Raw genomic sequence first — 72,089 nt, forward strand, 5'->3', positions numbered from 1 at the left:
AGGGTATCACAGGAAGCTCTTCAACTGGCTCTCTTGCTGGAAAGAAAGCTTTGAGGGTAAATATCCTCCTCACCACACTTTTTTCCTCATTCTCAAAGCTTCTTTCCACTTGCAGGTCTGACAGGGGTTAGAGGGTATCAGAGAAGCTTTCAGAAGGTTCTCTAGAACCCCCTAAGTCCACCACGCTTGCTGGGTTATGGGAGAGGGAAAAAAGATCTGAAAAGAAAAAATCGGGGGAAAGCAAAAGGGAACCAGCTCTCTGGTCTCCTAACACCCACTTGGTGTGGCTCCTGGCTGCCAAGGTCACCTTTAAATGGTTCCTGAAGCAAGGACTGTGACCACCCCGCTATAGATTAATTCTTTCCTCTTACAAAGTTGGGCTTGAGTGTACTTAATGAGGGAGAGATAGGATGTGATTTTCTTCTTTCAGAATTACTCCAGTACGATCCGCAGAATGATTAGCGTGGCTCAGCCTCAGTTGGGATATTATGGCTTAAATTATTCCTATTAGTTTCCAGCTGACCTTGGAACACAAACATTACATCTGATTTCAATGAAACTTTAGACTTTGTTGTTCTCAGTCAACTAATGAAACAGTTGAACCTTCCCATGACTTGCGGTAATTGTAATAAAGGGTAAGTATTATCACGAATAATGCAAACTGATTTACAAGATGGCAAAGTGATATTCTGGAAGTTGTGCACAAAGACATTAAAAATGTGAACCGAACACAGAAAAGGATTGTAGTGCCTTCTAAAAGGTTGATCCATGATTGTTGAAATACAGCCCCACCTGGCAGCATAGCTTTTTACAGTGAGTTTTGGCACAACTGACTGGTTACAAGAAACATTATGTTAACAGGAAAAGCCACTTTAAAAGTCCGTTTGATGCTTCAAGCTCTCAAGTACACCCTAAACGTTTAAACCAATACTCCAAACTGATTAAAGCATTTATGGAAAATAAAAGTGTTTTGCCATGGGGGGAAGAGATGAGGGATCTCGGCTGTTGATGCTTGTTTGTTTGGTTTTACTGAGGTGTAGAACAGAAACCCCAAATTTGACAGATTTCCCAGTTCTAATTTAGTTTTAAAAGTTTAAGAGTTTATGCCACCCCAAACAATTTATCCAAACTCAATGAATTTTCAAATCAAATGTAATGACCCTCCTGCCCGAGGAGTCGATGGTGCCCTCTTCGTGGTTATATTCTTACAACTGGATATAGTACTCGGCACACAGGAGATGCTTAATAAATGAATAATGAAAACTAATTGCCCGAAAAGTGAGGACTCAGCCTCAGAACTCAGTGGCAACACACTAGCATCACATATTCAAATGGACATTTCACAGACATGTCATATGTGCTCTTTTCTGGCACAAGAGAGTCACATCTCAGCTTTTTCTGTCCCCGACTATCCATATGCCCAGTGAACTCCTCTTCATCCTTCAGGTCCCTTTTTTTCAGAAGAGTCCCAGACCTGTGATGCCCAAGCCTCTTGAGTGAGACAGTCTGGGTTCAATTTCTGGCTCTCCATTTTCAACTTTCAACTTGACTGTTTGTGCCTCGGTTTCTCCACATGTAAAGTGGGTTTTTGTAAAGATTGCTTAGGTTAATGTGTATCATCTGAAGGTCACTCGACAAATGTCAACTCTTAGTGCCCTGGATTACTTGTCACACGGCACCATAATTATTTGTTTACGTATCTTCCCTGTGTTCAATTACAACTCATCCAGTGGAGGCTTTCTGTCTTTTTATGAACTGTACTCGCCAAGTTTACAAAGCACAGACTCCAAACTTTGTAAACAATAAATGTCTGATGATTTGAATAAACAAAAAAACCAACTCATTCCCGAGTCGGGTGTGAGGCTAATTTCTCTCTTATTGTTTAGAGAAGTCCTCCAGATGTAGAAGATCATTGGGTTAGAAACTGGTAAATTCCACTTCCTGTAATTCACCTTGCTGGGAATGAATTAAAGAATTGTGAAATAGCTAGGGTTTCCCTTTGGCCAAGCTTTCTTTTAGGGACCATACAAGTTGACTTGCAGGATGATTTTGCCTTTAAGAAATGACTGTCTTTCCTTGTTATTACTTTGAACAAATTCACATCATTCTTAATGCATTCCGTTTTCTGAATGAAAGTCACCTCCCTCCCAGCCAGCATGGCCAGGGTTGGGGAAGAGGAGAGGTTTAGGGTACACTGCTTTCTTCCCAAACTATCACTGATTGGAAGAATCTGTTTTTTCCCCAACTTTTAACCACATTTTAAAAAACTTGTACAAAGCGTTTCCCCAGTTTCTGTTCTGACTGATGTCATTCCCCAAGAACCTAAGTATTCAAAGAAAAATCATAGTAAAAAAATGCACTTTTAGGCCACAAAACACAGGATAAAACAGGCTATTTTGTTGCTTCTAGAAAAAGAATTGCTTCTAAGCTGAACACTTGGTGTTAAACTCTGGCATTAGGTTAAAAAAAATGGGGACATATTTATAGGAAAATATAAAAAAAAATACAAATAAAGCTATTACTTGCATAGGACAAAAGCTGTGACTGTGGCAGATGAATGACTAAGGCTTGAGAAACCCTGGGTCAGAGAATGTTCCTGAAGTTACTCAACTATTCTATGAGGAACAGAGGAGCAGTTACATCCTGGAGCTAAGATTTCCCCACCAGTCTCCTCTGTGCTCCTTCCGGCACCTACTTAGGGAAACGGGATGGTCATGCCACTAACTGTCCTCCACTAACTGGAGGCCGAGCCACCACGGAGGCGGTCATTATAGGAGCAAGTGGGAAATGAGTCCCCTAGCACAGTCTTGCCGTGCTCTGGGCTGTAGCCGAAAAACTTCAATTTCTTATGACCTTTATGCAACAGTCTCTTCTTTCAGCTGAGAGGATCAGGTCCCAGTTGATGGCTGGTTATTTTTCTTTCCTATTATGGAAATGAACCGCTGAGTTGTCCTCATTGAAAGCAGTTTGTCATTTAACCAAAGGGGAATTACAGACAAAGGAGATGTCTTAGGTCATCAGGTCCACGGCCTGCCAGCCTGGGCCCTCCCACCCACCAAGGATTATTTCCGGTTCTTCATCCACTCCACTTTCTGTGTCCTGCCTACTTCCTCTGACCACAGCTGTGTCACCTGACAACGTCTCTTGCAGGCGTGTAGTCCTTCTTGACTGTCGCTGTCATCTCTCTCCTAGGCGGTGATTCATCTTGATCCCCCAGGATAAAGTATGGCTTTGGGGCTTCCCTCACTTCACACAAAGAATCCCTGAGGGCCTACTTGGCACGAGCCCCTGAGGCCAGGCCAGGAAAGATGAAGGTCAGGAAGACCCAGTTCCTGAGTGCCCAGGCCTCTACACAGTGACTTATTTTCACTTTTTTCTTCTCTTGCCAACCTCTTGCTGTTCTGAATTATTCTCAGGACCAGTCCCAGGCCTCGTTGGGAAATAGGGCCCAACGGTGTTCAGGGACTCTGCTTCCCCTGCCAGCTTCTCCTCAGGCATCCTTTGCCCTCACACAGGTTCCCCGCAGGCCACCACACAGGAGGTCCACCTCCATCCAAGCCCACCCCCATCCCCCTCTTCAGACAGCTGACAGCAATCAATGCTTGGTGTCAAGACATTTATTTTGCATTCGAATCTTCCCTCTGCTTGTGAATAGAAAGTTTTTTTCTATTAGAGAAATGAGACCTTCCCAAGAGTCTAAAATCATATGCCACATTTTACCCACAAAGAAGGCCAGTCCGAGGGGGCAGAGTGGACAAATTGGTTATGGACAGACTGGTCTTAAGGCCCAAGTTTGTCACTAACTCCTTGGATGATCCTAGGTAAATTGCTTAATTTTTGTGAGGCTTAAATGGCCCATCTTTTGAAGTGGAGTGGCCATTCCTTGGCCAACCTGCTTGAAAGTGTAACATTTAAGCTTCCAATGGATGACGTTCAGGAACATGCCCACAGTGGCCAAGTGCCCTGCAAATGCCAGCAATTTGATTGCACGGTGACACTTTACTTTGTGCAGAGCCCCACTCGGCATCTACCGTGTGTCCCTTTGTCCTTCGCATCCCCTGACTCACGCGGAGGCCCTACGGAACCTCTGTAACGTCCGGGTCAAAGCAGAGTGTGTTCTCCTCACCCCAAGTCAAAAGCGCAGACTGGCTTGTCCCATGTATGTGGCCATTCTGGTGGTTTTGGCTGCAGGCGTCAGCATCATGAGGGCATAAAGCGCTCTATGGCAGGGACACAGAACCCAGGCCTGTGGTTCCGGGGCTTCATGTGTGGGCTTTAGGGACTTGATACATCTGTTGAAGTGGTTTGCAAAGTTGTATGCCCAAGTGTGTTTCCTCTTTTGTTCGTTTTGAGAAAGTGTCCATAACTTTCACCAGATTTTCAGAAGGGTGCTTGGCCCAAAAGTTTAAAAAATTCACTGTGCTAAGATAGCTTTTTAAAATTATTACATTGATATGGATTGGGTTGCTTCATAGCCAGATAGGAAAAACTTGGATAGAACAAAAGTCTTATTATATATCATTTTTAGTTGGTAAGTTGCCACTTTATGAAAACGATTTTCAGAGCCTCCATGTTTTTGGAGTCCCATTTAGCGGTTCCAAAGAAACATCAATGAATCCATTCTGTGACCTGGGAAGTGATCTACAAATGAAGTTTTATCACACTTTCCCCTGCCTTTGACATTATATTTTTTCTTCTGTCTGTATCCTCCATTTCTCCATCACTTACATTCTTTCTTATAATTATAAAATATTTCACACTTGTATGTGAAGTGATTAGAAAAATTAAAAAATCAATATATGACATATAAACATGTGTATAATTATACATATAATTTTCAATACATACATATATTACACATAAATATTCTTTTATAATTTTTGTAGCTTTATTTTTCCTGTTTATTGATTCCCATTTCTATTGTTTCTATTAATATTTTGAATTACTAGAATTTATTCTCTAGTACCACAGATCCTGAATAAGGCAAGAATTTTGTTTTTGTACAAAACAATCCCTTTGAGGAAAGGGAGTCATCAAATACTTGAGCCCAAATTCTTTCATATTTCAGGACTCTTTTCTTATATCTTTTGCTGAAGAACATTGCAGTTTAAGCACCTGACCTACTCCAATGTAAATGGTACCTGTAGCTTAGAGATTCCTTGTATTCAAGCATAAAAGAAATTTTTTCAGAACTAGTTAATGGGCAGTATGTTTTTGGAATTCCTGCATGTCCTCACATTTAATTAGAGTTCAGTTGTGGGAACAGAATGTGAAGCATTCATTTCTTTTCTTATAATTTGAAGACATTGCTTCAGTGTTGTCTAGCACAAAGTGTTGATGATGAAAATTGCGTTGATCATCTGATCCTTATTTCTTTCAGGTGGTAGAGTAATCATGAGTCCTGCCCACGAAGTATTTAGGGTGCTTTTCCCTTCTCAGCACTCGGTAAAATTGCACTTCTTGGACCACCTGAGCTTGGATGGGGACATGTGACTAATTCTGGCCAATGAGCTGTGAGTGGAGGGATATGTGTCCCTCCCAGACCAGAGGGTTGGTTCTGAGAACCTCCAGAACTCTCCCCTTTCCCACCACCATGGCAAAGGAAAGGGTTCCACGCAGTGGAGTCATCAGCCTAGGTCCCAGAGTGAAATGGTGAGGACCCAGTAACACACCCTCTTCATATCTATTGTATATTCTGACGATACTCAACTTACCCTGTGACTCTTTCTCAGCTACCCCCCAAGCCCTCACTACAAAGCTTTGGGTATAAATCACACACTTCCTTTGGAGTATAATATTCTGGCTTTATCCTAAGGGCAAAAGTTTCTACTGCCAGACACTGTGGTGCGAGTGGGACAGAGATGCTCTTTCAGAGAATTAACCTGGTAACTGACCTACCTCACTATTTGCATTTAGTGACTTCAAACATGGGGACTTTCTGGAGCTCCTAGAGATGTCCCTTACTTATTTCTGATATTTTGGGTTACGGTTTCTTCAGCTCTTTCTTTCTATTCTGATCACATATGTTTTTTGTATTCTAGGAATTCTTCAACATTTTTGACCAACAGATGGTTTCCAACATGGTTCTGCTTTTATTTAAAAACAAAACAAAACAAAAACAAAAACAAAAAAGCCCAAAAAACAAAACAAAAACAAAAACAAAATACTGTCATTTCAAAGGAAACTTTGGAGGGTAAAGAGATAGTTGTCCATTCTCAGTCCATCATTTTTAATCGGAAGTTAAATGTTCAATTTTAATTGAGTTTTCAAACCAGTGGAAAGAAAAAAATCACATTGATTCTTAGTGGTCTGAGTAAAGGGCACTATATGAGAGCTTTAAGAATACAAACCATCTCTTTCTCCTGAAGTCTTTAATAAGCAATTGTATGAGCCTTTAATAAACAATTGTACTTCAGTTTTAGAAGCACAACTTAGAAGGGTATGGCAAGGTTAAAGAGGCCTAAAAGGATATAATAAAGATTATTTGAGGGTTGGGTAATAGGGTATCCGAGGAGAAGTCAGTGGAATTAGTTCTATTTATTTCAGCCAAATAAAATTTCAGAGTGTCCTAATATAGTAATGCATAAAGTGCTAATGTGCAGATCAAATTTTCTGTATCTCTTCTAAGGCCAAAATAAGTAGAAACTGACTTTAGCTACACAAAAAAAGCTCTAGGTGAAAAATACAAAAAGAACTTTCTGAATGTTAGGGTTTTTAACATAGGCAGTGGAATACCTAAGGAAGGTACAGAAACCAGTTCTCCAATTCTTACCCAGAAACTCAAACAACAACAAAAAACCAAAAACTGGGAGAGCTGGTTTAGTATGTAGGTCGGTCTGAACATAGGAGGCTCCATTAGACTCTGTCCCTATGGACAGCTGAGAATGAAGCTGTGGTAAGTATTTGGCAGAATGGAAGTAGACCATGAACTGCCTACAAAACTGTAAGCAAGCATGTCCTCCACCATCCTTGGAACACGACTTAATTCAAGAGAAGCCTGAAATAGGAATGTGTTGTGTTGGAGTATTTTTGCAGACTATTAAAAAGCTCTTATTTAACTTCTCAATTATGAACTTGAGCCTTTTTTGGGAGTTGTCTTCTTCCCATTAAAGTCTTCCCAGATAATATTTTCCTAGCAACATTTGAACAGACAGCCTAACACATACCCTGTTAGTTACAAACCCTAAGTGCTTATTGTTCTCTATTCAATTATCTCTAGTGCTACATTTTTTTTCTCCCTATTTATCGTTCTGATAAAATTGCCAACATGGAAAACCAGAAGAGAAAATAGTTTCTAGTAAGGACTATTTATTTCAGCCAAATAAAATTTCAGATTGTCCTAATATAATAAGCTTTCAAGTGCATAAAGTGCTAACGTGCAGATCAGGTTCTCTATATCTCCATTAAGGCCAAAATAAGTAGAAATTGAATTTGCTGGGAAAAAAAGATTTCGGTAAACCAACCAAACAAACATTTGAACATTAGGATTTTTAACTTTGGCAATGAGATGCCTAAGAAAGGCATCTTAACAGCCTTTTCTTCTCCAGGATGAAATGCACTCATTCCTACATCACTCAGCAAATATTCATCAAGTTCTGGTACATTTCAGGTCCTGTGATAGGTCCTGGGTGAACGAGAGTGGATGTAAACGGCACAGTCCTTGCTCTCAAAAAGGAGCCTACATTGTAGGAGCAAAAACAGACATTAAAGAAGCAGACAGTGAGGCAGTGAGATTCAGCAATTCCCATCATCTCCATTTTTCAGATGAAGAAACGCATCCCGAGCCATAGAATTTTGTGAGGCAGATTGGACAGATAGTACATTGTACAAGAGCATACCATTTTATGAAAGAGAAAAGACTGGCTGAAAAGGATCCAGTGATAAAGTTCCTGATTAAGTAAGAAACAGATGATGAAGCGCTAATATGAAGAACACAGAAAATAATATCCTGGAAATTCCAAGAAAGGGCATAAGCTCATAGGTACAAGCTGCTATGCTGATGCTCCCAGCTCTGGACCACACTAACGCAGTGGTTTTCCAGTGTTGGTGTTTCTTTCTCTCTTTCTTTCTTTCTTCCTTTCTTTCAAGATATTATTTATTTCTCAGAGAGAGAGAACACAAGCACGGGGTGAGGGGAAGGCAGGCAGAGGGAGAAGCAGGCTCCCCACGGAGCAAGGAGCCTGATGCGGGGCTTGATCCTGGGACCCTGGGATCATGACCTGAGCCAAAGGCAGACACTTAAGAAACTGAGCCACCCAGGTGTCCCAAGCAGTGGTTTTCAAACAGCGTGCAGGAAATGATGTGGCCCCCCCACCCAGGGGACATGTGGCAGTGTCTGCAGGTGTTTGGGGTTGTTATAACTGGTGCCAGTACTGGCATCTGGTCAGTAGAGGCTAGGGAGGGATGGAGCCGAACATCTGACCAGATTTATCTGGCCCCGAATGCCAGCAGGTGCTAAAACTGAGAATGAGAAATCTTGCTCGAAAGCTCAACCTTGGCTGCCCAGTAGAAATATCCCGATGCCCAGGCTATACGCCAGATCAGCTGAATCAGAATCTGAAATATTGAGGAACTGGGACTTGAGTGACGATAGTTTTTAAAGTTCTCCAGGTGACTCCAAAGTATCCCCGAGGTCTGTGAGAACTCTTCTAAAGGATGGAAAATATATAAACAGTTGAAAACAGTGTTGGTTAATACATTTGTTCCCAGATTTATTCTCCACTTCTCCTCATCCTGTTTAGGTGTCCAGGAAGCTGTTCAGGAACCATATGACTCAGGCTCCCTTGCCCTCTGGCTGCTGGGTAGACTCAGCCATAGAAGACGTACCACATAGACATTGGCGGTGGGAAAGCAGAGCTAGTAGGTTACTTTCCCAACCCCCTCAGTGTGTTGCCACAATTCTGACAGCCGTTCTGTTCCTCTGTGGCCACCACTGCTTTGGGGTAGCTGCTTTTCCATGGCTTTAGCTCTAACCTAGTTTCTGCCCCTTATCCTCCCTTGCCCCTTCAGGCATGGGGGAGCAAAAGTTTGCTACTTTTTCCAGTTCATGCCTGTGTATTTCAATATTCATTTTTGGGTCCCTCGACTGCACACACATCTCTGTGAATGATCCCTCAATTAAAAAGTTACTTCAAAATTCCAGGTGGCCATGCTGTCTGTTCCCTTCCACACAAGGCCAGCTTCATGAGCATGCAACCTGTGCAATGATATTGAGCCCCACGCTCTAGAAAGGTCCACCCTTCATTTACTCTCCTGCTGTATTCTATCTTAGGATTCATAATACTGTTGAACAAGAGGCTCCGCATTTTCTTTTTTTCACTGGGCCCCACCAATTACTTGCTGACCCTGCTGCTAGAACTCTGGCTGATATAAAGTTATTCTTTTTTTGTTTTTGTTTTTTATTTTAAGAAAAATTTTTTGGAAGATTTTATTTTATTTATTTGACAAACAGAGATCACAAGTAGGCAGAGAAAGAGAGAGAGAGGAGGAAGCAGGCTCCCCACTGAGCAGGGAGCCCGATGCGGGGCTCCATGCCAGGACCCTGGGATCATGACCTGAGCCGAAGGCAGAGGCTTAACCCACTGAGCCACCCAGGTGCCCCTAAAGTTATTCTCGATAGGAAGGAAATGACAGCATGAGCAAGACTTGGAGTAAAAACGCACTCGGTGTATCTGGTGGATGGTAAAGTGTGGCCATTTCCGACCTCGCTGGAAGGGTAATCCATCATCACAGTGATGAAGTCCCAGAACCTAAGTCAGGTTCGGTGGGGTGAGGAGGTTCGGAGCCGACGACTAAAGAAAGAATTCTTAAGACGTCATTGGTGCAAAATGGTGGTTTATTAAAGCACGGGGACAGGGCCCGTGGGCAGGCAGAGATGCGGCCGCCCCGGGTTGTGAAGGTGGGCATGTTATATACCCCACGGTTGGGTAGGTGAGGACAAAGGGGTGTTCAGAAGGGCTATTGGGGCAAAGAATACTATCAGGATATTGAAGGCTTAGTTGTTATCGAGTAAAGACAATTGGAAGTCTGGTGGAATGTTCCATTCCTGCTATCAAGCATCCTTGTTAATAAGATTTAGGTTTAGAAGAAATTTAACTTTATTTACTTTTCCTTCTACCTCCGCCTCCTTCCGTTTCTCATGGAGGGGAGGGTAACATTAGGGCTATTGATAAGGTAACTTCTTTGTTGTAAATCTCAAGGATATTTGCAAACCAAGGGAGACTCCTACCTTGCAGGACTGTGATCTCTGCAAGTTAACTATTTATCGTTTTATGGCGGTCAGGGGTGCCTGAGGAATGCTACACATATGGAGGGGAGCGGATGAAAGGGGGGGGGGATGCAAGGCGCCAGCTTTTGCTTTGTCTTCAGCCAGCCTCTTGCTCCCTCATCAACAGGGGGCAGCGATCTCGTGGTGATCTGGAAAAAGCTGATGGATAGGGTCTGCTGCAAGATGGCATGGCCCGGCTGCAAAGGATGCCCAGTGGGTCCTGGCTTAGGTCAGGTGAGGGTCGGTTTGAGAGTAACTGGTTTTCCACATTTCAGCTCTTGATGTCATACCCCTATTCTGAAAGTCTCTGCCTAGATATGATGAGTAACAGTCCACAGGTAATGTGTACACATTCCAAGAAAAAATATGTTAACATGCATTAAGCTCATTTTATTCTTATAATATGCAATATAGCAGTAGTGAGGCTAGAGTGACATGATATATGATAAACACTTTTATTGAAATATAGCATAGAGAGAAGTACTCAAATCATAAAGCATATATAGTTCAATTAATTTTCAAGTAAATACATCTGGTACTCTGGTAAAGAAAGAGTATTATAAGCTCTCCTGAAAGCCCCCTTGCGCCAGCCCTCTCTCTAAAATTGATTACTGACGGCACAGGGAAGTATTACCCACTTCATGGAAAAAGAATCATACAGTATAAGTTATTTTCTCTCTTACTTATTTTAGTCAGTATTATGGTTGTGAGATTTATGTCGTTTGTACTTTTTTAAGATTTTATTTTTAAGTAATCTCCACCCAACATGGGGCTTGAACTCACAACCCCAAGATCAAGAGTCATGTGCTCTACTGACTGAACTGGCCAGGCGCTGCTTATGCTGTATGCATGGATGATTTGTTCATTCTCTTTGCTGTATAGTGATCCATTGTAAAAGTACTTCACACTATATTTACTCATTCTAGTATTTATAGGCTTTTGGTTTTCAGGTTTTCATTATTATGAGTAATGCTGCTATAAACATTCTTGCCATGTCTTTTGGTGCACATGTGTGCATTTCTTTGGAGTATATATTTAAGAATGCTGTACTGATAGGAAAGTTGTCAGCTTTAGTAGACATTGCCAAAAAAAATTCCAAAGTGGTTGTATCACTTTAAACTGCTACCACTGATGGAGGAATGTTTCAGTTGTTTCAGATCTTTAACAATACTTAGTGTTGTCTTTTCTTCTTTTTTTTTTTTTCATTGTAATCATTCTGCTGGGTTCACAGTAATTTCTCATTGTGCCTTTAATTTGCAATCATTCCCCTGATGACTAATGCAGTCAAGCTCCTTTTCATATATTATTGTCCATTTGGATATCTTCTTTGCGCAGTGCCTGTTGACGTTTATGCCCATTTTTTATTAGATGGTAACTTCTTTTTTTTTTAATTCATAGTTTTTTGTTTAAGTCCTTTGTTGTTTATATATATGCAAACACCGAACCCCACTCATGATTTGTCTTACTCCTTTCTTGGTATCTTTTGACAAAAGGAATTCTTAATTTTAATGTAGCTCAATTTAGGATCTTTTCCTTTATGGTCAGTACTTCTTGTGTCCTATTTCAGAAATCTTTTCTCTAATTCATGAAGATATCTTCTATTCTCCTATATTGCCTTCTAGAAGATTTATTGCTTTACCTTTCACATTTAGATGAGTAATCAAAATACTAAATTGTGAGAGGTATCAGGGTTCATTTATTTCCACATAAACAAATGAACTATGATCATTTATTTAAAAGACCATCCTTTTCCTATTGTTCTCTAGTGCTACTTTTGTTATAAATCAAGTATTCAAATAAGACTGGTGTTAGTATTGTGGTAATGCTGGGCTTATAGATTAGTTTACAGAATTAGCATTAGTTATTTCCTAAATGTTTGGTAGAATTCACTACTACCATTAGAGAGAATGTTCTATATATGTCTGTGAGGTTCATTTGGTCTACAGTGTTGTTCACATCTGCTCCTTCCTTCTTGATTCTCTGTCTGAAATCTATCCATTGTTGGGAGTGGGTTATTAAAGTCCCCAGTAATTATTATATTGCGGTTTACTTCTCGTTTTAGTTGTTAGTATTTGCTTTACATATTTAAGTGCTGATGTTGAATGCATAAATATTTATAGTTGTTATATCTTCTTGATGAATTGACTGCTTTCACATTATATAATAACATTTTTTTTGTCTCTTTGACCATTTTTAGCTTTATGTCTCATTTGTCTGATATAAGTAGAGTTATTCTGCTTTCTTTTGACCATATTTTGCTTAAAATACTTTTTTTATCCCTTCGCTCTAAAGTCTGTCCTTAAAATTAAAGTGAGTCTCTGGTATGCTGCATTTTGTTAGGCCTTGTGTTTTTTATCCATTCAGCCATTCTATGCCTTTTGATAGGAAAATTTAACCCATTTGTATTTAAAGTAATTATTGGTAGGTAAGGACTTACTGTTGCCATTTTGTTGTTTTCGACTGTTTTGTAGCTCCTTTGTCCCTTGCTGCCTCTCTTGTTGTCTCCCTTTGTGATTTGATGACTTTTTATGGCAGCATGCTATGACTCCTTTATCATAATCTTTTGTGTACTTACTGCAGATACTCCTTCCTGTTTACCATGAGATTTACATTTATAACATCCTATGTTAACCTGATAATAACTAGCTCCTCATAACCACAATTCTACTTTCTGTCTCTATGACTGTGACTACTCCAGGTCCTTCACTTTAGTGGAATCATACAATATTTGTCCTTCTGTGTCTGGTTTATCTACCTAGCATAATACGTTTAAGGTTCATCCATGTTGCTACATGTATAAGAATTCTGCGCCTCTTAAAGGCTGAATAATATCTCATTACATGTATATATTGTTATATTTTGTTTAAGCATTCATCTGCCCATAGACATCTGGGTTGTTTCCACCATTTTAGCATTGTGAATAATGTTACTACACACAATGGTGTAAAATATCTGTTCAAGACCGTGCTTTTAATCCTTTTGCATGTATACCTTTCACATTGCTTGAAAATGTTGAATCATATGGTAATTCTATGTTGAATTTTGTGAAGAATCAACATATTGTTTTCTATCAAAGATGTACCATTTCATATTCTCACAAGCAATGCACAAGGGTTCCAATTGCTCCATATCCTAGACAAAACCTGTAGGTTTTTGGTTGGCTGGTTCGTTGGTTCTTGATTATAATAGCTGTTCTAATGGGTGTGAAGTAGTATCTCACTTTGGTTTTCATTTGTATTTCCCTAATGATTAGGCATGTTAAGCATCTTTTCACATGTTAAGTGGTCATTTATGTTTCTTCTTCCAGGAAATACTTATTCAAGTCTTCAGCCTATTTTTGAACTGGGTTGTTTGTTGTTTTTGTTGTTGAAGAAAAATATTTTAAATAAGATAAACTGATATAGTATTGCCAGGATATGGTATTCCCTAATATGATGTTGCCAAAAAAGTTTTTGAAATAATTAGCAGTGCATGTCTCACAAAGGACTTTTATTCAGGGTATGTAAAGAACGCCTACAATTCATGAAGACCAACAACCCAATTTGGAGAGGACGAAAGATTTAAACAGACACCTCATAAAAGAAAATCTAGGGGCGCCTGGGTGGATCAGTGGGTTAAGCCTCTGCCTTCGGCTCAGGTCATGATCCCAGGGTCCTGGGATCAAGCCCCATATCGGGCTCTCTGCTCAGCAGGGAGCCTGCTTCCCCCTCTCTCTCTGCCTGCCTCTCTGCCTACTTGTGATCTCTGTCTGTTAAATAAATAAATAAAATCTTAGAGAAAAAAAAAAGAAAATATACAAATGGCCAGTAAACACATGAAAAGACACTCAACATCATTAGTCATCCAAAAAAATGCAAATTTAAATCTAAATGAGATACCATTACACACTTATAAGAGCAGCTAATATTAAAAATAAAAATATTACTAAACATTAGGATGTGACAGAACTTATACACACTTTTATGGGAGTATAAAATGGTTCAACCAATTTGGAAAAACATTTTGGCAGTTTCTTAAGAAGTAAAACACATTTATCATACAACCCATCAATTTTACTCCTAGATGGTTACCCAAGAGAAATAAAACATGTCAGTACAAAAACTTGTACATAAATGTTCACAGCAGCTTTACTCCTAGTGGCCAAAAGGTGGGCACAACTTAAATGTATATGGACAAGCAGATCGTGATATGTCATAAAATGGAAACTACTCAGCAATAAAAAGGAATAAACTATGGATACTGCAACATGGATGGCTCTCAAAAATATGATGCTGTGTAAAAGAACGGAGACACCAAAAAATACATACTATATAAATGAATTGATATCAAATTTTAAAACAAGAAAAACTAGCCTATTATGGTATAAAGTAAAGAAGGGCTTGCCAGGGCCTCCAAGGGAGGAAATGGGCTGAAAAGGAAAACAAAGGCAATTCTGGGGATGATATAAATATCCCACAACTTGATTGTGGTGATGGTGGATCCACAGATGTACGCATCTCTCAAATCTCGTCTAAGTGTACACTTACAATAGGCGCGTCTCATTGTACGTAAATGATACCTCAAGAAAGTCAAATTTTGAAAAAGTAATTTCTTTTAGTAACCAAGGAACTATGATGATAATTGAAGTTTCCCGACTGTGAGGATATACTTAGGTCTGACCTAAGTATGACAAATCAACACCTTACGTTGAGGAAGGCATATAACTACCTGCCTTCCTTTATTCATAAACTGAAATAATTGTCCATAATCCCCTTAGTCAAATAATTACCTTTTCTCTTTCTTTTTTAGATTCTCTGAATTGACCACTACATTTTGAACAAATAAGCTAAAGAATAGAATAATATATACTTAGAATGTTTGGGTTACCAGAGAGCAAAAATCATTATTTATAACATTCGCCAAGTAAATGGAACAAAGCATTTCAAAATTACTTCTTTTATATTTCAAACATATTCTGTTGTGTTGACTGGCCCTTTAAACATAAACCAAGAACATGGGGAGTTCCAAGGGTGTCACCTAGGTCTTCAGTTCTGTTACTGAACTGTTAGGTAAAATTGCCTACATTTTTTATTTCAGAGCTCATGAAACTGTACAAGATCTATTTGCAATTTTGTGTGGATCAAATATATAAGCCCAGCGAGGAAAGTTTCTATTTAAGTCATAAGGAATTCTTTGAAAAATAATTATCAAAAATAACATATAGCATTTTGATACTATGAATAAAAAGGACAACCCAACAATAAAAATATACTCCTCCATTCTACAGATTAACCTCAAAGGATAAAATATTGTTACTAACCTGTGAAAATAAATCTAATTCTTGCCGTGGACATAGCCTAAGTAGAATGCTGTATTTGATGGACTTGTCTCCTAGGGTTTGAGATTTTAACACTAAGAAAATATTCTTGCTTTCTTATATTTTCATGACAAAATAGCATTCTTATTAAAAGGGTTAGATAAGAGAAAAGGGAGAGAGAAGCAGGGAGAAGGGAGAAAAATCTCACCTAGAATGTCAGATTTCAGGAAGATGTCCTAATGGCCCGAGTTTGTATATTTTTCTGCGGAGGTGTGACTTCCGCAGTGTGGCTGCAGTTAGCTGTGGAATAATTACACAAATTGCACTGAGTCATTTTGCTCAGGTAAATTTGTCCCTTAAAACTAGGAAGTGTTGCCAACTTAACCAGAAATGTGTGATTTTAAAGAGTTTTGAGAAAATAATTTTCTCTTCTTCAATTTGTACCATGGGATCCATGAACAAAGCCAACTCTTCTGTCCATGAGAAGAATGTTATCTCTGTGCATTCTGATTTTCTGGTTTTGATTTCTACATAATCATGAAATTCGGGACTTGTATTCCCTCAAAGCTTTTCCACTGCGATAGCATGATTTACTAGAAAGTTACTTACCATATAACACAGCTTCAAAGACCAAATCCCCTTTATTTGCTCCTTAGAATTTTTCATTACGGCAATATGAATTAATGCCAGTCGTGACACCAGGAGATATCAAACTGAATCTTCCACAGAAGTCAAGTTAACAGGAAGCTCACAGGGGGTGACAGAAACGGTGATATGCTCTTCAGTGGCTAATGGACTCTGCTCTCTGTTTATGGGGGGAAAAAAAAAGGTAGCAGAATTGAACAAGCCCCCAGGGCATAAAACAAACTGCAAAAATAAATACAAGGAGAGTGATTCACAATTTAAAAATACATAATCAATAAGGATGGGTGAATATTGCAGCATTTTGAGATAGAACTGCATTTTCAACTATTTTTAAAATGTTTCCCATTTGGCAGAACCCCAAATGGGCTTTGCCAAGCACTTTTTCTTCTTAATTTTTAAGTGCGTATGTATTTCAAGGAAAATTTAATCCATATGTTCCTCTCTCATTTACACAATTTATCAAAATGTTGCTTTGAATGAGCCATTTAATGTCTAAGAAAACTGAAATACTTCTCCCCCCATAGTAGTTTTTAGCTTTTTTTCCTCGTGAATTAAATATGTGTTTGGTACTACATAGGAAGCTAATTGAAAAATATTCCATTCTGTTTTAATATTCAGAATCAAATAAAGTCCGATAAAATTAAAAATAACAGAAGATACATTCCCCTATACTACTATATTTTCAAGTTTCTAAAAGACTTCTTTCATTCACATGGTTCCTATAAATCAGAGAATGCTAGAAGGAAAAGATACCTCAGAAATGTTAAAGTTTTTTTCTCTCACTTTAAAAACTAGGAAACTGAGTCCCAGAGAAATGAAAGAATCTGCCAAAATCACAAAACTAATTAGTGGCAGAGCCAAGACATATATATTCCCATTACAGTGACTTCTTTGGTTTTTCTGATTTTAATTAGGATTTTATCTATATCTAAACACATAGAAGTATCAGTATAATACTAGATCATAAAAAGGCAGTGGAGCTCACTTCTGCATGGAATGTATCTGCCTGCTTCCAAAAGATCAACACTGGACAACAGACAGGCTGGACATAAGTTCAACATCTGCTGTTGCCATTGGGAATTTCAATGGCTCAAGGTACCATGGGATCCTAATTGCATCTACCCATTACCATCTCCACAAGGGCAGGTGATAAATCCATGAAAGAAAAATTAAGTCCCAGTATACTCTCAACCCTTACCAGTAAGATGCTCCAGAAAAACAAGCTGATTAGGCTTTAAGTTTAAGGACATTTCTTCCTCCCCTCTTTGTCCCCCCTCCTCTTCTCCTTCTTCCACTAAAGGGGATCATTGTGTGCGACCCCAAAATCTGGTGATGGGCATTCCATGATGTCTGGGGGGGGGGTTCAGTGAAGACATGAGTCCATGGGATAGGACCGAGGTACACCTTTGGTTCGTCCTCTATTACCAGTGTTTTCAGGCAAGAAAAAAAAAAAGGCACAGATGAGTAACAAACTGCTATTCCCAGGGAAAGAAAAGAAAAGAACAAAAGACCACTGGGGCTTCCATTGGTTATGTTAGCAGGCAGTCATAAACTACAGACCACAAATCACAATCAAAAGAACTTTGTAAAATTCTGTAACCTTGTAACTTACCAGTGTTTATATTGTGTTACTCTCTGTTTTGTAGCAGCAATTCCCAGCAAAATCTTCTTTTTTAAAAAATATGATGGGAGGGGGCATATAACATGTGTATGTCTTTTGGGACAAAGGAGAGAATTGGAGGACCTTTTTCTGGAGGGAGAAACCAAAATCATACAACGCAGAGCATCTCAACCACTTACTAACTGTTTAACCTTGAGTCTGTTACTTAACAACCTCTCTCTGTCTCAGTTTCCTATGTATAAAATGGAAATAATAAGAGGACCTACTTCATAAAGATTAGTGAAATGATACATGTAAAGTACTTAGGACAGTGTTTGCATATAATAAGACTTCAGTAAAAAGAACTGGTTGCACTATCATTTTTTTTTTTACACTAAAATAGGAAAATAGGCTGAATTCCCAGGACTCGTGGCGAACAGAAAAAGAAAATACAGGGAGATCATTTAGGACCGATAAAGAGCCCTGAGTCTTAGCAACTGTAAAGCTATTATAAGTTTACTGAACTGGGATTCTAAACCAACTACGTACTCAAATGCCAAACAAGGACTCAACTAGTGCTACTGCAACGAGAGCCTGTATCATTAGTCCCTGTGGCATTTGTGACGTTGCAACCCTACCTTCTTCTAGCTTGATCTCCAGCTATTAAAAAAATAGTGTATTCAAAGACTGGACAGTCATTTGTACCCAACGCAAAACACTCAGGAGTCTTCTTAGAATTCCTGGTTTTGGCAATGATGACCTTAGACATGATAGCTTTGGGGCGGGAGTGAGATGATTTCTGAGCTTTTTCCTTGGTGAAGTTTTCTCTCTTTTGATTGTAATTTGATTAGTTTTACCAGATGATACATGGATTGGAGAGCACCGTGGCTTGAGAAGTGGGAGGTCCTCGATGGCAGCCTTGGCCTTAGGTACCAATCTGAAGACAACTTTCTTTTTCTAGGGGGTTCTTGGTTATGTAAAGATGAGGTGAGATTTGATGGTCATAAATGTATCTACCACTCTAATATGTTGTAGACCTATAATAGTATACTTAGAAAACAGTACGATTAGTTTTCCTGGCCCTCATTCCTTTATCACCAGAACAGATTTATATACCACCTTTCTTTGAAAGTTCCATGCATTTTATACACAACTGAGAAAAGAGAGAGGAATGTGGTGAATACAATATACTTTTGTACTAGATCTGAATTTCAATCCAAAGTCTCCCACTTTATCAATGGCTCAGTATTGAGCAAATTAGTTAATTTCTCTAAGTCTAAATTTGCTCAGTCATTAAATATGGTTCATGTTACCTCTTTCATAGGGTTGTTCAATAATTACTGAGAGAACATAACTCATGGGCTTACCTCTTAATAGGTGCTCCAACAGAAGAGAGTGATCACTCTTGGTGTAGGAAAAAAAACAAAACCAAGCCTGGAAGAAGGTCTTGCATCAAAGGGAGTGTCAGACTGCATTATGCACATGAATAAGCTCCCCAAATCTAAGACTGTTGCCATTTTTTGTCATGTGCTAAAATATTATCAGTAGAGACCCTGGAGGAAGAAACGTGACGGTGCTCACTGAATGAATTAATAAAGTTGCTCCCTTCAGCCAGGACTCTTGGGCATTGCTGAATACTTTCACAATGTGTTAGAGTCAGATTATATCATGCAATTGACTACTGTATCCATTGTACCAGACATTTTGAGCTTCATGGACACAAACACATAATGATGAGTAAGTGAAGTGTTTCCTATTTTGATGATTTTTTAAAAATTAAGTTTGTCCCTGATAGGTCTGAAATGTCTAAAACAATTAATTTTTCATAAATGGGAAGAGTTACATGGGAATGCACCCAAAGAGGATAATTTTAAGCCATGCATAGCAATTGTGAACAAGCATCCTCTAATCAAAAGGGCTCTACAGATGGACAGTTCCTTCTTGATATAAGGAGACATTAATGATACAACCTATTTTCAAGCTTGACCCAGGGGCATCTTGAAAGGAAGGATACCCATGAACTTCAGTAGGGGGGGTCTGGTTGCTGAGATCGGGCAGGACCACGGCATTTGAGCTCTCCGTTGACCCAGGAGGTCTGGAGCCAAGAGACTAAGGATTACTCTGTCCTCTCTGCAACCTCCCTTGGGTTATTATTTTTGTTGCCTGGGTCAGTTTCCTATGATGATTATCAATAAAAGCTCTAAGGTCGTTAAAAAAAATAATGTGTATTCTGGAATAGTGGTGGATAACTGTTCCACACTCTGCAGCCAGACTTGAATGTGGGGAGGAAAATCACAAAGGATGGAGGAAGCAGGCTGGGTCCCAGAGGCCTCCGTGAGGAGGAACGGAGAGGAGCAGGACCAGAGAAGGGATTCTGAGAATCCAGATACAGTATGATCAACCAGGGAAACTGCTTTCTCTTAGTTTCTAGCAAAAAGATTTGGGGGGTTATTTCCTCCAGATTTGCAATCTATTTAATATATCTGTACTCTAGTACAGAATAATTCTTTCTTACAACTTTTTTACAGTGCCTTCTCAAAGGGTTTATTTTCTGGGTTTGGGAAATGCTGAGAAGTCCAGCTCACTAGGAAATAAATTCAACCTGATTACTTAGCCAAACTTCCTGAATGGCCAAAATATAAATTTATCTCCAACTCAAAAATGAGCCGAGCATTGTCTTACCAAATATCATCATTTCCTGCCTTTGAGAAGAGACTAGAAGACTTGTGCTGAACCATTTAGAACATTTGAAGGTATGTCTCCAGCTGAAATCTGAAAATCAAAGTGAAAGAGAAGAAAAATGAATATATAAAAACAAAATTTGTGAGCTTTGGGAAACAACTGGTTTTGGGAAAAAGCTAATTTTCAAAGGTCTCCATCTGCCCCATGGCCACTCCCTTCTCTTCTAGGGCCTTTCCGCCTCTCTTCATTTCAATTTTGAGTTAGAAATACTGGAACTGATCACTTTTCAGTCTCAATAAGTCCTTGCTAATTATTTTAACATTTCAGGTTCAGGAAACCCAAACCCAGTGTTTGTTAAATGCTCTTTGCCTTGATTTGTATGCCCTCTTATATTTCAAGGGAAGTTGGGTCCATGTGTTTCTGATTCATTTTTACTTAACTCATCAAGACATTGTTTCATGAAGGCCATTTGATGTCCACAGATTCTGCTGAACCTTTTGTTCATTAAGCCATATAGCCAGCAATATGTAGTTTATAACAAAAGAACAGGATTAGAAGAGCCAGGAACCAACTATCCTATCTCTGTCTCTCATGTGCTTTCATACCATGATGAATCACTTTTCTAGATATCTTTGTTATCTGGGGAGAAACAACAATGTTTTATGAAAGCTCTAGAGAATTTTAATGATAAAATATAATTTTAGAAAGTCTTTGTTGTATGAGTATGTCTTGTTATAAACTAATACCAAGTTGAAAGAATGAGTTTTTGCCTGGTCTTGAGGCTGTTTTACTAGTTTTCCTGGCCAAGTACCACAACTTGAATTTAAAATTTCCAGCGGTGATTACACAAAACATAATGTCTCACCTGAAAGCACAATTCTTATATAGCTTTATATACTGGGAAAGTTCTATATTTCCTACTTGTTTCCTTTTTGAGCTAACAATCACCAATCTGTTTAACAATTTGGAAAAAATTAAGAGGTAGATATTTGCCATAGAAAGACATTCCTATTTTTGACTCAAAGACAGAAATTCTCCTAATTGTTTTATCTTGGAGTATTGAATACTGAAGCCAAAGTTCATCTAAATGGAATGGCAACAAATTTACAGATATCAACAATAAAATAATTTATTGTTATGCGTTCATTCCAGTCTTCCACTGGGTTCATTATACTACAGTTAACTTGCTGGTCTCTGGGTTCTCAGGCGGCACTCCAATAGTTCACCAGCCTCCAGAGCACAAAACAGGATTCAAGAATCAGATTTGAGTGGGGTCAAAGCAGAAGTCAAGGGAGTACTCAATCAAAATAACAAGGAAGTTGCAGGAAACATGTTCAGGTAAACTAATAGGATTTGCCTCTTTGGCTTTTTGCTTCAGGAAGGCATCTAGAAAAGAAGAGAGTGATCACAGCATTGATGAAGATGTTAGAAAATTACACTTTTTATCCCACATGCTTGTTTCTCAAGCTCAGAAACTTTGTATCTATCTATCTTTCTATCCATTTTTTTTTCCTCTGGATCACTTGATTTCCAAGCAGTGGCCTGGTATTAGGCAAAAGGTCCAGTCAAACATGGCATAATCACCACCCAGAACAGACTGAGACACATAGGCTGGGTCTGGAGACATGTATGTAGACCCCTTTTCTCAAGCTTCCCAGGAAGAGGAGTGGTTGGACTGGCCATGGCCAGATATACCATGTGTATGCTGCAGGAGAGGCATCTAGCTCCTCTCCCGGTCTTTTTGTAGAGTTCTCATGAAAGCATATAAGGGGAGTAAAACAATGTAGGTTTTGTGACTAGCTGAATAGGGGAAATACATACCAGTGCTGAGTATACCAGTTGTCCAGCACCAATATCCCTTGGAGAGCTTGTGCCAGTTGAAACAGGCTATTGAGCCTCCTGCTGAGGTGATAGGTATTAACTAATCCCAGCTGACTCCTGCCAGGCATACTAGAAAGATTCACTGAACAAGCCTCTTCGTCTCTCCCCAATTCTTAAGCTACTGAAACCTATTTGGAGAGTACCTGCTACTTGCCCAGGGATTGAGAATCTTCCACTCTTGAGGAACTCAAGAGAGACACAATAACATCCATATTTGATCCATGGCAGGGGGAGATGGAACAACTAAAGGCTAGCCTTCCAGGAGTTCACAGTCTAGTGAATGATGTCAGAACAAATACTGACCACACAACATGGAAAATGATCTCACAGAGGTGTGAGCTACAGATGACATGATGATACTACAAAAGACGTGGTGATCAACTCTGGTGGCAGGAAGAAAGGTTCTTAGAAGCCTTCCTAAGAAGTATATGCTCATGGGGAGGCAGGCTATAGGTAAGGGTTGAAGGAAGAGCATTCCAGGCAGAGGGAACCACATGTAGACAGGAACACTAATTACAGCCAGGCCAAACGAAGTTTGAAGGAATACCCCCCCCAACACAGTATTATATGTTTTGGAGGAGTCAAATCATAAGAAGTTAAAGTTCAACAGTGTAACAGACCAAAAATTTCATAAATTTCATTAAGGAATGCCAGGTCCATTTCAAAGTCAAGATTCTTTTAGAATCCTCTAGAGTATTGAATTGTTCCTCAAATGTCTTCTGTCCCCTCCTCCTATCTGAGTGGCCTGGTTGATATCCTCTTCCAGTAGGTCATGGAGCTGGGGCAATATTAGCTAAACTGACCTTGCTAATTGGCTTTCTTATCTTTTGGTCTAGGTGTTATTTTTGTCCCACCTAGAGTACCCAACAACCCAAGTACCTAAAAGAAGCACAGAACTCCTCCTGCTCAGGTCAAAGTATATAGCTCCACTAACAAAACTCAAAGTCCTGAAAATAAGAGAATCCTTCTTTTTAAGGTTGACTGTACCTGTTTATAATTCTTCCTGCTTCAGAAGTTGAGAGGTTTCACACTAGGGGAGTCACAGTGTCATCGGCCATGATCTGCATCACTGGAAAGTTGATATACTAAACCCTTTAGAGGCTTATATGTCTTTGCCCTAAAAAAATGACATTCTGTTTGTATCAGGGATGCCGCTGCGCTCCAATCACCTGCTAATGACTTCCACAGTCCCTTGGTAGCCCCTGTCCCTCTCCAACTCCCTTCCTCCTCAGCCAGGCAGTGGATGAAGTGACATTCTCGGTAGCTCAGGGAAGGCTTCAGGGAGTTGTGAATTTTTATATTCATACCTCTCAAGCTGGCACAAGAGTCTTGGCTTTTGCTATTCAATAGGAGAAATGGGAATAAAATTTAGAAGCGCATAAATAGATTTCTTACTTGTAAATCTTAACATGTTTTGAAAAGCGTGATGCATTTAAGTGGGTGAATCTGGCTGATGTTAATTTAGTGAGAGGACGTATTTGTTATCAATTGCTGGATGGCAAATCCCCCCAAAATTTAGCAGCATAAAATAATAATAATAATCACTTACCTCTCGTGCTTCTGTGATTCGAGGACTTGGGAGTGGCTCAGCTGGGTGGTTTGGGGTCTCATGAGGTTACCAGCGAATGGTGTCTGGGCCTGGGGCCATTTTGAAGGCTTTTTCACACACAAGCCTGCTGCCCCAGCTAGGAAGTTTCCAAAGCCAGTGGCTCAAACAAGTGGGCTCCTCGAGGATTTCTCTTTACTTGTTTTCTGTATCATGGCAGCTTTAGGGTATCTGGACACCTCACATGGCAGCTTGGGCTTCCAGGGGCATATCTCCTAAGAGTATAGAGTAGGGAGCATAAGGTGAAGGCCGTGTCACTGCCCCTAGAAATGTCAGAGGACTGTTTCCCCTCATTCTGTTTGGTAGAACTGACTCACTAAGTTTGGCCCATGTTTATGGGAAGGGTAATTAGATTCCACCTTTGTATTACAAAAGTGTCAAAGAATTTGCAGATTTGTTTTAAAACAATCACAAAGGAAGTCAGGAAGAGAGGAGTATCCACTGAAAATGACAAAAATTGAAAAACATAAAGCTAATTATCATAATATCCACTGACATTTCTTTGAAATTTGTCATGAATCAAATTCAGACTTTTAAAAATGTCTTAGTATCCCATTTACCTTTTACCTAGTTTCTAGTTTCTTGTTATGTAATTCTATTTTTTCTTAATGACATTAGTTTTCTTTTTGATTCAGTTGATTAGATTTTTGTTTTGCACCTACTGTATGCTAACCATGTGCTGATTCAGATACACATGCAAATTTGTACAGTCCATGCTTTCAAGGAGTTCACAGTCAAAATTACAATTCCGTGTGACAACTGCAACATCGGAAGCATAAACAAGGCATAGTGATGAAATAGATGTGGGAAAGAAAAATCACCTGATAAAATCGTACCACGTATTTTCATTCTACATCACAGCTTTGCAAAATGAGACCTTCGATTGCACCTGTTGTAAATGGGCCATAAGCCCTGTTGTTGTGAATGGGCCATAAACCCTGTTGTTAATATTAATTCAAGTAGTCCTGAAGGTCGTCTTTAATGCTAAAGCCAGACAAAGATTTTCTGAGGTTAAAACACAAAGGCTTAAGCACAGGATTCTCATCTAGGTATAAATTCTGAGATATCACTTGATCAAGATCTGTATCCAAGCAGATCTCAGCCCAGCCCAAATCTATAGAAATCTATCCTACTGTTTTCAGGATAGTGCTACTAGGAATAGCTCTTGCATCTATATGGTCAAAGATAATGTGCTCCACAGCAGGAGGCCCTGATGTACCAGGCCCTAAGAGGAAGCCCAGGCAGAAAAAGGAGGGCGCAGCACAGCACCTTGAGAAGGCTCTACTCAGAGACTGGAAGAAGGAAAAAGTTCACCGAGGAGACAAGACACCCGCAATCGGAATTCGGAAAGGAGAGAGGAAAAGAACCAAGACAGTCCAACGTCAGTGAAAGCCCAAGAGGGGAGACTTTTCATAAGGAGAGGGGCAACAACCCTGTGAATGAACCATGTAGGTGAACACGGATAAAGGCTAAGATCAGTGCTTCTCAAATCACAAAGCAGTTCAAGGACGTCACTGGTGACCTTCACATCATAGCTTCAATCGAGTGCCAGAAAGAAAAACTGCTGAAATTGCCCCAGATCACTCAGCACACAATTACCAGGCAAGGGGCCCTGTAGTTTACTGGGATTGCAGCAAATTCCCCAATGCAATTCAACAACTATGCATTTGGGCATCTACTGTGTTTCCAGCCACTTTTTAAGTGACTCCACACTCCCAATACTCATTGCTTTCCAATGTCATTAAGTCTCATTATCAACTACTATGTCCTCACACCCACACTTCACTTTGTCCTAATGTGATTACGCTTTAAAAACGAAAACAAAAAAACCCCTCATGCTTAAGTTTTTATTTCTCTCTTGCTGCCAGAGAAGAAGTCCAAGGAGCTAATTCAGAGATTCACCATGGTAGGGATGGGTTATAGGAAATGAGAATGTTTAGATAAAAATTTTAGGCAGAATTCAGGAAAAAAGTCATCTGGTTAAAGAATATCAGCCGAGGGGACAGGAGCCAACTTCCCAGAAGAGCCCTTAATTGCATTGAAGTTTATCAGAAAATGGCTTAAGCACTTATCAGGAATGCTAATTTCTTTCCAGAAGAATATTGGTTGTGAACTGTCTCACACACAAAATATTTTATTCCAGACCAAGGGTGGGATAAGTTTCTCTCCCATCTGTTTACACTTCCCTATGAACACGTCACGATTTCTCCGCATCAGAACACACTTGGTACCCACGCGAGCAACCCCCCTCTCTGGTCCCTGTCACTTCTTGCTGCTTCTGACCGAATCAAATATTCTCTTCTCTGTATCATGGACTATTTTAAACTAGAGGGTTTCTTTTTTTTTTTTTTTTCTGTTCTAAACTACAGTTCTTTTATTACCATTCTTAATTTTCATTGTTGTTGACTATATTTATATTTCTTATTTTAATTATACAAGAAATTTTATCTTTTCCCTCTGTATGTACTTATCCATGTTAAGTAAAAGTAGACTAGTAAGTGTCTCATCCATGGTATAGAAGATGTTTTATAATGCAGTCTTCAACATGTTGTACTTGATGGAAATGTATCCTAACCTAATTACTTTATCATTAGTCAGATTAGACTCAGTAGGAACCCTCAGTATGTGCCTTCTTCCTCAGGATATCAGATGGACGCTTCACCTCTAGCCATTGCATCCTTACTCCCGCCAGCAGGAAGGGAGAAGGGGAGAATGGCGTGCTCCTTCTTTGTAAGGACACATTTCAGAAGTTACGCGCAACATCATCAGAATCATTAACGCACCGAACACCAAAGCACATTCAATGACATCCTATTAGTTATGAGTTAGTTACATTACAACACCAATAGTAAGGGAAACTGAGGAATGGGCACAATTTAAATATTATAGGTTCTACTACTTAGGAGGAAAAAAGAAGAAATGTTGAGGAAGAGCTAAAAGTGTTTCCTTACATAGCCAGCTAATTCTAGTATTTACAAAACCTTATTTGTCAGGATCCTTGTTTTAATTTAACTTGTTTTTCCATGATCCTGGTATATTTATTCCTCTTGGGGTCTCAGTAAATACTAAGAGACTCCATTTTTTAATGTAGCGGAATATCAGTTTCAAGCTCTGGGAGTATATACATATTATATATATAACAAAAAAATGCTGGGAACCACTTTTATGGAAAACATCATGGTTCCCAACTTTTTCTGACCATGAACCACAATCAATAAATATTAAGCCCCACAATATATTTACATTCACCTAATATATTTACAAATGTACTACTATATTATATAAATTATAAAACATGCACAAAAATTATAATTGGAAAGATAAGGTATAACTACAAATAAAAGTTCTAATATTTCCTTCCTTCACACCGATGGACTTTCTGAGGCAAACACCAATCTAACAGATGGTAAGTATCTTGACTTGTGCTCTTCAGCTATCCTGCTCGTCATCATTTCAACTGAGAATTCAACCAAAGCCTAACAGCGGAGGCTAGGACAAAATGCTAACAATATACATTGTTATATTGTTATGTCCCACATGGAAAAGAAATAACAATTGTTGAAACTCCCACATTTTGGGTCTGACAAACAAATTAAGTGTCTCGACAAAATGTCTGCATCGAAAAACCCATTTGGGCTTTTTCACAACATAGTTGACTTTGTTAAAGAGTTCAATGTCTTCTTGTTTATGAAGTTTTAATTTTACTACTATTGAGTTACTCAGATGGAATAAACAAGGAACACTGCTGCTCTGCTCATTGTGGTCATGAATTACAGGGCCCTGGAGAAGCATGTTGAGGTACTTTGGAGTCTCGATTTCAGTGCACTCCATGTATACCCTGTATGCTTCTATACAACATGAATGGAGACTTTAAAGTCTTTCAAATGAGGCTGTAGTTGAATTTGCCGGACCCGTCATGTAGCATTTCCCTGAGGGCAAACTCCAAGACTGACAGCTCTCCCTTTGTGGTACAGAATAAAACTGAGCGATCAGGACGGAGCAGACCCCTGCCACATAGCTACTCACTGATATCAATTACTTAGCCTAATTATCTTGACAAAGTATACTATTCATTTAAATCTTTCATTTTCGGGAACCACAAAAGCAACAGACTACAGGGTAAATGATCACATCATCTTGGGACCGTTAATATCTAATATGTAGACTTTTGATCAAAGTCAAACATGAATCAAATGCCTTTAGAATAAAAAAAATTAAAAAGCAATTTAGAGAAAGTTCAAATATGGCTTTAGAAAGAGAGGTTTTGAAGGAGAACATGGCTTAATACAGATGAGGGCTCTAAAAATGAAATTTTGACACATTATAATAAATAAATGCAGAGATAAAAACGTCCATAAGACCACTCAGAAACTCTCTGATGAGTTTAGATTTTGGAAGAATACATATAAAAATGCAAGGAAAGTCATATAACCAAGGACACAAATTGTGAAATGTATAAGAAGATTGTCAGAATCGTTAATGTGCTGATAAGCCAAAGCTTACAAAAGTGACAGAGGCAATAAAACCTATCATTTCCACTCTGTTTACATCACAGATGTGAACAAGAAGTAAAATGTACAGTGCTGGAGATGACAGTATAATGCTGGTAGATGAGAGAAGCATTTCAATCAAGGAAAATTATCTTCAAAACTTAGGAAGTCCAACATGGGTTAAAAGGGTACATGAATTTTGAGAAAAAATGCTGCTTAAATGAATCCTATACTCCATCTCCAGAGGACTCGCACCCCAGGATTCTAAGTGAACTTCCAGGCATGATTGCGAGGTGACTTAGGGTTATCATTGAATCAAGGAGAGCCTGAGATGTGTCAAGAGACTGGATCAGAACAGATTCACTTCGGCTTCTTCAGAAGGTGGGCCATACAGCGTTTGGGAGCAGAGTCTACAAACTAAATAAGTAGACATGATGTGGTTATTTGAAAAATCCCAGAGACAACTATTAAACAGGTGGGCTGTTGACCTTACAAAACAAAATGCTGATCAGAAGGCTCTGGTGTATATTCAGTGAAAATCCACTCCAAATGGCTTCATTCCCTTTTTAGTAAATAAAGTAAAAGCTGGACAAGTAATGAACACATACTACAAACATGGCACAAAGCAACTCTTATTAGACTCTTTAAATACCAACATGAGAGGCAACCCTTAAGCCACCTTTAGCCACAAAGGACTTTTTCTTTTAGAAAAATTATTTCTTTTCTAAATATATAAGCAATATATACATATATTTATTTTAGATTTTATTTATTTATTTGACAGACAGAGATCACAAGTAGGCAGAGAGGCAGGCAGAGAGAGAGGGGGAAGCAGGCTCCACGCTGAGCAGAGAGCTCCACAAGAGGTCCACAAGAGGCTCGATCCCAGGACCCTGGGATCATGACCTGAGCTGAAGGCAGAGACTTTAACCCACTGAGCCACCTGCGTGCCCCAGCAATATTTTTTAAAGCATGTAGACATGCAGTTCTTTCTTGACTCCAAGAAGAAATTCATTTTGAGATAATGCATCAATATAAAAACAGCTTTTGGGGTTGAGAAAGGAAATATATTAAATGTATAATTCATCCTAATTTATGAAGCACTAAAATATGAAAAACACACCTGAGCATTCAAGAAACACACACACACACACACACACACATTTTTTTTACAATGGAAACCATACATTTTATTCACTTGGCATCTGATTATAATCTTTGACTCCATGTCATTTAAAATTCTATTAAGATAATTTCTAGTGAATTGGTAACACATTATAATTTATTCAGTTATTACTCTATTACTCTGAATTTTTATATAAATAATTCTGCAATTTATTATTCGGAAATATTTATCTTCATTTCTGATTATTTTTAGATTATTTCTGACACATTTCTAGAAGTGAAATTAGTGAGTAAAAAGATGTTTTAAAGATTCCTGATACACAGTACCAAACTAATTCTCCGAAAGCTCGCACCAGTTTACATTATCACCAGCAGTGGTTTGAGAAAAAACCCATTTTCCCACAATTCAAAATGATCTTTACTTTTCAAATTCTTTGTTGATTTGGTAGGCAATAACATCATTTGACCAAGCAAATGATTTAATTTGGTTTGGATTTTATTGACTAGAGTGACACGGAGTGTTTTTCCATACAAATATTATTATTTGTGTTTCTTGTGTGAATTGTCTGTTATTGGCTTTTACTCATTTTTCTAATGGAAATTTATTATTTTCCTTCTCAATTTTTATGTGGCCTTTGTATGTCAAACATAGTAACCGTCTTCTCTTCGATTTGTTGTAATTTTTTATGTTTTTGTAGTAAACATTTGTATCATTTTGTTTTAAATCTTCCTGTTCTCTATTTTAAACTCATCCGAAAGGATATATGCTTTTTCATTGGAAAGCTTACAAAGCTTGCTTCAATTGTTATATCTGGTATTTGACTTTACCCCTAGTATTTTGTTTATTCCTTTTGTTTCCGAGTAATGTCTTGCTGTTTATTTTGTGTGTGACTGTGTTTTGGTCTATGATTGGTGTTTTGATTGCTTTTATCTTCCACAGCGATTTGGAACACGGTCATCTTATTTTTTTAATTTTACTTGTGATTGCTTCTAAGTTTTTCAAATCATATGTGAACTATATTTCACAAAATACCAAATTCAAACAAAACCTCTGATTCTCGTTCTGTGATATCAGGAATTTGGTATGTTTATATTCTCCTTATCCCTTACCTCCGTCACTTTCTGGCCTTTATGATATAATCTGGGATTAGATCTAGAGCATTACTACTAAATTATTAATTTTCCATTTTATAACTTTTAAAATATTTTTATATTTCCTTTCAAAGGAATTACTTTATTTTTGTATTCAATTTTGTATGAATGTAATACTGATTGTTTTTATTTAAATGTACATTTATGTGGTTTCATTGCTCACACTCAGCAGCATTTTATATTAGAACTTTAATATAAAGTTAAAATTTAACAATGGAGATGGAATAGTAAGGAAGGAATGGTCCTTGACTGGCAATAGTTATAATGAAAAAGACCAGGGGAGTTGAGTTGTTATAATCTCAATAGGACCAAACCGTGTAAATGGTGGCTTAAAAAGCAAACACAAATACAACTGCTAATGAGCATAAGTCATAGGACAAAATGGTAGTAACTCCACTTCACTAGTTACAAGCCAGACAGTTTTTTGGCTGCTGCACTCAGGTCAGTTCTGAGCCATATTAACATTTCAATCTATCAGGTGTCCAGAAGGCCAATTAAAAGAGAGAAGGGTCCGGAAATCATGTCATCTAAAGACTGATTGAGAGAACTTGGGGCTTTAAACTGGGAAAAATGGAATTTAGGAGCCGGTAGTACTCATGTATTTAAAGGGCCATGATAGGTTTCAAAGACTCATTGATCCTGGAGGCAGATGTTAAGAGAATGAGTCAAGTTTCAGAGAAGATTTTGACACAATAGGAGGAAATTTCCCAATAGTACGAGCTGTTCAAAATTGGCATTGCGCTGCCTTACACACTAGCATGCTTCCCATGCCGTTACAGAAGGGAGGGCACCTGTTAAAGATGGCATATAACTTTTTTGATAATGGCAAAGAAATGATTGAAGGACGATAAATGGTAAAGTCCTTTCTTGCTACTCAGATGTCCTAGGAAATGTTCTTGGGACAAATCTCTGTGTGTGATCTCCCAGCTCTCGCCTCCCTGCTACACAGCCTTCCCCCTCCCCCACTCCCAATCTTGCTTTCACCTGCTCCTTCTGTGCTTCCCCCCACCCCAAGCAGGAAAGAATTCTACCAGCAGACAACCTTCAGACTTAAAGGGCAACATCAGCTCTTCCCTAGTCTACAGGCCCTCAGGCCACCCTGCAGATTTTGGACTTGCCAGCCTCCATAATTATGACAGCCAATTCTTTAAATATTTTTTCTCTACACACACACACACACACACACACACACACACACACACACCCCTTATTCGTCCTATTTCTGTGGAGAACCTTGGCTAATAGAGGTATGCTATACATTGTGGCTACAAAAAGACACTGCATGGGAAAGATCAGATTCCATGAACCTACAACTCTGGTTCCACTCTGAGATCTGACTTACTTTCTTCTTCTTCTTCTTCTTCTTCTTCTTCTTCTTCTTCTTCTTCTTCTTCTTCTTTTTTTTTTTTTAGGGTTTTTGTTTATGTGACACAGAGAGAGAGAGCGAGAGTGAGAGCATGACCAGGGGAGTTGCAAGCAGAGGGAGAAGTAGGCTCCCTGCAGAGCCAGGAGCCTGATTTTGGGGTGGGGAGAGGACTCAATCCTAGGACCCCGAGATCATGACCTGAGCCAAAGGCAGATGTTTAACAACTGAGCCACCAAGGCACCCCTGAGATTTGACTTTCTAACAGATTCCAGATTCCATATAAAATTATACTACATTATTTACCAGACACAGTGTTTGTATGGACAGGGCTGTAGCTCACCAAAACTTTGAATATATCCTAATCTATTTACAGATAGATTAGGCAAAAATATTCAGGAAAGCACTCTTTAATTGATCAATGATAATCAAGGCATATATATACATTACATATATTGGCCAAAAATGTGACCAAATTCTTGGGCTAAAACAAAACTGGCAGCATAGAATAGATTTCTCAGTGTCCTGTGCAGATCTTTCAGTAAGAGAACACCTACCTAAAATGGACTACTTATCATCAAATGCTACAGTGAGAATTCTTCTATAGAAGTATATTGTAGGTTCTTTTCAGAACACAGAGAAGATAATCTGTCCTCCAGGAATTCAAGACAGATTATTCAATCAATGACATCATTTAGGTGTCCCATTCTGCAACTGTAAGGAAGGGACACATTTTGTTCAAAGACCGAAGACCCTTTCATCTCTCCTCCCACTATACAACTCCATTTAGGTCTGAAGTTTTGCATCCAAAACTACATGAGCTTTTAAGACTTAGATCTGATTCATCACAATCCTTTCCAAGAAGAATTATCTTTCAGTTCCTTCCAAATTAAAACAGCAATAGAATGCCATTCCATAAAAAGCACAATGATATTACATAAATTGGGAATAATGCATTAAAATAGAGTTTGTATTTGGAGAAGTTACTAAAATAAGGAGCAGAGCAGAACAAATGACTGTGACAAGTCATAATGCAAATGAAAGGCCTTGGCTTATGCTTATTCAAGCTAGAAGGATGATAAATGGTAGAGTCCTTTCTTGCTACTCAAATATTCATATTTCCAATTAAGTTGAAGTTCAAATCCAGTGTATCACTCAGAGGTATATTAAATTTAAATTTGCTATAGCTTTAATAGGCTTGTTTGAACACCCCCAGTGACAATCCCATGTGACTGAGACTTCCATATAAGTAGGAAGTTGGCTAAGCACCCTGAAAGATCCTACTGGAATCTCATACTCGGGCTTTCTCCTGAGAGTCTGTTATTGGCGGGTGGAAGGATGCAGTGGCCCATTCACATGCTTGACAGTGTTTCCCTTCAATCCCGAATGCATTTCTGTATGCACAGACCCTTTGGGTAAAACCTAACTAAGGCATTAAGACTTCCAATTTCCTACGGAAATCATAATCCTCTGTCTTTTGTCTTAGAGCTCACACTGTCTACAGCAGTTTGCCCTGGGATATATGGCAGCCAGCAAAGTCATATGTCTGAAAAGCAAGAGGACTGAGAAGTGTTCAGTTTGTGCATCTGATGAGTGGGTATCTGTTTTCCCTTGTAGGTGTCCGGAGGGCAAAATCTGTGTCTGCTTTAATTGTTAGTATAATCCATAGTCTAGAGGCAGTGGCCTATGGACTCTTCACAAACATAATCAGGTAAAGGGATGATGGGTAACTGTTGCTGATGTTGTTATCAGTTGCCAAAGAATGAGATGACATTTATACTTTCAGTAATTAATCACCTGTGCCAAACTCTTCTCAGATGGACCCAAACATTGCCACATTAGGCTGGATTCACATGATAGCAGTGATTACTTAATAATTCTACTGTGGGCAGAGGCCAGCTTGCAAAGGAAGCAACTTTCACAACTCATTAGACAAACCTTTGGCTGGCAGAGGGCAAGATCATCATCACTCAGTTGAGAATGAGGTGGGAGGGTGTGCAGTAATTTTTGCTGAAGACAGATGGCGCTATGAACTGCCCTGCCTTCCAGAGCTATGACGCCGTAAGTCCCACATCTTTTGAATAAAGCAGTTATCTTGCTAACCACCTCCAGTATGTAACCTTAAATAAGAGCTACACAAACATGTACCACACAGGTGACATTTTTTACTGAATTCTGTGCAACTTCATAGAAAGACTCTGAACGTATGGATGGGATAATGCATATACTGCCACAGACTTCGGGGACACCCAGCAGGCCACAGCCCTACCCTCCTCTTCTCAGTTAATACTGGCAATTTCCAAATTCTCTGGACTAATTAACCACAATGTTGAATAAGAACACTTTTATTGAGTCTCAGATTAGGTGTCAATTTAGCTGACAGGGGAAGGAGGGCTTAAGGGAAGGGCAGATTTCGGAGAATATCAGTCACTTAATAATGTTTAAGGAATATTTCACTCATAAGCATGGAGATACACATAATTTCTTTCTAAAAATTATTAATCTGGTAAAGAACAACTTTTGAGAAAATGCATATACTTTCTAAAAATGTGGCAATAAGACAGGTGGCATATCTAGGAATAGCTTTAAACTCTAAGCGTTGGTTATACTTAAGCTTCTCCACAAACAGACAAACGTTTCTGTGGTTTTCTTTTTTCCACTGAGTCTGTAATCTTTTATGATGATCACTTCATTAAAATTTACCACATGCTGACTTGTATTTCCTCAGTGGAGTTGGTGCTTCCTCCATGTTGATACTGCTTTCCCTTTCTCTAGACTGATCTTGATTTGACTAAAATAATGTGCAGTTGAAATAATGTGCAGTCAAAATAATAACCTAAAAATGGAAAACCTTTTATTCCAAAAGGTGATATAATCAGCTTCAGTAATCTATAATGGAAACACTAATACAAAAGAGAAACACTAACCTAGAGGCCTATAAGCACAGGAAATATTCAGCCAACAGTGACCATCACTTTTGTGCCTTGGGCAAGAATATGGCTCAGGTGACAGGATTTCGAAAAAGAGCCTTAAACTGAATAATAAGATCTTTGTCCCTGATAATGTGCTACCTCAAGAACCCCCTAGGACACCCTCCTCCCCAATGCACAGGTACATCAGCTTTCTATCTTTATTTCAGGCCACCTATCCTTTCTATTTTATATTCATTTGATTGCACAGATTTTTCTGAGCCTAAAGTCTCCCAGAATTTACAGGCAGCTCCATTCTTATTGTGTGGCTGATCAGGGTTTGAGTCTTCCTACAACTCCAATGAGCTTGTGCATGCATATATAAGGGAGAAAATTAAAGCAAATCCAGTTAGGTTCCAAACAATTTCTATAATTCAGTCAGTAAGTGTTTGTAAAATACTATATTCCTAATCCAATGCTGCAGGAATACTGAATCCAATTTCTGTACCCAAGAGCTTTTAATATTAGCCAGGTGCAGAATGCAACCTCACAAACACAAAAGTGACAATAAAACAACCTGTATTAAAAACAGTGTAGTAGAGGTTCAGAGAAAGAATGGCTAGTCCATGAAAGACAAACCAAGCAATCGAAGGCTCTCCTTGACCTGGTGCATTCACAGCAAGCCCTAGGCTCCTGTTTACTTTATATGTGAGAAAGAGCTGACTGAAGTCTTAGTTTGCAACATGAATAGCTATGAAACATAAATTTTACATTTTACTTAGTAGACCATTGGGAAAATTTCAGTTAAAAACTGAAAACTAGGGGCACCTGGGTGGCTCAGTGGGTTAAGCCTCTGCCTTCGGCTCAGGTCATGATCTCAGGGTCCTGGGATCGAGCCCCACATTGGGCTCTCTGCTCGGCAGGGGGTCTGCTTCCTCCTCTCTGCCTCCTCTCTGCCTGTGTCTCTGCCTACTTGTGATCTCTGTCTGTCAAGTAAATAAATAAAATCGTTAAAAAAAAAAACACAAAAAACTGAAAACTAATGTAGGGCATGCCAGAATGGCTGGGGAAGTATCCCAAACTCACTGCGAACCCCAGAAGGAAGCCAGTGGGCTATCACCACCATTCATCATGAGAGTGGACAGAGATACGATTACGTTGGTAAAAACAAACTGGTTTTCTAGAAGGAAACCTCTGGTAGTCAAATTTAGTTTTCTTTCTCATGAACTATGAATAAAATGATACTCATATCACCACATGGTTCAAATCATTTCCTGGAGTGCCAATGAGCTTGGAAACCCAGTGATCCCAATTTTAAAGTAATTCTTGGGGGTAATGGGCAAAAGGAATTGGCACAGCACAGTGAATCACTCATCACTTAAGCTCCCTTACCTCCCACCTCTAAAAAACAAAAAAAGAAGGAAAGAAAGAAAGAAAATTTCTTTATATTTTAGGTAGAAAAATTCTATTACTTTAGCCTGAGATTGAGTTTCATCACTGCATAGGTTCAGCTGACACACTCCAAATGAAAGAATAAGACAGACATTTGATAAGCAGTCTACCATGCATTGAGTTCATGGCAGCTGATTAGAAGAATATATTCTGAAATAATTGACACTTCTTTGACAATACTCATCTATTACCTGCCAAGCTGCAAGGTAAGCTTTTGATATACCCAAATGAGGTAACACTGGAATAAAACTAACTCTAAGTTAAAACCTGAGTCACACTATTCCAAATAGATCCCAGATGACTATGAGAAATTTATTTGACTGGAGAATAATAATTAGATAAGTAATACACGTTATTACATAGATGACAAACTTCAATGCGCTATACCATGTAAGTGCTCTTATCCTATTAAAATAAGAAATAACCTTGAACCCAAGAACTCAAATGGAATACAAATTTGGAATTATAAATTTGGAGGGCAATAGAAGGCAAAAGTTTGGAAAGTACTGTTAAAGATATGACTTACTTCCTATCAAGTCAGTGGGTTTACCTCTGAGTTTCAGACCCATGCATTAGACGAAATGTGTTATAATTGGTTCACTTTGGGTTAAATGGCTGATATTTTCAACATATGAAACCTGTTATTTTCTAGCTGAGGTTTATCCAGCTTTCCTATAGCTCCACAAACTTTCCATTTTAAATTACAGAACTTCCATGCTAATTATAAACTTTTATCTTTAAAAGTGCTGCTGCCTTTTAATCATTTGCTGCAGTTGAACCTTATAGAAGATGGTACTGTTCTTCGTTTTGACCTAGAAAGATTTTACTTGTCTAGCAGAAGCTCGGCATCTTATTAATATTCTAGGAAATCTTGGTCAAAGGCAGAATTTAATGCAAAGCAAAATGCCTAAACACAAGAAGGTAGACTTACGACATACAAGAGTTTGTCTATGTTAGCAAAGGAAATAAAAGTTCTTATTTTTTTAACCTGTGGAATATATCAAGTGCTGTTTCTCCCTATATCAAAATTGGTCACAGCTGGGTTGGCTCAGGTAATGACTAAAGCTGTAGTCAGCTTGTGGTGAGCCCGCTGGCATGGCTCTCTTCCCTGTGGTCTCCAGCTGTGCTCTACGCTAGAAAATCTGTGACCCTGGAGGTGGAGGGTAGAGTGGTAAGTGCAGACCCATCTCCAGAGGGGCCCAGACTGCTAAATAAATATGGCCCAGGGATCGTTGTTCAGTGCACTCAACCTTATGTGATAAAGAGAAAAGGAGTGGACGGCCTTGGAAGATTGCATTTGTGCTGGTCTTTAAATACCAGCCAGTGCAAAGAGCAGTGACAATAATGACCATGACTTATTTTTTGCTGCTCAGGACCAGGCATTGTGCCATGTACTATCTCCCTCTGCATGGTTTGTTTTTGCCTACATTTTACAGAGGCTCAAAGAGTTCATATAATTTATGCGGTAATAGGGATGGACCTACGGTTTGGAGCAGGTATGTCTCATCCCAAAGCACATGCATACAATCCAGAGGCTTTCAAAACCTGTTCTGTAGACCAAGAAGAACAGAGTCACCTAAGAAGTTTCTGATAAGCACATTACCGGGCCGTAAAGAGCCAAAGAATTTGATTCTGGGAATCTAGGGGCAGCCTGGGAGTTTGGTGTCTCTTTCTCTCTCTCTCTCTCTCTTTTTTAAACTGTTCTCTAAGGGATCCTGACCCTGATCCACACTAAAAACCACTGCTCTAACCAGTGCCTCCCAATCGTGTTCACACCAAGTCACATTAATAACAATGCTACCTGTATGGATTATACGGAGTAGTGGACGACACTGGTCTCGGACAGAAGTGATGGGTGTGGATGTAGCCAGAGCTGATCCTACGCAGGCCTGAGAGGCCAAAATTCCAGAATACAGGTGAGCCAGTCCCAGAATGCTGGTGGCTTGGTGGTGCCTCAGTTAGGATTCCCTAATCTAAAACCCAAAGCCAAGCTGTGAGATTCTTACACTGCTCAGTGGTTTGATACCACACTCAGAGAAACACTTGTACGAAAAACCAAAAGAACCAAACTCCTGAAATGGTTTCACAGTTTCCAAGTCTCAGACCTACTCCCGAGGAAAGCTGTTGTACTGAGAGGTCTATTACTCATTGGTCCCAGTTTTGATTGAGAAATGAATTACCTTTTGGACAAAACGTAAGGAACTCAGGCTTAGAAGTGGGAAATTGGAGAAGAGAAGGGGAAGAATTTTTCTTCACTTGTTCCAGGAAGGTGATTTTTCTCATTTGATAATAAAAATAATTAGCCCATAAGCTAGCAAATACTCACTAGATGAATGGGATTATTTAACTTCTCTCTAATGTTTAGGCAGGATGGCTCAAGGGTCTACCTGAAAGCACTGTCATGCAACTCTACTTAGAGATTTTAAATCTGGGTTTGCATTCTGACCCTGTCACTCACCAGCTTTAAGACCTTGAGCAAAAGATGAAACCTCTCTAACCTAATCACATGCACCTCCTTTGAGGACTAAATGAGATAGTAAGTGGCTCAGTAAGCATCCTTTAAATACTGATTATCCCGACCCCATTCGTTGTGAACACGTGGTAGCCCACATAGCGACACGGGCATGAAGGATCCCCCCTCCTCTCTGTATTGCTAGGATCATGCTGGGAGCACTTAGCTGTGGCTGGTTTCTTCTGTTCTGAATAATGAGGGGCCACCCTGGTGGGAGCCATGCCACCATACCACCCTCCATGGAGTGCGCAAGCTGGAAATCTGGGGGTCACCATGATTCCTCCTGCCTACACGTGCTAGAAGACTTTCAGTTACACTATTGCAGCATCATGTACAATAGCCAAGCTGTGGAGGCAACCTAAGAGCCCAGTGGCTGATGAATGGATAAAGCAGATACTAAACACACACACGCACACACACACTTATACATACAATGGATGGTGGGTGAAATAAAGAGGTTTAAGAGGTATAAACTTATTTATTAAAAAATAAATAAGTCACAGGGATTAAAAAAATACAGCATAAGGAATGTCATCAATACTACTGTAATAACATTGTATGGTGATGACACTTATCCTGGTGAACATTTCATAACACATGGAACTGTCATATCACTATGCTATATACCTGAAACTAATATTACATTGTATGTCAGCTCTACTTCTATAAAAACAGAGGGGAAAAAACCACTAATGCTTCTTTGTTATCTCTCTCCATGTTCCTTCAACCCAGAGCACTTGATTTTCCAACTCCTTCTACTCTACTGGTTCCCTTTCTCCCAAAGAGGCCAATTCCTTTGTAAAGACTTCTCTGGGTACACCTGGGTGGCTCAGTGGTTAAAGCCTCTGCCTTCAGCTCAGGTCATGATCCCAGGGTCCTGGGATAGAGCCCCACATCTGGCTCTCTGCTCCGCAGGGAGCCTGCTTCCTCCTCTCTCTCTCTGCCTGCCTGCGATCTCTCTCTGTGAAATAAATGAATAAAACCTTAAAATAAAAAATAGACTTCTCTGATACTGGTGTGTGCCTCAGGTGTCTTCTTGTGGCTTTCACGAAAACCCTGTATTTCCAGCATCTTAACACCCAGAGCTCCGCATCATAACCACTTGCTTCCCAGCCTAGATGAAGCAGCTGGTCCTGTATGTGCTGGGAAGCAAGGATCTTGTCTTGATGTTTGTTATCTCCCCAGCAGAGAACACAGTGGCTGCTGTGTAGCAGTGACTGGGAAATATTTGTTGAGTGAGAGATTTAACTATGGAAACTTGCCCTGCTCGAAAAAACAAATGTCGTAAGTAATTAGAACGCCCTTTGTATTTAACTAAGACCTAGGCAAGTGCTCTCAAGTCGAGCCTTTGAGTTTACCTTAAGAAAGAGGTGTTGCCTTTAAAGCGCTAGCTCCGGGCTCAGGACTGCACAGAATGGGAGAGGCAGCAAGGGGGAAGAAAAGGATGTGACATGAGAATCGCAACATCCAAGTTCTGTCCGCCAGTAGCACTCTGAAAACTTCATTTTAGGCATTCAAGCTCAGTTTTTCATCTACAAAAGGAGAAAGCTTAGACAAAAAGACTTTTCCTAGCTCCAAAATTCTGTATCAGAAAAAGCACATGCCAGGCTTGGAAGCAACATCAGTGCAGTTCTGCCTTTGGTTGATCCTGAGTTCCTTCTTTCAGGGCCATGGAGATGAAGTGCCTGCCCCAGGCGGGTGCAAGTACACATCCTCACGTTCTTCTGCCCTCCTCTTCCTGCCCTCTCTGTAAGCACCACATAAAGAAATGGCTCAGTAAATGCTCACTTGAATAAAGTGGGGGCCATTAACTAATAGAGAATAAAACAAAAGGATTTTTGATAAAAGAGAATTTTTCTAATGGTTTGAGTCTCAGCATTTGGATCAAAAGAAGTCAGAAAGTTGGTGATATAAGGAATAATGAATAAGGCAGAACATTCATTCCTAAGAAAACTTGGAGCACATAATATAGGACTTTAAAGGAATCAAGTTATTCTTCCTGCACAGTCTTTTTCATTTGGGTATTTCCATGTTTCCTGCCATCTAAGATAGGAAGCTGGAGGACATCCCAGATGTCTTCCGTCTTCCTTGTTTTTTTTAAATCAGCCATATATCAAATATTTATTTAGCGCATATCATGTGCCAGGTAGTGTGTTTGGACTACAGGAAAAAAAAAAGAACAAAGACATAGCTTCTGACTTCCAAGGTTGTCTCAGTCAGTTTGGATTGACAGAAAAATCAAGATAATTACAAGATCTTTTGCAGATGCCTTCCTTTTTTGATCTATCACATTCAATAAGTCACTGATCATTCTTACGTCATTACCAACAATAATCTCCTAATACGTCACTTGGCCTATAACCCCACCCCTCTCCAAGGCAATTCTCTCTCTCTCTCTCTTTGGAAGATTTGTTTATTTATGAGCGGGAAAGCACGAGGTGGCCGCAGAGGGAGAAGGACCGAGAATCTCAAGCAAACTCATGGAGTCTGAGCAAGGAGCCAGACGTGGGGTTCGATCTCATGATTATGAGATCACCACCTGATCCGAAACCAGGAGTCAGACACTAACCGACTGGACCACCCAGGCACCCCACCACCAGGACAATTTTCATGTTTTCTGGAGGACAATCTGGCAATATGTATCGAAGTCATTGTAATTGTTCCTAATCCTTCAATCAGCAATTACTTTTAAGAATACATCTTAAGAACTTTAATCAGATTTGGGCACAAAAACACATATATACAATGATGTTTCGTGGGATGTTGTTTACGATAGGCAAAATACATGGAAATAATACAAATATCCAATAATTATTTCTCAGTTGGAATACTTTGACATGATGGAATGCTATGCACTTGTTAAAAATCATTTTGCAGAAGAAAAGTGATGGGGAAATGTTCAAAATACACTCACTGTTATGTGAAAAGGCAGGTTATTAAACAGAAAGTACAGTATGAGGCCATTTAATATATACATATGCGTGTGTATATATGTGTATGTACACAGACAGAGACATACTATGTTACACACATCTGTAGAAGACTGATCAGAAAAATCAATACAAAGATGTTAACAACAGTTATCTCTGAGTTGTTGGAGTATTCGTATTTTGGGGTTTCTATTATATTTAATGTGTTTTATTTATATAAAAGAAAAAATATTATTAAAATGCAACCACACAAATCCAATTATGTCAACTCTTCAAGGGATCCATCACCTCAAAAAGCAAAGTCCTAACATGGTGCCCGAGAGTCCTCCCACCCTAACTCCTGACCAACCTCTACATCTTTGGGTCCTCATGCTCCCCTCCATTCACCTCACTCACCACTGCCGTCAGACATGTTTCCTCTTTCACCCACTGCAACTTTGCACAGTGGGCCCTCTCCCTAAATACCTTTTGCCATTCTGTGACTGGCCAACTCCAACTGACTCTGCTGAGTTCACTTCAGAGAGCCTCCCCTCAGACACGCTTCCCATGCCTCTCCTCTCTTCCCAGTCCTCTGTGGAAGTCACTTCCTTTGGGCTACCTCCAAGGATCTCCATGGTTTGCAGGCTCTCCCCTCCCCTACGGTTCCATGCTAACTTGTCTTTTTTCCCTACAACACTGTGAGCTCTGTGAAAGTAGGGATCGGGTCTTGGTCTCACTGGAGTCAAGCACTGAGGTGGGAACATTACAGAGATTCAAAAAATACATGTTAGATTGAAACAAGTGACAGAGACTGAAGGAAGAATTTCTGCTTCTTATGCATTTTTGGTAGTTAAGCTTCAAGTTCACAGCCCACTTCCTCTACGTTAATTTACTCCAGGTTCTGAACTTTTGGACCCAATGAAATTTGCATGCTCTAGACTGCACAAGCTTAAGCATCTTCCAAAATACCTAATTTCTATCAGATAAGCTCATTAAAATAGTAAAATGACCCACATGTACAAATACAGCTCTAAAGTCAATAAATAAAAAATGAAGAACAGTTCCATTGCTATGAGTAAAATGGTTTTGAGGTCTAAGTAAAAGAAGAAAAGTGTGGTGGTTGTTATGATGCATTGGTTTTGGTTAAATGTTTTGGTGAGAATAAATATGGCCAATTTTTTATCAACACAAAATAATTACAGCTGACATAATAGTCACACTTTTGAGGATTATATTTTTCTATGTAAATATTTTCCTCCCCAAAAAACCCCCCAAATTACTTTAGTCATGCCAATGTTACAAAATGGTGAAGTATAAGTCCCATAATATCATAAAACTGGAAATAAAAATTATTTTTAGTTTGGTCCCTTTACCAGAATTTCTCAACTTTGGGAGTAAAACATCATTAGCATTTTAAAAACTGTTCTATACTGTTCTTTTGTCGTATCATCATAATACGGATGATTCTGCCTTGAATGCAAATTGTATAGAAGAGCACTCATGATTCATTTTAGCAAGTGTTACAGCTTTGTAACTCAAGTCTCTCCTGCCCTATCCCACACATGTACATAACTTTATGAGTTCGGTATTTAATGTACAATCGTCCTCTAACTTTAAAAGAACGAATTATTAACCAGTCAGAGCAGGACAAGAGACACAAAAGCTTTTACTAATAGGATTCACAGAAATGACCTAGGCTGACTCAAAAATTTCTCCAGCTCTGTATCTGTATTTTTCGAAATTCCTTCTATTAAAATATAACAACACTCATAAGGTACATTCTATGTTATTAATTCGAAATCTAGAGCTAACTAGTGGAGGCGGCAGAAGAAAATGTGTAAGACCAAGAATGGCAAAAAGTGACATTATCCAGATTTTTTGTTTTTCTCCTAACAGAGATCAGACTAGCTGCATTCTTCTAAAGCCTCGATAATACTGTACCAGGCATTAATTTGAAAGCCTCAAGCCACCTTGAGTCACTCAACAGAAACAAAAATCTAAGCAGGGGGCAGAGAAGACCAGCAATTTTTTTTTTTTTAAAGAAATGCAACTAGAGAAAATAAGACGTGTTTTGTTCCACTAGAAATATGACTCTTCACTTTCCCAATCTAACCAGGGCTTATTCTTGTAATATGAATAATATAGCTGTAACTCATCAGAATTGTCTACATTCTAATTTGAAAAATAGTTCCTATGTTAATCTTTAATAGCCTGTCTTCTGGACCAACAGAAAGAGTCACAAAAGAAGTCATTTACAGGGGCTTAATTAAGGCCTACGAGAAGCCTATTTAGTAATGTGGTGCTGTTTTCCTTTTCATCCAATGGCCTCGCCGGTGTACGGCTCCGCCATTTCATCAGTGCATCTGGCCCCAGGGGCTTCATGGTCTGCAAGCCACAACCTACTAATAAGCACCCTCCAGCTTGTTTGCTAAACAGATCTGTCCTGGCAGGCACCCAACAACTCCAGTCCTTGAAACTTGGAGCTCTTTAACTTGCGGGGCCTATTGTGTGGCGAGCAAGAGAATAAACTGTGTACCTCATAAATGCAGTGATCACCGATCAGGCAGGAACGCGGCTGTGGCTCCACGGACTGCTTTCCTAAACCAAATCGAGGCCCAATTTATTTCTGTATTGTCTTTGTTAAAAACCAAACAAACAGCTCCACAGAGCTTATATACACAGTAAAGAAAATGGCTGCATTTTCCTTATAAACAAGATGGCAACTGCTGGCTCAAAAAAATCGTCGTCACTAGCTGAGGGTTTTCACTAGGAACTGAGCCACGGCTGGTTGTAGCGTTATCACGTTGCTGAAGGAGACATGTCGAATGTTTTATTTGATGGAAATTCAGTGTGTCGGAGGCTGGGGGACTCTACGGTGTTATTTCTGGTTATGGCAACCAGGTAAGGTACCATCAACTTCAATCACAAGGATATAGAAGAAAGTGACCTTCACTTACAAAGAAATGGTAATGGAAATCCTCAGCATACTCAGTAATATTTCCCAAATGTTTAACTCAGTTTTTGGCAAATAAGTATTATTAGCAAGTCATCCCCGACACGGATTCTGTAATGTTCCCAAATCAGTCCTTATTCCACACGACTCTTTTTCTGATGGTCCCTCAGAGGTCAACTGAGCCATGCGTCTAGCAGAATATAGCTCTGATTGCAAAGAACCTTTTAGGCGCAGTGTTAGCCAAATGCTAAAAGGTTAGGAACTAAGGAATTCTAAAACCAAGGTTAAGAGTTGCTATGTCAGTTGTATCTCTTCAACACATTCCTCAAAAAAGAAAGAAAAGTGGTAGCAAAGAAAACTGCATAAAAACAAGCCCTCAGTTGACGAAAACTCAGAATGTCCAAATTTCAAATTACTGCAGGCAAAAAAGTATATACCAACTCCCAGCCAGCCGTCCTCATGCTCCTGTTGCCCCAGGCCTCTGAGAGAGAAGAGGGCAAAGACCCTAGAGTGATCTAAAGCCACAGAAAGAGAAAGTCGATCTTACATGTGAAAATGCAGGGAAGGAGTCCTAGTCCTCCAGGGCAGAACCAGGGAAGAGAGGAAGTGTGTGCAGGACAAGAGGTGGCATCTTGGAAAAGCAACTTTTCCAGAAAAGGGGAAGGGGGGAGCAGTCAGTGTGAAAGGAGAGGTAAGTGCCTTACCAAACTGCAGGGTGATGGGGGGGAAGCAAGAGTGGGAATTGGGATCCCAAACATCCAAGAATGAACAACTCTTCCTCCCATCAATGTCCTCAACACACACACACACACACACACACACACACACACACACACTCACCAAGGCAACCAATAAAAAAGCCAATCAATCAACCAAACAACAAAAACCCTGCATCCATACTTTGCTACACTGACAGCTGAGGGAACTCTTGAACTAGCGATCTGAAAACCATCGCACGTCACTATCTCATCTACAGAAATGCAGAGATGTATAGAATCTTTATTTAAGAAGAAAATCGCATAAAATGAAAATTAAAACAATTCTGCTGATGAAAATTACTACTTCCCTTCCTATACACACACACACACATACACACACACACACACACACACACACACAGCCCCTCACCCCCCAGCAAGTCAGAAAACTGAGGTTCCTTGGAGGCCTCAACTCAGGAGTCAGGAATGTTCTGCTAGGACACTCACTCAGATAAATATTTGCCTATGAGGTCCCGGCCCCTGAAACCGCAAATGAAAGCCCCCCGAGGCCAGTCAGGAGATCCTGAAGGGGAGACAATGTTGGAATGCTCTAGGAAAGGTGGTGAAAGTAAGTAGGATTCAAGATGTATTTTAAAAGGAACACCACTGGTGTTGATGGACTGGTGGGAGATGTAGGCAGGAGAAGTAAAGACTATATCCTAGGCTTTGGTCCGGCAGCTGACAGAATGTAGGTGCTGTGTGCTGAGATAGCACTGAGGGAAGTGAGTGGGAATCAAGAATTCGGGCATCTTAAGTTTCAAGTGGCTTCTAATACACATTTACGAATTTCATGGTTTTTAATGTTATTATAATTTATATTACTCTTATAATTTCAATTTCTATTTGTAGTTCCAGAATATGAAATCATACCTCATTTTTATACATTGGTCTTATGTCCTGCTACCTTGCTAAACTCACTTATTAGTTCTACTTAGTTTTTTATAGATCCCTTATTTTTTCAATATAGATGATCTTGTCATCTACAAGTAAAAGTAGTTTTATTTTGTCTACACTGGCATGCGTGCTTTTTATTCCTTTTTCTTGTCTTATTGCTCTGAGTTAGGGCCTCCAACACAATGTTGACTTGCAATACTGGGAGTGCACGTATTTGCCCTGTTCTCTAGTTTAGAGGGAAAGCACTCAGCGTGATGTTGTACAGTCTCTGTAGATGCCCTTCATCTGTTGGTCAGTTTCCATTCTGTGTCATTTGGTTCCTCAAAGAAGTAGATTCCAAGATGGAATGAGACGTGCAGGAGATTTGGGGGTGGGGGATGCCTGTGAAGCATAGAGGGGGAAGAAGTGCAGTAGTCAGGAGAGACTTTGTATCTGCGGTGGGTCTGACACCTGTGAAAGGAGAGTAGGAAGTACTGGAGGCGAACCAAGGGGTACGAACTAAACCAAACCGTCCCACTTGACGGGTCGGAGCTTTTGGTAATGCTGCCGTTCTCAGGTGGGGATCGCTGTGCGTGTCCATTCCCAGGTACAGGGTAAAGGAGTAGCAAGGGGTGCCCACGGGGACCACCGGGTTCCACACGTATACGGCAGCTGAATATTTGAGTCTGACTCTGGAGCTCAGAGGAGAAGTCCAGTCTGGAGCTAGAAATCTGGGAGCCACGGGGTATAAATGTTTCCCCAGAACTGATTATACTGCGCAGAGACAGTGCTCCTTGCAACCCTCAAGGCAGCTGGGAGAGAACTGTGGGCTGGACCCAGACGGTAGCTCCAATAGGAAGAAATTTTAAATATATATTCTTTCTACCTATGGGATTAGAGAGCCATACGAAGAACAGAGCAAAAGGTTAAGCCCTGGACATTCTAATAGTTAGAGATTGGAAGAAAAGGGGAAAATCCCTCGAGGGAACTAAGAAGCAGCACTCACGCGGCAGGAGTAAACCAGGAGCGCGTGGCGTACGGAAGGCCAAGCGAGGAAGGCGTTTCAGGAAGGCCACAGTGATAAAACGGTGTCAGAGTTTAAGCAAGACGAAGGGTGAGAACTGAACCCCGGATTAGGCATAGTCCGGCCAGAGCATCTTCAGTGAAACAGTAAGAGACGGGAGGGAAGGAAGCAGACAGGTCATCACGAACAGGAGCAGAGAAGGCACCTAGAAACGAGGGGAGGTGGGTGACAGGAGGGGTGACACAGGAGGGGGGATTCAGGAGTGCCCTGTGGTGGCGAGCACCGAGTGATGATGGAACTGCTGAATTACTCTGTTGGACACCCAAAACTAATATAACACTTTATGGTAACTAACTGGAATTAAAAAAATAAAACTTCAAAAAAATAAAGGATTTAGGATGAATTTTTTAAAAAGACAAGGGTTCTTTTGCAGTTGTTCACAGACACGAGCGGACTGGTGGACCTTCTGAGCAGCCCAGCGCGTACATTGCTAACTGAGGCGAACAAGGGAACACACTGCTTCTTGCTTCAGCTCCGGTGCTGTAAGTGTCCTGTCGCAGCCTACGTAGTGCCACCGTGTTCACATGTCTGTGCTCTTTGTTGGTGATTTCACTGTTTAAAATGTCCCTCAAGGGCGCCTGGGTGGCTCAGTGGGTTAAGCCGCTGCCTTCGGCTCAGGTCATGATCTCAGGGTCCTGGGATCGAGTCCCGCATCGGGCTCTCTGCTCAGCAGGGAACCTGCTTCCTCTTCTCTCTCTCTCTGCCTGCCTCTCTTCCTACTTGTGATCTCTCTCTGTCAAATAAATAAATAAATCTTTAAAAAAATAAAATAAAATAAAATAAAATGTCCCTCAAGTGTAGTGCTGAAGCGCGATCTTGTGTTCCTGAGAGAAAGAATGCTGTGAAGCACCTTATGCAGAAGGTGTGTGTATTAGATAAGCCTCACTCAGGCCCGAGTTATAGCTCTGTTGACCATGAGTTCAAAGTTAGTTGAACCAACAATGGAGTTCACAGAAAATGTCCTTAAGGAGGAACACACCATGTGTGTTGACAATGTTGTAACCCGAGACTCCCAGGACCCTAACCCTTCATTCTCTCTTAACACAGTGATTTGGGGGTTGCTAACTAGAAATGACACCGTAGAACATAACTGCTGCAAATTAGTGAGGACTGACTGTATTTCTTTAAAATAAAGTACGGTAGAGTACAAAAGGCACTAGCCCAAGAATTTTGACACTGGTTCTAGTTCTAATTCTTCCAATAACTAGGGAGTCTTCAGCGAATACTTCAGCCTCCCTGGGTTTCTTCCTCTATGAATGGAACTCTTCAAAGTAAATTTTGCTAAGGCCCCTGAAGCCCTAGCGTTCTATGATTTTGACTCATCAGGAAGGGAAATCCCCAACGGTAGTCACTTCCCAAGAAAGTCTCTTCTGCTTTAGATCAAACCTCCTCACTCTGTAAGAGGGATGAGAGAGGGAATAATGTTCTTATAATAAGACAAATGAGCACCATGTTCTAGAGAGTGCCACAGAGATAAAATAAAATCACTGATTTTAAAAAACTGGGAAGTTTTCCCAGGAAAAGAGTTGCTTATGTCTTTGGAAGTCATATCAAAATAACCCCCACATGTTAACAGTACATGTCACATTAAGAAATAGATATTAATGAGGGATTTTAAAAGAAGACAGTCACAGTAGGTTTAAATAGGGTGCAGCCTTCTGATGACAGCTTTGAATGCACAGTGCCAAAATGCAGCCAGACTGAGTGAGGTATGGGCACATTACTAAAAATACAGGGACTACAAAGAGTACGGTAAGGTGGCAACCTGAATTCACACACAGGGTTTTTAATATCAGAAGTAAGAAAGTCATTTGCAACTCTTTGCTAAAGGATGAGGTTCTGCTAAGTGTTAAGAATACAGGCCCATATGTGTAATGACAGAAGGTGAATATCTTACAGGGGGTGGAGGGGGCAGGGAGGGGACTGAAAAATGAAACAAATTCTCTGCATAATTTGCTTTTTTTCTTTATTAGAAAAACATTTATAACAGTAACTTGAAAATCAGGAATAGAATTTTTTTCCCTGGGTGGCCTTGGGTGCTTCGTGTGGACTTCGATACATTGTAGGGGATCTCTGCCCTATCGGGGATTATACAGGATTCGTTGCACGGGACTATGCCATTTTGCAGCACCTGAAGTGAGGTTTACCAGCCGGTCTGTGTGGGTCAGAATACTAGCAAGAAATTGATGGCAAAAATCAAACTGGGATCGTCTCTGGATGGCTTTTAAAGGGACCATTTTAAAAATGGTGTGGTGAAGCCACAAAGAATAGGACCGTCCCCCCTAGGACTAATAACAGTGAAGCTGTTGCCACTTGTCTCCAGAAAGGACCAGGGGAAAGATGGGCTTCCAGATCCTGGGTTTCCAGACATTGAAATTAAAGAGTCATGATGAGAAGGTCCCCTTGGGAGGAGCAGTGACAACTGGTCAATCATCAGTCAGCCCCAGACAAGTCGACAGGAAGGGAACTAAAGAAGATACATATTCTTTATATGTATATATTGTATGTATATTTATATGTATATATTGTATACGTATATATTGTATATATGTATATATTCATAATATACTAAAGAATATACATCTCAGCGGTACGCGCCTCCCACCTCCTGATGGCTTCACAACCAGAAGCCAGAGAGTGAGAGGCCCTCATGATGTGGCCCAGCCAGAAGGATCCAGAAAAATTCCAGGCAGAGCTAGCAGATTACTCTCAAGGTACAGGAAGTTCGAATACACATTTTGGCCAAAAAACCAAATCAAAACAAAACAAAACAACAAAAACCAAACAAACCAAGATTGAAAATCTATTTCTAACCAAAGCTAAAAATCATCAACCCTGAATGAACCTCAGAGATGCAAAAGTAAATCTGAAGTTTTTTCAAAATTGTTTAATTTTCAAAAAATTTTTAGTGAAATTTTAATAGGGCAAGAGAAACGATTATTCAGAACTGGCAGCTACTAACTTGCTCCTGCTGTCACTGCGGCCGTTGGGATATTAAATTGCCATTCACTTCAACGGGCGCTTTTAATAATGTCACTAATTTTTTATATGCAAAAGTGTAGCGCTCAGGAGAGTATTTCGAGTAGTGTGTTTTCTGGGAGAAACCTGATGCTTACGCGGTCATCCTTCATCTTCAAAACCTTAACGATGGTTAGCAAACGACAGGCATCATTTCGGTAACTTTTAAAACAATTTACAATCTCTGTATTTGGTTTCCAGGGCTGCTACAGCAAAGTTTCGCTGACTAGGTGGCTTAAAACAACACTGATTTCTTGTCTTACACTTCTGGAGACTCCAAGTTGGAAATCAAGGTGCTGAGTCTCTGGGGAGATTCTTTCCTTGCTTCTTCCTTGCTTCCGACGATGGCAGTCAACTTGTCCTTGGTGTTCTTGACTTTCAGGTTCATGCCTCCAATCTCTGCCCCTGTGGTCAGATAGATGGCCTTCTTCCCTCTTATCACTGGGTTTCCATGTGGTCTTCTTATAAGGACACCAGTCCTACCAGATGAAGGGACCACCCTACTACAGTATAACATTGTCTTAACTAATTACATCTGCCATGATTCGATTTCCAAACCAAGTCACATTCTGAGGCACTGGGGGTTAGGATTTCAAAATATCTTTTTTTTTTTTTTTTTAAACTGGACGTTTGCACCTTTTACTCTCTCCCACCCATTTCCCCCATCCCCCCATCCCCTCCCCTCCGGCCACCACCAATGTGTCCTCTGTATTTATGAATGTGTTTCTGGTTTTGTTTGTTCATTTGTTTCATTTTTTAAACTCAACATGTAAGTGAAATCACATGATGTTTGTCTTTCTCTGACTTATTTCACTTAATATAATACTCTCTTGGTCCATCCATGTTGCAAATGGCAATATTTCTTTCTCAAAATATCTTTTTGGGAGACACAGTTCAGCCTGTAATAGTGCCATCAGCTCAAAATAATAGGGAATAGCAATTCCCCAAAGACTTACAGAAGTCTTTAGTGAAGTTTTGCAGCACAACAGAACAAATGTGTTTAGAGTTCCCCATTTTTCACTCATTTCTTTTTGTCATATCTTAAAAATTCTTTATTGTGTCTGGATATTGAATTTAAATTATCATGGGCACTATTCTACTTTATTTAGATTTTTCTTCATGTAAAAATTTAAGTTTATAGTACTTTTATGTCTAGTCAAGATGGAATACAGGGACGATATTTATCCTTCTGCCTGAAACACTTCAAAATACTGGGTATCAGGCAACAAAGGACGATGATCCTTAATATATGGGAAACGCGCACAGGGAGCCCTACCACTGACCCAGCTTACAGCTTACATAGCACAGGGAAAGAAAACCCAGGCCGTGCCCAGAGATCTGCCAGAGGAGAGGAGACCGGGCTGGAAGCTCTCTACCACACACCCTCTTCTACTGGTACTATTAACTCTCAATCTCTTTGCCTCGTGTTTAAATGTTTGAAAGTCCTTTGTAATCATTTTTAACGTTTTAACATTTATTCTTACTATCAGTACTAATCATTAGTGTGGCATTTTAGCCTTGTAGTAATCATTGCACATTTATAATCTGATAGAATTTCAAAATACAAAATGTTTTTCTTACTAAAAGTTATACCTAAAAAAAAAAAAAAAACCCACCCCACAAACTTATACCCAAAATGTTTACCTGTATTTGAAAGGACTGCGATATTAGCAATAATCTGAGTGACACGCCTTGCTTGCAGTATCATTATTAGCTGATTAAAGAGACTTACCCAAGCACATGACTATTGATCACACAAAGTTCAGGGATGCCAGAAATGACATTGAAATCTCATTTATTTTGACTTTCAGTGGCTGAAACCAAAACCTCACAGTGGAGTTGGGCCAAATACCAGGACTAAACCAAAGTATGGTATAACCTAACCAAGGAATGAGAATCATATTGACTTTGGATATCAAAATAATTGAATGCTAGAAGTCAATGGAACCATATTTTAAGAAGTCTGAAGGAAAACTATTTTTGAATTTAGAATTCTATAAAGCCCAGACTAATAATTTTAAGAAAAATGAAGACAACAAAGACATTATATGTAAATGAATATATGTTTGCTATAATGCTACTTGACATTTAAGTTGTAATTAACAGGCTTTCTAATATTAACCAACATTAATTAACAATGTAACATGCTTAAACATGGAACATAATAACAATGTTGAGTAGATTAGGTATATTCATCAGTAGACTTCATGCCCATTAAAAAAAAAAGAAAAGTGAAGACATGTTCATGTATGCAATGATTTAAATGGCTTACCTCTCATGGTCACTTCCTGTAAACATTAAGGATACGCTCCAGCAATGTAAAGAAAAAAATCCAAAAAAGAGAAAGCCACTGGAGTCAAGAAACAATAAAACAACTCAAGGGTTCAAGAAAAAATAATCCTAAAATGGCTGTTTATATGGCTCCAAAAACAGTATTTCCAAAATTAATCATCAATGGTGTTTGTCTTCTGTTAACACCAGACATGAATAAAATATTAAATACAACTATGAGAATAAAGTGTAAATGTGACCAGTTATGGCAGGGAAAGTACTGGTATAACTAAGAGGAGTTGGAGGAAGAAAGTGGAGGGGACAGAGGAGAGACGAAGGCAAGTGGGGAAGATTAATTTCTTAAGAAAATTATAACAAATTCAAATTTGATAGATTAAGAAAGAGGCTTAAGTATTTTATTAAAAATGGTAAGGTAAATAATAGAATTTACTCTCCTTCCCAGATGTCACATTTCCTAGATATAAATGGAAACAACATCCTCTAAAAACATGCACATGTCACCATGTAGATTGCAGAAAGATTTTAAGTCACCTGCATCTCATTTGTAGTGCCCCTTATTTTAACTTGAAACTTTGCAAATATTTGATGCTAAATCTCCAAAATAGAAATTATTTGTAAAAATGCACAAGTAAACACAGCTAAGGAGTTCCACTGTCATTTGCAGGCGGTCTTTATGTCATGGTATTGAAGGGGACAGGAAAGATCTGCTCTTCCCAAAACACATCCACAATTGATTGCCAGATCTCCCAGTGGGGGCAAAGCTCTTATGAACTCTGCAGTAAACATGCAAATCCAATAAGCCTATCAATAAACCACACCTAAGTGTAAATTAAGTTCTCACTCTTTCCAAAGAGACGATTTAAGGTTGATAGTGGGGGTGGGGAGCCTTGGTGGTTCATTTGGTTGAGCTCCCAACTCTTCCTTTCTGCTCTGGTCAAGATCTCGTGATCCTGGGATGGAGCCTCCCAACGGCTCTGCACTCAGCAAGGAGGTGGCTTCAGATTCTCTCTCCCTCTTCCTCTCTCTCTCTCTCTCTCTCTCTCAAATAAATAAATGCATAAAATCTTTTTTAAAAAAATAAAATAAAGTTGCTAGTGGGAAGAAAGTCTCCGGGTGAGAGAAGGCTTGGCCGAGGAGTGCTGGGAAGCCTGAGGGGCCGGGAAGGCTGGAGAGCCATGGAGCATATGACCCCAACCCCGGAAGGCAGGAAGGGCCACAGATATGGGAACAGGCAGGCTCGGCTTGCACCAGAGAATGGAACAGAAACACGGAGGCCCAAGTCCCCCTGAAGATGTCACACCTGCCCTGGATACCTACCTTCTTCAACCTTCTTTTTTTTTTTTTTTTTTTTTTAAGATTTTATTTATTTGACAGAGAGAGAGATCTTAAGTAGGTAGAGAGGCAGGCAGGGAGAGAGGGGGAAGCAGGCTCCCTGCTGAGCAGAGAGCCCAATGTGGGGCTCCATCCCAGGACCCTGGGATCATGACCTAAGCCGAAGGCAGAGGCTTTAACCCAATGAGCCACCCAGGTCCCCCAACCTTCTTTTTACCTAAGTGGGAAATGTATTTCTACTTTGTTTGAGCCACCGTTACTTTGTGTTGTATCACAGGCAGCCAAACCTAATCCTTTCTGACATAGGAAATTATCTCATTCAATCACCCTATCCATGCTAGGAGGAATGCATTCTCAGTACCTTCACTTTACAGATCAGCACACTGAGGCACAGAGAGGTTAAGTTACCTGTCTAAGGAACAGAGATGGTAAGAGGTATTGCCAAAAGGGACAGGATAGTGGAAGAGAGCAGAAAAGGCTGACAGGTGTGGCTATCAGACTAAAGCCACAGGAATGGGTCCCTAACCCAGCAGATTCATCCACACCCAAACGTGTCATCTCTACTGCACATTTGGTCCATGGGAATATGAGTCTTGAATTAACTGAAGTCCTGAAGTCTTGAGAAACTTAATGCTACAGATAAAATGGGATCCTCAGCTACATAGCCCAACGAAAAGAAAAAAGCAAGAAACACACCGAACAGACTACAGAACAGACAGAAGAAGCAGCCTTAGCTCTGGGTAATTGAAGGTTCCCTTCTGGTTCAAGATGGAGCACAAAACACTACCTTCACTCTCCTTTCAAAACCTTATCAATTAGTTTTCTGCTTTACTAAGTATAATGAGGATAGTGGAACTTTTATTTGACAAATGATGATCTAGAAATTGCTCCTAGCTATTACACTAGATAAAATTACATTGGGAGGGACGCCTGGGTGGCTCGGTGGGTTAAAGCCTCTGCCTTCAGCTCCAGTCATGATCCCAGGGTCCTGGGATCGAGCCCCGCATCAGGCTCTCTGCTCGGCGGGGGGCCTGCTCCCCCCGCCCCCACCACCTGCCTCTCTGCTTGTGATCTCTGTCAAATAAATAAATAAAACCTTTAAAAAAAAAAATTACACTGGGAATTCAGAGGCCTGTATTCCAGGCCCACGTTGACCACTGTGTACTCCTGATTTTAGACACTGCAACGCCCATCCTGAATCTCTGTTCCCTCATTCGTTAAGTAAGACGGTTGAACAGGATCATATTTTCTAAGGCCTTTTCTAGTCCTAATTGTCAATGATTCTGAATGTGATTATATCATGTATAAGTGAAGAAAAAGTAGAGGGCGTATTCCAGAAGGTTTTTGTTCTTTGTAATTCCCTGTGATGAAGCCATTTAATAGACCCTGTTACCACGCTCTCCGTACCCTGAAACAGCAGAGTGCAGTAAAAACACTTGAGATTAATGGAGGCTGCTGATTATTTAGGAGCTGCTTGAATAGGACTTTATTATACTACTATTTACTATGAGGCCTGAGAAAATTGGTGGGATTAGAGTTACAGCCCTAATAATTTGCCTTTATAGATTTAACCTGAAATAACAGGCTGAAAGGACAAATAAAATTAGCAGTTTCCTGAATAATTCCTGGATAAATGTAAGTATAAAATCCTGTTGAAAAAAAAAAAAAAAAAGCAACAAGTGGGTAGCTTTGGTTCAAAAAAGGCAGAAAGGGAAATGGGTAGGATTACTCGGACCTAATTAAGGGCTTGGCCAAGCTCTGGTTCCCCTAGTTTGCTTTACCTCGAAACTGTTCTGCTCCTTTTCTTTCAGTGTTAGGTGTCAGAGTGACAAATGTGTTTCTTCTTGGGCAATCTCCCTTAGGGGGAACTTGGCCAGGTATCCAGTAATAAGCAAAATGTGGAGGAGGGGTGACCCTCTAGGAGTCCAACAGAGAATATGAATTTAGCTTGTGACCTTAACACAATCTCATTCATTCATTCATCCATCCAGCCATTCATTCATTCAAATGCTAACATCTGTCTAAGGGCTGTGAAACACAGAGAGATTTAGAAGCTATAGGGATGTCAGGTGGCTCAGTCGGTGGAGCCTCTGCCTTCAGCTCAGGTCATGATCTCAGAATCCCAGAATCGAGTCCCACATCAGGCTTCCTGCTCAGTGAGGAGCCTGCTTCCCCTGTCTCTGCGCTCTCTCTGACAAATAAATAAATAAAATCTTAAAAAAAAAAAAACAAACTCACTTTAAAAAGAAAATGATTTAGAAGCTATAGAAGATACTGCTATCTCAGGTCATCACGGAAATGACTGTATCAGTGGTATTTCAGCTTCCCATCGACAGAGGGTTGTTTAGAAAATGGGTTTTGTTGTTGTTGTTGTTGTTTTTACCAAAAAAGCAAAAGGTTTATTGGAGAGAGAAAACCTCTTCCGTTGTACCGAGTCTTAAGGTGGCAGTTTCCAAAATTCAGACAGTGGCAGTGATATGTAATTAATGCCAAACTATTTGCTCCTGGCTAGGCAGGATGCAATGATGGACAAAACAAACAAAGAAACAAAATCATTCTGTACCAAACACTGAGCAGTGACCACCACACACACAAAAAGAGCAGTACCAAAAGGGAGAGACAGAGAGACAGAGCGACAGAGAGTCGTTCCTTCTCCTGGTGGCTGGCACCGGGAGGGCTGCTCAGATGTCTCCTCTGCCTTTGGTCTCCTGAAGGACCCGTTCTTTGTATGAAAGTACACACAGCCGGCACGGCAACTGGCCATCCACCCTCTTTCTGTCCTCTCTCCCGTCAAAGGCACGCTGCCGCTTCCACTGTTCACACAAATGCGGTGGTCCATCCTTCTGCGCATTTGTGCACAGCAGCATTTTGTGGCCGATGAATGCTGCAATTACACTGCGGCCCTGACAAGGTTGGGGGTTCCACATAACAGCATTGTGAGCACGCGTCTTGCATATCATATTGGTTTTACCTCCTGCTAGTACTCAGTTCTACAGTAGGTACACATCCCAACAGGGTGCATACTGGCTTAGGACTTATTTTGACAATTTCAACGTTGGCCCCTATCCTTTACCCTCGCTTCCCAAACCTCCATCTTTGTCTGTCTGTCTTTCTTTCTTTATTTTTCTTTCTTTCTTTCTTTCTTCATTCCTTTCTTTTTTCCCCACAGCTTTCTCCAATATTTCTTTAGAATTGCTCAGAAGGGAGAGACTCTCACAGCAGCAAATGGCCACATTTTGCTTCCTCAGGCATGGCAAAGCCTATTTTTATTTCATAGAAGAATATTACAACCGACAAACTGTTTCCCAGGCTTTGTGAAAGCACCTTTCTACTAGGAGTAACTTAGTGGTGATGCAGACGTAATGACGAGCACTAGCTCATTCCTAGGAGATAACGAAGGCAAGGCGGGCAAGGCTTGACTCAGAGCTCTAGGAAGAGGAATCTTCACTTCCAGGATGAAACAAATTAAACCTGCTTTATCACTTCCAGCACTTGTCGACAGGGCCTGCGCACCCTCGCCAGTTTTCGAGGAACTAGATCCTGATTACAAATGCAGCCAGAAGATCGACAACTGACTCTCTAACATGTTCCTCTGCCAACCACGGGAAATAGGCCAGTGGCAAAGGCTGTAGTAACACCATCATCCTGGGATTCATTGCTCAAAACAGTCTCTTAATTCTCCTGCAAAAAATGGCCTAACAAGGGTGCTTGGGAGGCTGAGTCAGTTGAGCCCCTGACTCTTGGTTTCAGCTTAGGTCTTGATCTCAGGGTCATGAGACGGAGCGCCATGTTGGGCTCCCTGCTCAGCAGGGAGTCCGCTTCCCCCTCTCTCCCTCCGCTCCTCCCTCCTGCTCATGTACTCTCTCCCTCCCTCTCTCTCTCTCAAATAAATAAATAAATCTTTTTTTTTTTTTAAGGGCCTAACAAAATGTTTCCAAAGAACTTTTGAATTGTATGATGCCAGTGAAACTGCCCTTGAGTTCCTAATTACCTGCAGTAAAAATTGGGCAAGATTGATGAATATAAAAGAATTTTACAGCAAAATATGAAATTGGATTTGGCCAGTAAGTTACTATGCACTTTAGTTTTCTAGGGCATCCATAACAAATTATCACAAACTGGTAACAAATAGCTTTAAACAGCAGAGATTTATTCTCTCACTGTTCTGAAGGGCTCAAGTCCAAAACCAAAGTGTTGGCAGGGCTTCGATCCCTCCAGCCTCTAGAGGAGAATCCTGCCCTGCCTCTTTCAGCTTGTAGGGGCTCCAGGTGTTCATCGACGTGTGTGGCGCGCCTCGGCTTCGGTCTCCACAGAGTCTCCTTCCCTGGGCCTTTGCCCCTTCTCTTCTCATGTGAGGATATGTGTCGTTGCATTTAAAATCCAACCTCAACTGGGACGATTTCCTCATGAGATTCCCTAACCTAATGGTATCTGCTAGGATCTTTCTTCCAAATAAGGAAATATTCATAGGTTCCAGGTAGACATGTCTTTTGGGGACCACCATTCAATTCACTATACTATGTTATTCTTTCAATTGGATCTTATCCTCTTCAGAAAGCTTTTTTGTTTTTAAAGATTTCATTTATTTATTTGACAGACAGAGATCACAAGTAGGCAGAGAGGCAGGCAGAGAGAAAAGAAGGGAAGCAGGCTTCCCGCTGAGCAGAGAGCCCAATGCGGGGCTCAATCCTAGGACCCTGGGATCATGACCTGAGCCGAGGACAGAGGCTTAACCCACTGAGCCACCCAGGTGCCCCTTCAGAGAGCTTTTTACTGGATGTTACTTGAGGTCTTCCTGCTCTTTAAGATAAAGATCTAATTTGCTAGAATCCTAATTCCGTGCCCTGGGAAATTCTAATTCCTCCTGGGACTTCTGCAAATTCCTAGAATGGGGTGAGAGAGATGGGCAATAATCTCCATGCATTAATTCAGTTCATGAACTGTCTCAATGTCCATTGTTCCTCTCCCTTACCTTGTTTATCCAGAAACAGAATGTGATCTAGTTCTTCTATTAAAAACAGCCATTCTCACAAGGTTCTTAGATTCTTGTGGATTAAAATAATAGGGGTCTAACACATAAAGGCAAATCCTTAGTAGGACAGCTTCATTGTCTACTTTCTTTCCTCCTTCAGCGAGGCTGGCCCATAGGGGCTTACCTTTTGCCCTGGAATCTTATTAACTTACTTTCCTTTGGTCCCAACCTGAGAAGAATTCTGGTATTAGCTATCAAGATTCCATCCCCTCTATCCTGCCTACTATAAATCACCTAAGATCTTTTAGAAAAGATCTTCAAGATAATTTTTTTAGTTCTATAAAAACTAGGAACCAAAACTTCTGTGATAACACTGGAAAACTGCTAATGAACCTGACTACTTGTATTTATACAATTTATCCCACAGCTGCTCTTTAGACAATAGAAAAGAAGAGAGGAAAAGTACAAAAGAGTCTATTACGGACAAGAGGAGTTGCCGCTATGATCCCACTGAATGTGATCTGCAGTTTGACCACACTGAGGGTGGATTGAGTCCCTCACTCAACCATATGAACCCACAAGTCACTTTCTTCCTTTCTTCAAAGAAAATGTGAGCCTCTACAAAAGCTTATGAGTTGCAATACTCAGAGTGACAATAAATGAGTGGCAGGACATGACTGATGAGTACGTGCTGACTTCCTAAGTTTCCAACAGCCCTAGACTATCAAGGGCTGAAAATGCAAATCCCAGCATGGATTTATCCCCCCAGATACTTAGGTAGGGATTAAGAAGAGAAAGGTGTGAAGAATCAGCTAGTGCCAAAAATGTGGGTAGACTCTACAATATTGAGGGTTAAGGCAAACAGTCAAGGCCACCAACAATCTTCACTTCCTCAGCCAACCACTTTGGGATGAAATGATAACAGTAATATATAAATAAGGTAATTTAAGTAAACCTTTTAAAGAATGCAGGTCTGGGGGCACCTGGGAGGCTCAGTTGGTTAAGTGTCTGCCTTCGGCTTAGGTCATGATCCCAGGGTCCTGGGATCAAGCTCTGCATCAGGCTCCCCTTTCCCTCTGCACCACCCCCCACCCCGCACTCTCTTTCTCTTTTAAATAAATAAATAAATAAATAAATAAATAAATAAAATCATCAAAAAAAAAAAGAAAGAAAGGAAAAAATAACAAACAAATACAGGCCTGACACAAGACTATATATTTTTAGGATCAGGCTGATTTCCAAGTCCATCCATTACTGAGGTCATGACCCACTGATGCTTTTGGAACTGTAGACTAAAAGAAGATGAAGCAATGAAGTGACAGATTTCAACAATCTATCAGAAAGAATTTATTTCCAGAGAACTGTAGTTAAAAGATGAATAAAAAGAAGTTAGGAACAATGCAATTAAATAAATGATTTGGACTCTCACATTTCACCCATATGTTAAAATAAAAATAGTGCCCCCTAGGAATTTTGAGTTTTGCTGAACCAATTACAGTAGCACAAGCTAAGGCCTAAAGAGAATTACAAGTTAGTAAGTTCTCCACCAGGAAACAGGAAAGATCCCTGGAAAGATTTCTGTGTTGGCTCCTTGTTGTTAGATAAGAGCACTGTTAACACTCTTCTTTTTTTTTTTTAAAGATTTTATTTATTTATTTGACAGAGAGAGATCACAAGTAGGCAGAGAGGCAGGCAGAGAGAGAGGAGGAAGCAGGCTCCCTGCCGAGCAGAGAGCCCGATGCGGGACCCGATCCCAGGACCCTGAGACCATGACCCGAGCCGAAGGCAGCGGCCCAACCCACTGAGCCACCCAGGCGCCCCTGTTAACACCCTTCTTAAGAGAGGAGAAATAAATTTGCTCTTAAGTCTCAGGAAGGGGATCCATGGTTATCCTGGATATAACAATTCTCATGCTAACTCATCACGTTCACAATTCTCACTTTCTGCTTTGTCTCTGTAGACAGACAACAGTGATCTTCACAGTTAGAACAATATGATGTTCACTCTCAGCCCATTGTCATCTTTCTTCCTAGCCCTGATTTTTGACTTCTCTAATCTTTTCAACCTCCTTGAATCCCTCCTTTATGTTCTCTACATTTCATCCTAACTGTGAACACCAAATATGAGTTGTCCTCCCGGACATTTCCTTAGGCCACCACAAGTGGTTAACACTCCTCATCTCCTAAACAAACAGTTAAAAAGTCAAAGGAATTTGGGAAATTCTTGGCTTAGTCCATTCCACAAACATTTATCAAGTACTCATATGTTCAAGGCACTGTGCTAGGTTCTAGAAAAGGAGAAACAGATATTTGTAGTAACACAAAAGTCGAAACAATCTTCTATGGAATGATGAAGTGACCTCTGCTGCATCCATTCTTGGAATGCAAGGGGTCGGTTACAAAGTGAGGCAGTTTATGACTATTGACATGATCGTGTTTCCAGGACAGACTGCGGAATGACATGGATGAGTTGCAGAACGAAAGTAATAGCGGCCAACACTTCCATAGGTCTTAGCATAGGCACACAAAACAATACTACTTCAATAGTCACATATGTAAATATATAAAAAGGGAAAAGTTCTCAAAACGTGTCTCCCAAACAACTAAGCGCGTGATTATGGTTACCCAGGAGACCGAGATTAGAAGCGATCAAGAGAAAATTACCTTCCTCTGTACTGCTTGGTTATTTTTTATAGCCAAGGGAATTTATGTATTTACTCAGTGATTAATAGCTTTTATTTAAAGGATTAGTAAAAGTCATGGCCCTTCACTTCAAATTGTCCATAACTGAGCTGGGGTAGGGGTGAGGAAGGGCAGAGGGGAGCTATTCAGTCTAATCCACAAAGCTGTGCTGGGCGGAACAGTATCTGGGTCAGGTGAGGGGTACAGTTTGTTTCACAGAAGGACGGGACACATCCCCAACAATGGCTTCTCTGCAAAGATGTCGTTTGACAAAGTCTGAAAGATGGGGAGGAGGCAAACGTCAGGACGCTGGGGCTGGGGAGGGGCGCATTTTACGCCGCGGATAGCATATGAAGAAGCCGATGGGCAGTGAAGAGGAAGGCAGGCAGTGCTCAATTTGACCGACAACGGAGAACCTTAGAAGATCTGTAAGGAGTTGATCTAATTAGGGATTCCAACGGGAGAATGGACTCTGACCGGACAGAGGCTGGGATGGCCCGAGCAAGAGCACCTCTCTGAAAAGGTAGTGACAGGAAGAGAGAGAAGAGAGATGCTGAGAAGTACTAGTTATGGGATCTCGGTAAGGGAAATGGCAGAATCTAAGATGATGCCAAGGCATGAAGCCCAAAAGAGCATCACAGAACATTTAAATGTGAAATATTCAGAAATATGTCTCATAAATGGAGCTACTACATCTAGGAAAGCAGAGAGAGGGATGGCAGTCGAAAACCACGCACAAGTTAGAAACCATCACCGTCAGAAGCTGAGAGCAGAACATCTGTAGGACAGGAAGTCGTCGCTTCTTCCTACTGTCTGCCAAAGCGCAGCTCCTCAAAGTGTGGTCCGCCGACCAGTGCAGGTCCGCGAGCTGTTTGTCAGCCTTATGTGAGGATATAGGAACTAAAATTAAGAGAAAGTATTCAGAAACTTACATACAACTTTAAAAGAGTAACTTTATGTTTACTGGCTCCAATAACTCTTAAAATTATACTTGTATTTTTGTATGTCTTTCAAGTTTCACTTTTCTAGCAATCCATTTTTACTGTATTCATCTTTTTTTTTTTAAGATTTTATTTTTTTGACAGGCAGAGATCACAAGTAGGCAGAGAGAGAGGAAAGGAAGCAGGGTCCCCGCCCAGCAGACAGCCTGATGCGGGGCTCGATCCCAGGACCCTGAGATCATGGCCTGAGCCGAAGGCAGAGGCTTTAACCCACTGAGCTACCCAGATGTCCCATATTCTATAAAAGTTCCAACGCACAATAGATTGGCGGGGGGTGGGGGGAACTCTTTTTCACCAAAAATAGTTTGAGAAGTACTAATATAGATACGCTTCACACTGAAAGATTTTATAGTTTTTATTTGTTATTTCATTTTATCCTGAAAATATCTTCAAATAAGTCTTGAAAACCTGGGGGCACCTGGGTAGCTCAGCCGTTAAGCATCTGCTTTCGGCTCAGGTCGTGATCCCAGGGTCCTGGGGCTCCACACTCAGCTTCCTGCTAGGCAGGAAGAATTCCTAGTATTCCAGGTTCCAGAATCCATTATGGTATAGGCCAAAATTGTTTTTTAGAAGACAGATGAATCATTTTGCTTCATAAAACATCAACCTGTACCGCAGGGTTCTCAGAAGCAAATTCAAGATACCACTGGATAGAGGCAAAAAGCTTCCAAAGCTTTTTACTTTCTTTAACTCAAGGATTTCAAATGAATCTCAAATAGCCAAGGCTGGCATCAATAATATTTCAATGAATTACTAATGATTAGATAGGGTGCGTATCTGGAGATGATTGAGCATCCCCAAATATCTCATTTTCAGAAAATCTTTTAGAGTTGATATTTTAATTAAAAGCTATCTTTAAATCAAATTATTTGTCTTATTTTTGCTCTGGGCCCAACAAATTTGGATGACACACCATCATCAAAGTCTGTGAACGTGTTGGTATTTCACACGGCACCGGAATGACTGGTTCCTGAAAATACAGAATTATAAAGTTCAAATTTTGTTTATTCTCAGAAACTGTGAGAAAAAGGATAGTCTGCTGGAAGAGTCACCGAGCTCCTAGACAATGAAAGAATCCCAGCTAAGTAACACTCTGATGAACTAAGTGTGAATGAACTAGGGCTACGTAGATTAAATTTCTTTCTTTTCTTTTCTTTTTTTTTTTTTTTTTAGATTAAATTTCTTTTGAAACACACATGGTTTTTAAAAATTACAGAAAGTTGCTTGGCAAATGTGCTAAAGGGATATGCCAACCCCCAAATGTCTGACAGACAGTTGAAATGAGGCCAATACAAAAGCTCTGCTTGGTCATTCATTCCCCCCAGGTATTAACCACAAAGATGTCTTAGACCTCCGTCAAGGCTTCGGGAGTCTAGAATATTCTTCAGCTACTTTACTAGTCAAATAAACCCCAACAACTTTTACAAAATTGATCATTTCTGAGGGAAATGAGTCCTAAATTTGAGACACAGAAAACTCTAAGAAAGGCTTGATGTTTTAAAGGGCAATTGGCTGTAGGGCTGAATAACATAATCCTGATTTCAACTATTCAGTCTGTCAAATGCTGATCAGTGAGGAGGAAAGCGACCGCCAACCATTCCTGCCGGGCCCCTTGCAAGCTCACCAACATCCGAGCCACAGACTAAACGTTCAGCTTTTTGAGAATCAGTGAACATAAAAGGATTTTACAGAGTAAACGGCTGGTTTGATATACCCAATAGTGAATATTACTCTGCTTTTTTTTTTTTTCACATGTGTGTAACAAATTAAAGTTTACAACTTAAATTATTACCAGGTCTTATTCCATGCTTCCTTGGTTTTTCCCTAGACATATCTTTAGCGACAGGCAGGAGGCATTTGTATCTGCCCCTCAGGTGAGAGACTCTTCTACAGAAATGGGCAAAGAAAACAGAAAATTCACAAGTGGAAGAGTTCTCGTTTGTCTTTTCCTGTTTGGTAGTGAAAGCGTGTGCGTCCAGACACCGTACCGGCGGGGTCTTCTCTCACTGAACCCTGGATTTGAAGGCAGCGTTCTCACCTGGTTCTCACCTGGTTCTCACCTGCCGCGCTCTCCGCTCACCGGAATCCTTAGCATCGCTCTGGGCGGAAAGGCGGCACCTGATAGGTATCTGTCGGGTATTTAGGAAGGAAGAAGGCAGACCCAGAATAACTCTCATCTGTTTTTCTCTCAGAGTCTCACAGAGGACAGTGGATGAACCCATCATCTGATTAAGGACACTGTCTTCCAATAGCCTCTCCTTTCACGGCTCTGAAGTCCCTCAGAATGTTCTAAGATTTCCTGCCCAGCGAAGTCGTTGGAAGAGCCAGCGCCAGCCAAGAATAGCTTTGGGGCTATTGGGAAGTGAGTGGGACCCAGGACGTTTTTATCAGTCAAACAGCTCCAGCGGCAACTGCCTTTAAAAAGAGCTTTCTGATAAGTAAAGCTCCCCAAGCCCCGAGCACTTCAACATTGATCTGTAAATATTTAACAGCGATAAAGAGACCTGTGGAGGTCAGTGGAATCCTCCTGCGCATCTTTACAGAGCGGAGACTGACCGCCTGACTCTTAAAAACATTCCTCAGGTTTTGAGTCTGCTGGCTCGCCGCGCTTCCCCGAGACCATCGACCTGCCGCAGCCAACCTTGAACAAATACTGGTTTGTCCTCCGGCCTCCAACTTGTTCTTCCAGAACCGTGGGGGGATACTTGACTTGCTTACTGGCTTTAGAACTCCCAAATGTGGACGCTGACCTTGACCGTCTGGGTGGAAGAAAAGCTTCCCAAGCGTTAGCGGCAGCATCCTCCCTTAAAGGTGTGAATTACTGTACGCCTCAGTCCTTAGTTTTGCCTTCACCACCGTATTACGGATTCAGTCCATCACTGGATCCGTTCAACTGCCTTCACGGCAGAGTAGCAACATTCTAACTTGCTTAGATTCGATTAGGGAAGAACCAAATGCCCTTTCCACAGAGTCACCACTGGTGATGCCAGTTCTTACAGCAAAAAACTGGACTAATGTCACTTAGCATCACAGTGGTGGCATCGCTGCATTCGAAGGCCGTGTCTACACTGCCCCCAAAGACTCAGATGCCCGCTCCCTCAGCTCAGACAACCAATCAACCAAGTCAAATAAACAGTCAGGGAAAACTGGTGATTTGACTAAGCTGGATGCTTGTAACTGAACTGATTAATTCAGTGTGGGCCCCTCGGTGCCCACACTACCTCCTGATGGAACGAATGCCGACCATGGACACAGAGAAATACAGGACTGCCCGGCAGAAGGTGATCAAGGCCAGACTGCCTGACCAGAGTAGGTCATGGAATGAACCTCCAAACCAGCAACTCCACTGTGTCCTCCAGCCTCTCCAAGGGCTGTGATGTCCCGGGGAAGGGTAGGGACTCTGGAAACGAGACTGCCTGGGGTGAAATCCCAGCTCTGTCACTTAGCACCTTCGTGACCTGGAGGCACCTAACTGCCCTCTGCCCCCAGTCTGTAATTTGAACATAACATGACTTCTCTTACGGGTCCGGATGCATCAATGTGATGACACAAAGCACTTAGTTAAGTACTCAATAATTGTTTGCCATTATTTTTGTCGTTATTATTTAACAGAAAGAAACTTCAAATCAGACAGAGACTTCATAGTATATGACCAGAATTTCCCAGTGCCTTGCAATTTAATTAAATTTGAAATAATATAACTCCCAGCAAATACATTTTCATTTGCCCATAAATATTTTATTTTTCAAGACTTCTCTAGGTATTCAAAGCTTATGCTGGATATAATATCAACAGTAGGTTATCTGGAATTATCCTAAAAAAAAAATTCACATTGGCTCCAAATGACCAGAAATCCTCTTGTGCTAACTGGAACGTATCATCTTTTAGGAAGGTCAAATAGGCGGGAAAAATACATTTTGAGGGGCGGGCCTGGGCCCCCTGGGTCTCCGAGGTGCAGGGGTGATTTCACCAGGGTGCAGTCTGTGTGGTTTCATGGCGCCCCAAGGTCAGAAGGCCCTTAACTTGGCTTAAGGCGCTACCGGTGTCAGCTTGAAATTCTTAGTAACTTTTGAACAAAGGACCCTGCGAATGACCAGCCTGGGTGTGACCTCTTAGTGGTAGCTAAGATTCCAGAGTAATTCATTGCACATCCACAGATCCGAGGCTTTCTGTTAGAAGATTTTAAGACAATGTCAATTAGCTCAGCTGCTATGATACTTGTAACTGAGATACGAGTTTTCTTGTGGTTATCAGTGAAGGAGCTGCTTCAGATGCCCACGACTGGCTCACAATACGGGCTCGCAAGACAGCCACAGAGGGTCTCCGTCAAGCCCTTCACTGGGTTCTCAGACAGGAGAGGCTGACAAGCAGGAATGACCTGGAGTCATTTCCCTCGTGTGTGATTCCACTCCTGTCAGCTCATTATTCAAAAATGTGTTTTGAATAATCTCAAGAGCCTGGAAGTATCTCATACCAAACACTGGCATAAAGATTTGGAGTCTCTGTCCTTCGGGCAGCCTTCCTTAGTTCACAACTCCTTCTTAAACTCTTGACATGATCTCCGAATTGTTTTTCTATGGCATGAGATAAAAACCACTGTTTTAGCTGTTTGATTTTTACTGTGTGATTACTCTAGGCATGACAGAGAGAAAAGCACGTAAAGCATTATTTTATTTGAAAGCCAGAAGCACATAATGTTTATTAATAAAGAGCCTGGTTTACATAGATTTTATTATTATTGAGCATAAAATGGTTTATATTACAAGCAAGGGTGAAATTACTCACTAATTAGCCTGTGAAGATCATGTTTAATGGAATATATAAATCTAGGGTGTTGCTTTTTTTGCAAACCTTAAGGGTCTGATTCATTAAACATGTACATATGCGGCCTTTATGCTGAAACAGGGGACTGCGATATACAATCCAAGGTCAAATGATTCAGTTTGGATTTCCCAAAGTCCAAAACCTAGGGCTTTAAATTCCTTAATTCTGATGGTAGTCAGTTTCAGTACACAGTTGCCTTAGTGTGAACACTGAATTCAACTACGGATGACGGCAACTGAAAAAAGCAAAAGTCAAGAACGTAGGGGCTAAATTCTCATTCTCTTGCTCTCTCCCTCTTTGGGTACTACAGCTTAAGACCTACTTAACCCTTCCAAAGGAACTTTGTTACTATTAACTTAGAGGGTTGCACAATCTTTGTAAACACACCATTCTCATATATTTCAGTTAAATTTTGTAATAGCACCATAAAATGTGTCAGGCATTGCCATGAACTATCAGTCAGAGGAAGCGCCAATTGTATGGGAAAATTACTAGAAAACGTGTCTTAGAAGGAAGGGAAAAAAGCAAAATCCTTCAAGAACTTGGAAAAATAATCCTCAATGTTTTCTTACAATGTGTGTTTCTCATTTTAATAAAAATAAAGACCGTGTGTCTGAAGACAGATTGTGGGGTTTGAAGCAGTGTGGTTCCTTTAATCCCCTGATGAATGCTGGTTCCTCGTGGCCACTGGGGAGCAGATAACCTTGCCCCTTTCCCTACCCTCCGCTGCTCTGGAGTGGGGATGTCCGTATCCACAAGGGGCTAATGCTGTGCAGATGCACGCAAGTGTAGGCTGCCATCTCCTTACTTTTAGAAGAGGTTCATTGGGGAAAATTCAGAGAATATTGGGTCCATCCAACATTACAGAGTTGGTTAAAAATGGACTTGCTACACAACCTGAATCTAGTCCTTCCATTCAAAATCCAAGTCAGCACAGGTGAACAACTCACTTCTGTTCTGGGAGGCTAGAATGTGCTCATCTGAAAGACCCAGGGAGCCTCAGCGGACTGAATGGTACCAAGTCAGCTCTCGTCTGTCTCTTGCTTGTTTAAACAGCCTTAGGGAGACTACAATAAGCAAAATCAAACCCAAACCAAAAACCCAGTTTAGCTGCTATGATAATACTGGAGTGATTTTGGGTTACCCTGTGACCACCCCAACAACCCCAAAGGATTAAAACATTCACAGCGATGATAAGACTGCACACTGCCATGAAGCCTCCGATGTTCCGTTTTATGCAAGTGCTTTGTTTTAATGTCAGAGCTAAGGGCAAATCTAGACTTACCAAGCCATAGATTTGTATTCAGGAAATCTGTGTTTAGGAAGAACCTCGAATGTTTGCTCTGGAGGGCCTGGGATTCTTGGCGTTTGCAGGCTCTGAGTCCGGCCAGCCAGGTTCATATCATTTAAAGATGAACACTGCCCCCTGCTGGGCAGAGGCCACATTACGTCCCAAAGAACTACGCTTAAGGGCGAAAAAGCGCACTAGGTAACTGCGGGAATTAATTCTAATTTTTTCATCTCTTTTTCAGTTCTTCACTTGACAGCTAAATTCAGAAGAATTGTGACTTCAGAGAACCCTTACTGCATTTCAAGACGATTTGCTTTACCTTATTCTTGTTTCTCAGGTCATTGTTATGAACTACCAGCGCTGGCAGAGATCCACCCAAACGAAAGGAGAAAAACAAAGGCAGCCACTGTGGTAAGTGGGCGTCTTCTGAGGTAGAACAGGGCATGGAAAAAAGAAAACTCTGCAAAAGTTTTTGGTGGTTGATAGTTCGCGTACTGTTAGACCATCGAAAGCTAGAGAGAGAACACACGCTAATTTACAGTGCTCAAAGAGCTCGCAAACATCTGAATCGCTTTATTTACTGCCCCTTTTCCCCTAAACTGAGCACCATGAAGAGCTGCCCTGAAGAAAGTGTGGGGTCCAGCAGTGGAGACCTAGCCCTAAGGAGGGTTTAGAACACTACAAGGACTTGCCATGCCATGCCCTCACCCCGACTTCCCTCCTGCTTCCTGGGGGTAGACTAAAGTGGGGGTGCACTACTCCAAGAACTGCCAGGGGGAAAGCCCTGGAAACAGAGAGCTGCCTGCTCACCTCACCACCTCAAAGGCAGTGCATGTCGTAGAACCTCCGGAAGCCCTCTCTGGGGAGGAAAATGTGCCTGGAAGGGCTGAGATTCATCGGACGGGGGAAGCCGACAGTCTGGGGAAAGGCAGCAAGTAACCACCCAGGACTTTGAAAGCCCAGTTGCATGGACTGAGCGAACGCTACGTATCAGGTTCCTACAGCATTGAACGAGGACTCATTCGGGCAGTTCTACAGAGTTCACAAAGTACTCGAACACCATTCTATCGACACACAACTCCTGGAAGTAGGAATGAATTCCCCTACACGAGAGAATAAATTTGGAATTAAAGAGTAATGGTCATGGTCATGAGTTAGTAGGTGGCACAGACCTTGTGCTCATCCTACCTTACACATCCCTCGTGCTGACATAGCTCTGCTTCTCAAAGTCACCCGATCAACCTCTGTAAAGATAAATAGAGAGTACAGTGTGCTGCACTGAATAATCAAATAACTCTATAAATGTTCACCCAATTTGTTGATAAATTCCCTGTAAGTAGCGCTGGCCTTGAACACACCAGCATGCTTTGTAAATAAGAACTAATTCAATATTTTATTTTTTAATTAGCAATTCCTTTGGATTACATAACATTTTTATGGCTGAATTTCAGAATAAATACTATAGAACAAATAATTATATTCCCTAAAACATCCTTCCCTCAGGAGCACCTGGGAGGCTCAGTCGGTTAAGCATCCAGCTCTTGTTTTCTGCTCAGGTCATGATCTCAAGGTCCTGGGATCAAGCCCCGCACCCACAGGGCTCCCCCGCTCAGCGGGGATCATGCTTCTCCTCCTCCTCTGCCCCTTCCCCCTGCTCATGCTCTCTCTCCTTCTCAAATAAATAAATAAAATATTTTTAAAAATAGAAAAATTAAGTTTTAAAAAAGATTCTCTCTCCCTCTGCCCCTCCCCCATCCCATCTCTCCCTCTCTCTAAAAAAAAAAAAAAGTCTTTCCTTCATAGATGCTAACCCTAAATAAAATATGATAATGTGTCACTCCCCTCCTCGAAATTATTCATTATTCTCAGAAATGAAGGTTAATAGATGCTCATTTAAGGACTTTTCTAAGATCACATTAGTTTAGAGAAAGATTCATTTTATAACCCCCTTTTGCTACACTAACAGCTCTAGAAAATCCTATGGTAAGAAAAACTGTTTAATTCTGTTATACCAAACATTTCTCAAACTTAGTGGGCCACAGAATTTTATTAACAGAAAATCTACTAAATATATCAAGGAACCTGGGAAATGCAGCTCAGGGAATACTGACTTTCATGAGAAAATCTAGACTCTTCAGGTTGGCACATAAGCCTTTCATAAACCGATACCTGCCCAGCATTTCTAGCTTCATTTCCCACCAGTCCCCTCCACGCGCCCTACCATGGACCCAACTATTTGTTCATTCCTGAATTTATCTTGTTCCTTCTTGTCTGCAAGTCTGAGAAGTGCCGGCCCTTCAGCCTGGAGCATCTTCGGACTTCCTTTTCCGTCTGGCCGCCTCCTAGCTATTCTTTCAAGCCTCAAAACAATTCTTCTCCTCTCTGAAGATCCCTACTTTCCTAACATCCCCTGGGAAGATTTACACACTGCTCCTTCCATATCTGCAGCTTTTTGGGGACCCCCTCCACTTACTGCATCAGTATGTATTTTTTTCCTCTGTTTCTCCATTAGCTCTTCTGGGTACCCAAAGTATTTCTATTCCCCAGGACTTATCAAAAAGCCTGGAACCCTCATGGAGCCATGCCTGGCAATTTTTTTCTGGAATTTCCTTCTTTATTTAATGTCCTTTCTTTATTAAAGTAATTTTTTTTCCTTCATGAAATTACACAAAGTAATTTCATTCCCTCTTAAAAGTCTTGATGACACTAATAATGATAATAATAGCTACTATTTATTGAGTGCTTACTATATGCCAAGCTCTACACTAATTATTCTTACTGGAGTAGCTTGTTCAATCATCACAGACATATTATATGAATACATGAGTCTCTCCATTTTACAAATCAGGGAATCAAGGCACATGGAAGTCAAATAATTTACTCAAGGTCACACAACAGATGAACGCAGAGGTAGAATTCGTACCCAAAGATTCTTTTAGCTCCTGCATTATCGTATACTCATGTGTCTATTCAAACATTGAGAAAGTTCATTACAATAGAGGTAGAAAAACAAGGTATGAGGTTTCCTCCAGTTCATGAGGGAGGAGAGGGAAGAATTAGGTATCTATGATGAAATGTAGGAGGGTCACAGAAGCCCCACCAACGGGTCTCACAAAAAGCC

General features: G+C 40.5%; 1 long non-coding RNA gene across 1 annotated transcript; it reads right to left on the reverse strand.

Moving 5' to 3' along the window:
• Positions 1-15,774: 15,774 nt before the first annotated feature.
• On the reverse strand, positions 15,775-23,430 carry LOC116597136. Its single transcript, XR_004288462.1, has 5 exons — positions 23,359-23,430; positions 20,491-20,580; positions 17,407-17,626; positions 16,173-16,368; positions 15,775-15,863 (listed from the first exon to the last, which is right to left on the reverse strand). It is a non-coding gene; the product is annotated as an uncharacterized LOC116597136 (long non-coding RNA).
• Between the last annotated feature and the right edge of the window lie 48,659 nt (positions 23,431-72,089).

Source organism: Mustela erminea, chromosome 8 (assembly GCF_009829155.1).
Source record: "Mustela erminea isolate mMusErm1 chromosome 8, mMusErm1.Pri, whole genome shotgun sequence".
NCBI classification, from domain to species: domain Eukaryota; kingdom Metazoa; phylum Chordata; class Mammalia; order Carnivora; family Mustelidae; genus Mustela; species Mustela erminea.